General features: G+C 37.2%; 2 protein-coding genes and 1 long non-coding RNA gene across 4 annotated transcripts in view; 1 reads left to right on the plus strand and 2 right to left on the minus strand.

The window, feature by feature from the left end:
• Positions 1–27,440: 27,440 nt before the first annotated feature.
• On the minus strand, positions 27,441–37,706 carry LOC146736598 (uncharacterized). The gene is made up of 2 exons (XM_085505089.1): positions 37,595–37,706; positions 27,441–28,460 (listed from the first exon to the last, which is right to left on the minus strand). The coding sequence occupies exon 2, from the start codon at positions 28,439–28,441 to the stop codon at positions 27,605–27,607; it is 837 nt and encodes a 278-aa protein (XP_085361215.1). The 5' UTR covers positions 28,442–28,460; positions 37,595–37,706; the 3' UTR covers positions 27,441–27,604.
• Positions 37,707–62,509: 24,803 nt separating this feature from the next.
• LOC102804666 (monocarboxylate transporter 9-like) lies at positions 62,510–63,622 on the minus strand. Its single transcript, XM_006817115.1, has 2 exons — positions 63,268–63,622; positions 62,510–62,691 (listed from the first exon to the last, which is right to left on the minus strand). Exons 1-2 carry the CDS (start codon positions 63,620–63,622, stop codon positions 62,510–62,512), a joined length of 537 nt encoding a protein of 178 aa, XP_006817178.1.
• Positions 63,623–66,671: 3,049 nt separating this feature from the next.
• Positions 66,672–72,089, plus strand: part of LOC146736599 (uncharacterized) — a 6,626-nt gene continuing 1,208 nt past the window's right edge. The window contains exons 1-3 of one of the 2 annotated variants that reach the window (XR_014930860.1): positions 66,672–66,764; positions 67,377–67,649; positions 71,386–72,089. The exon at positions 71,386–72,089 is cut by the window's right edge and continues 67 nt beyond it. This is a non-coding gene — a long non-coding RNA (uncharacterized LOC146736599). Of the gene's footprint in view, positions 66,765–67,376; positions 67,650–69,900 lie in introns of those variants that run through there. The other variant, XR_014930859.1, reaches the window with a different exon arrangement.

The raw sequence follows: 72,089 nt of genomic DNA on the forward strand, positions 1-72,089 counted from the left end.
TCCCTATCCCCCCACTTATTAGTAGCAGGCGACCTCTATCCCCCTACTTATTAGTAGGCGTCCATCCCTATCCCCTTACTTATTAGTAGGCGTCGATCCCTATCCCCTTACTTATTAGTAGATGGCGATCCCTATCCCCTTACTTATTAGAGGGTGGCGATCCCTATACCCTTACTTATTAGTAGGTGGCGATCCCTATCCCCTTATTTATTAGAGGGTGGCGATCCCTATCCCCTTACTTATTAGTAGGTGGCGATCCCTATCCCCTTACTTATTAGTTGGCGGCGATCCCTATCCCCCCACTTATTAGTAGGCGGCGACCCCTATCCCCTTACTTATTAGTAGGCGGCGAAACCTATCCCTTTACTTATTAGTAGATGGCGATCCCTATCCCCTTACTTATTAGTAGGTGGCGATCCTTATCCCCTAACTTAATAGTAGGTGGCGATCCCTATCCCCTAACTTAATAGTAGGTGGCGATCCCTATCCCCTAACTTAATAGTAGGTGGCGATCCCTATCCCCTTACTTATTAGTAGGCGGCGACCCCTTATCCACTTACTTATTAGTAGGCGGCGATCCCTATCCACTTACTTATTAGTCGGTGGCGATCCCTATCCCCTTACTTATTAGTCGATGGCGATCCCTATCCCCTTACTTATTAGTAGGCGGCGATCCCTATTCCCTTACTTATTAGTAGGTGGCGATCCCTATCCCCTTACCTATTAGTAGGCGGCGATCCATATCCCCTTACTTATTAGTAGGCGGAGATCCCTATCCCCTTACTTATTAGTAGGCGGAGATCTTTATCCCCTTACTTATTAGTAGGAGGCGATCCCTATCCCCTTACTTATTAGTAGGTGTCGATCCCTATTCCCTTACTTATTAGTAGGTGGCGATCCCTATCCCCTTACTTATTAGTAGGTGGCGATTCATATCCCCTAACTTAATAGTAGATGGCGATCCCTATCCCCTTACTTATTAGTAGGCAGCGACCCCTTATCCACTTACTTATTAGTAGGCGGCGATCCCTATCCCCTTACTTATTAGTAGGCAGAGATCCCTATCCCCTTACTTATTAGTCGGTGGCGTTCCCTATTCCCTTAATTGTTAGTAGATGGCGATCCCTATCCCCTTACTTATTAGTAGGCGGAGATCCCCATCCCCTTACTAATTAGTCGGTGGCGATCCCTATCTCCTTACTTATTAGTAGGCGGCGACCCCTTATCCACTTACTTATTAGTAGGCAGCGATCCCTATCCACTTACTTATTAGTCGGTGGCGATCCCTATCTCCTTACTTATTAGTCGATGGCGATCCCTATCCCCTAACTTATTAGTAGGCGGCGATCCCTATTTCCTTACTTATTAGTAGGTGGCGATCCCTATCCCCTTACCTATTAGTAGGCGGCGATCCATATCCCCTTACTTATTAGTAGGTGGAGATCCCTATCCCCTTACTTATTAGTAGGTGGAGATCCCTATTCCCTTACTTATTAGTAGGCGGAGATATCTATCCCCTTACTTATTAGTAGGTGCCGATCCCTATTCCCTTACTTATTAGTAGGTGGCGATCCCTATCCCCTTACTTATTAGTAGGTGGCGATCCCTATCCCCTAACTTAATAGTATATGGCGATCCCTATCCCCTTACTTATTAGTAGGCGGCGACCCCTTATCCACTTACTTATTAGTAGGCGGCGATCCCTATCCCCTTACTTATTAGTAGGCGGAGATCCCTATCCCCTTACATATTAGTCAGTGGCGATCCCTATTCCCTTACTTGTTAGTAGATGGCGATCCCTATCCCCTTACTTATTAGTAGGCGGAGATCCCCATCCCCTTACTTATTAGTCGGTGGCGATCCCTATCCCCTTACTTATTAGTAGATGGCGATCCCTATCCCCTTACTTATTAGTGGGTGGCGATCCCTATTCCCTTACTTATTAGTAGGTGGCGATCCCTATCCCCATACTTATTAGTATGCGGTGATCCCTATCCCCTTCCTTATTAGTAGACGGCAATCCCTATCCCCTTACTTATTAGTAGGTGGAGATCCCTATCCCCTTACTTATTTGTAGGTGGCGATCCCTATCTCCTTACTTATTAGTAGGCGGCGATCCCTATCCCCTTACTTATTAGTAGGCGGAGATCCCTATCTCCTTACTTATTAGTCGATGGCGATCCCTATCCCCTAACTTATTAGTAGGCGGCGATCCCTATTTCCTTACTTATTAGTAGGTGGCGATCCCTATCCCCTTACCTATTAGTAGGCGGCGATCCATATCCCCTTACTTATTAGTAGGTGGAGATCCCTATCCCCTTACTTATTAGTAGGTGGAGATCCCTATTCCCTTACTTATTAGTAGGCGGAGATATCTATCCCCTTACTTATTAGTAGGTGCCGATCCCTATTCCCTTACTTATTAGTAGGTGGCGATCCCTATCCCCTTACTTATTAGTAGATGGCGATCCCTATCCCCTTACTTATTAGTAGGCAGCGACCCCTTATCCACTTACTTATTAGTAGGCGGCGATCCCTATCCCCTTACTTATTAGTAGGCAGAGATCCCTATCCCCTTACTTATTAGTCGGTGGCGTTCCCTATTCCCTTAATTGTTAGTAGATGGCGATCCCTATCCCCTTACTTATTAGTAGGCGGAGATCCCCATCCCCTTACTAATTAGTCGGTGGCGATCCCTATCTCCTTACTTATTAGTAGGCGGCGACCCCTTATCCACTTACTTATTAGTAGGCAGCGATCCCTATCCACTTACTTATTAGTCGGTGGCGATCCCTATCTCCTTACTTATTAGTCGATGGCGATCCCTATCCCCTAACTTATTAGTAGGCGGCGATCCCTATTTCCTTACTTATTAGTAGGTGGCGATCCCTATCCCCTTACCTATTAGTAGGCGGCGATCCATATCCCCTTACTTATTAGTAGGTGGAGATCCCTATCCCCTTACTTATTAGTAGGTGGAGATCCCTATTCCCTTACTTATTAGTAGGCGGAGATATCTATCCCCTTACTTATTAGTAGGTGCCGATCCCTATTCCCTTACTTATTAGTAGGTGGCGATCCCTATCCCCTTACTTATTAGTAGGTGGCGATCCCTATCCCCTAACTTAATAGTAGATGGCGATCCCTATCCCCTTACTTATTAGTAGGCGGCGACCCCTTATCCACTTACTTATTAGTAGGCGGCGATCCCTATCCCCTTACTTATTAGTAGGCGGAGATCCCTATCCCCTTACATATTAGTCAGTGGCGATCCCTATTCCCTTACTTGTTAGTAGATGGCGATCCCTATCCCCTTACTTATTAGTAGGCGGAGATCCCCATCCCCTTACTTATTAGTCGGTGGCGATCCCTATCCCCTTACTTATTAGTAGATGGCGATCCCTATCCCCTTACTTATTAGTGGGTGGCGATCCCTATTCCCTTACTTATTAGTAGGTGGCGATCCCTATCCCCTTACTTATTAGTATGCGGTGATCCCTATCCCCTTACTTATTAGTAGACGGCAATCCCTATCCCCTTACTTATTAGTAGGTGGAGATCCCTATCCCCTTACTTATTTGTAGGTGGCGATCCCTATCTCCTTACTTATTAGTAGGCGCCGATCCCTATCTCCTTACTTATTAGTAGGCGGAGATCCCTATCTCCTTACTTATTAGTCGATGGCGATCCCTATCCCCTAACTTATTAGTAGGCGGCGATCCCTATTTCCTTACTTATTAGTAGGTGGCGATCCCTATCCCCTTACCTATTAGTAGGCGGCGATCCATATCCCCTTACTTATTAGTAGGTGGAGATCCCTATCCCCTTACTTATTAGTAGGTGGAGATCCCTATTCCCTTACTTATTAGTAGGCGGAGATATCTATCCCCTTACTTATTAGTAGGTGCCGATCCCTATTCCCTTACTTATTAGTAGGTGGCGATCCCTATCCCCTTACTTATTAGTAGGTGGCGATCCCTATCCCCTAACTTAATAGTAGATGGCGATCCCTATCCCCTTACTTATTAGTAGGCGGCGACCCCTTATCCACTTACTTATTAGTAGGCGGCGATCCCTATCCCCTTACTTATTAGTAGGCGGAGATCCCTATCCCCTTACATATTAGTCAGTGGTGATCCCTATTCCCTTACTTGTTAGTAGATGGCGATCCCTATCCCCTTACTTATTAGTAGGCGGAGATCCCCATCCCCTTACTTATTAGTCTGTGGCGATCCCTATCCCCTTACTTATTAGTAGATGGCGATCCCTATCCCCTTACTTATTAGTAGGTGGCGATCCCTATTCCCTTACTTATTAGTAGGTGGCGATCCCTATCCCCTTACTTATTAGTATGCGGCGATCCCTATCCCCTTACTTATTAGTAGACGGCGATCCCTATCCCCTTACTTATTAGTAGGTGGAGATCCCTATCCCCTTACTTATTAGTAGGTGGCGATCCCTATCTCCTTACTTATTAGTAGGCGGCGATCCCTATCCCCTTACTTATTAGTAGGCGGAGATCCCTATCCCCTTACTTATTAGTAGATGGCGATCCCTATCCCCTTACTTATTAGTAGGTAGCGATCCCTATCCCCTTACTTATTAGTAGATGGCGATCCCTATCCCCTTACTTATTAGTAGGCGGAGATCCCTATTCCCTTACTTATTAGTAGGCGGCGATCCCTATCCCCTTACTTATTAGTAGATGGCGATCCTATCCCCTTACTTATTAGTAGGCGGCGATCCCTTATTCCCTTACTTATTAGTAGGCGGCGATCCCTATCCCCTTACTTATTAGTAGGCGGAGATCCCTATCCCCTTACTTATTAGTAAGCGGCAATCCCATATCCCCCCCACTTAATAGTAGGCGGCGATCCCTATCCCTTTACTTATTAGTAGGCGGCGATCTCTATCCCCTTACTTATTAGTAGGTGGCGATCCCTATCCCCTTACTTATTAGTAGGTGGCGATCCCTATCCCCTTACTTATTAGTAGGCGGCGATCCCTATCCCCTTACTTATTAGTAGGCGGCGATCCATATCGCCTTACTTATTAGTAGGTGGTGATCCCCATCCCATTACTTATTAGTCGGTGGCGATCCTTATCCCCTTATTTATTAGTAGATGGCGATCCCTATCCCCTTACGTATTAGTAGGCGGCGATCCCTATCCCGTAACTTATTAGTAGGTGGCGATCCCTATCCCCTTACTTATTAGTAGGCGGCGATCCCTATCCCCCCACTTATTAGTGGGCGGCGATCCCTATCCCCTTACTTATTAGTAGGCGGCAATCCCGTATCCCCCCACTTATTAGTAGGCGGCGATCCCTATCCCCTTACTTATTAGTAGGTGGCGATCCCTATCCCCTTACTTATTAGTAGGCGGCGATCCCTTATCCCCTTACTTATTAGTAGGTGGCGATCCCTATCCCCTTACTTATTAGTAGGCGGCGATCCCTATCCCCTTACTTATTAGTAGGCGGCGATCCCTATCCCCTTACTTATTAGTAGATGGCGATCCCTATCCCCTTACTTATTAGTAGGCGGCGATCCCTTATCCCCTTACTTATTAGTAGGCGGCGATCCCTATCCCCTTACTTATTAGTAGGCGGCGATCCCTATCCCTCCACTTATGGGCGGCGATCCCTATCCCCTTACTTATTAGTAGGCGGCAATCCCGTATCCCCCCACTTATTAGTAGGCGGCGATCCCTATCCCCTTACTTATTAGTAGGTGGCGATCCCTATCCCCTTACTTATTAGTAGGCGGCGATCCCTTATCCCCTTACTTATTAGTAGGTGGCGATCCCTATCCCCTTACTTATTAGTAGGCGGCGATCCCTATCCCCTTACTTATTAGTAGGCGGCGATCCCTATCCCCTTACTTATTAGTAGATGGCGATCCCTATCCCCTTACTTATTAGTAGGCGGCGATCCCTTATCCCCTTACTTATTAGTAGGCGGCGATCCCTATCCCCTTACTTATTAGTAGGCGGAGATCCCTATCCCCTTACTTATTAGTAGGCGGAGATCCCTATCCCCTTACTTATTAGTAGGCGGCAATCCCATATCCCCCCCACTTATTAGTAGGCGGCGATCCCTATCCCCTTACTTATTAGTAGGCGGCGATCGCTATCCCCTTACTTATTAGTAGGTGGCGATCCCTATCCCCTTACTCATTAGTAGGTGGCGATCCCTATCCCCTTACTTATTAGTAGGCGGCGATCCCTATCCCCTTACTTGTTAGTAGGCGGCGATCCCTATCCCCTTACTTATTAGTAGGTGGCGATCCCCATCCCATTACTTATTAGTCGGTGGCGATCCTTATCCCCTTATTTATTAGTAGATGGCGATCCATATCCCCTTACTTAATTTACTTACAAATTTAATTAATAACTTTAACATTAAACATTTTGACAATACACAACAATCAATTGATGAGGCAAATACTATGCTCTCAAGTATTTACATTGAAGCAGCTGGCAGATGTCTGAAAAAACATATCAGGAGAAAACCAAAAAAAACTAAATGTAAAGCAAAATGGTTCAACAAGGACCTATATAATCTAAAGAAAGAAATTTTGGGTAGCTGCAGTAAATTTAGTGCAAACCCATACAACATTAAACTGAGAGAAAAATGCTACAGTCTGAAGAGGGAATACAAGCGGCTAATAAAAAAGAAAAAGAGAGATTTTAAAAATGATATATTGAACAAGCTCGACAGTTTTAGTAAATCAAACCCCAGTGAGTACTGGAATTTATTAAGAGAGCTAAAAGACACCAACATAAATAATGACTCTGATAATGTTGACAGTCAAACCTGGTTTGAACATTTTAGGAAACTGAGTAAAGAAACAAGTAATACAATGAGCGAAAACTCATTGCAGCTACAACTAAAAAATCATGAATCACTCTCTCTACCTAAAGCCAACTTAGACAAGTACATCTCACAATTAGAAATCCAAAATGCTATAACTAAACTCAAAAATAAAAAAGCTCCAGGCGCAGATAAAATTACCAATGAAATGATCAAGGCCAGCAGGAACCCACTAATAAAACCACTACAAAAACTATTCAATTTAATCCTGCAGAGTGGATACATCCCTAATCGCTGGAATTTAGGTATGATCACTCCTATTTTCAAAAAAGGAGACAAAACAAATCCAAACAATTACAGAGGCATCACACTTCTTAATAGTGTCAGTAAACTTTTCACCTCCATTCTTAAGCAACGGCTTTTGAAACATCTAAAGGAAAACAACACAATTATCAGAGAACAAATAGGATTCATGCCAAACTGTAGCACCAAAGACCATTTATTTGTCCTCAAACAACTAACCACAAAATACCTGAGCAACAAAAAGACTTTGTTTGCTTGTTTCATTGACTTCCAGAAAGCCTTTGATTCCATCTGGCATCTAGGTCTCTTCTGGAAACTTATCCAAAGTGGTATTACAGGTAAATTCTACAACATCATAAAATCCATTTATCTGAACTCAACAGGATGTGTTAAACTTAAACAGTGTGTAACAGACAGCTTCACAATTAATAGAGGAATTAGACAAGGGGATGGACTCAGCCCACTCCTTTTCAATATCTATGTAAATGACATTAAAACATCATTAGACTTCGCTCGTAATGACCCACCAAGTCTCCTAAACACAAGTCTCCCATGTCTGCTATATGCAGACGACCTTGTAGTATTATCCCAATCACATACTGGCTTACAAAATGCCATAAATTCTCTTGAAACTTACTGTCAGAAATGGAAACTCAATATTAATATCTCTAAGTCAAAAATCATCATGTTTAGTAGGTCAAAAAAATCACAGGACAAACTAAAATTCTATGTTGATGGAAAGGAACTTGAAAATACAAAAACCTACACATACCTCGGCATTAAACTACACAAATCAGGTAAATTCATCGGAGCACAAGAAGACCTCAGAGCTAGAGCAATGAAGGCATGTTTCAAAATGAAACAAATGCTATTCTCAGAAAAACTAACTCCAATCAAAACATACTTAAAAATGTTCAATGCAATTGTAAAACCAATTATGCTTTACTGCAGTGAAATTTGGACGAGCGAGAACATCAATAAATCGCATCTAATGGCAAATCTGTCAACACCAATGGAAAAAAGTACAAATACATTTCTGCAAATACCTTCTAAAAGTAAATAGCAAAGCAAGTAATTTGGCAAGCCTACTAGAGTTGGGAAGATATCCTCTCCTAGCATCAAGCTTAAAATATATGATCAAATATTAAAAATTAATAATTCTAACCCAAATTCGCTAGTACATGAAGCTTACAATCTTGGGATACATCTTGATAAAAAAGGAAAAGACAAATGGGTAACAGACATAAAACAAATTTTAGAAAATTTAAATATGGGAAATATTTGGGAAAACCATAAATCTCTTGATGAAAAACAAATCACTGAAACAGTAACGTGCAAACTAGAACAATCCTTTGAAATACATAGTACAGAAACATTACACGATGACAATAAAGGTAAAAACCATAAAAACAAGTTACGAACCTATAGGAAAATTAAAACAGAATTTGCATATGAAAAATATCTCACCACAATCAAAAATCCAAATCATAGAGCAGCTATGACAAAACTCAGAATAAGTGCTCATACCCTTCAAATCGAAAGGGGCAGATATAATAACATTTTAGCGGAGGACCGAATTTGCCCAGTTTGTGACAAACAGGAAATTGAAAACGAAAAACATTTTCTTCTCAATTGTGATTTATACAAGAAGGAACGAGAAATCATGATCAAGAATATTAAATACAATATAAGCAACTTGGGGACGGATGACGAAAAACTTACAAATATACTAAAAATTAAAAATGACAAAACAATCATTGAACTAGGAAAATTCATCCACACTTGTTTCAAATTACGACAAGAAAAAATCTTAAAATGCCAGTTGCCTCAACCAACCGCCAAATAATTTAATTTAATTTTTTATTTTCTATTGTCTTTGAATGTCTTGTGTTTTTTTTTTGTTTGCTATCTTTTTTGTATCACTTTATTGTATTTTCAACTAAGATCCCACTCCGGGATACGGTTATTAGTAGGCGGCGATCCCTATCCTGTAACTTATTAGTAGGTGGCGATCCTTATCCCCTTACTTATTAGTAGGCGGCGATCCCTATCCCCCCACTTATTAGTGGGCGGCGATCCCTATCCCGTTACTTATTAGTAGGCGGCAATCCCGTATCCCCCCACTTATTAGTAGGCGGCGATCCTTATCCCCTTACTTACTAGTAGGTGGCGATCCCTATCCCCTTACTTATTAGTAGGCGGCAAACCCTATCCCCTTACTTATTAGTAAGTGGCGATCCCTATCCCCTTACTTATTAGTAGGCGGCGATCCCTTATCCCCTTACTTATTAGTAGGCGGCGATCCCTATCCCCTTACTTATTTGTAGGTGGCGATCCCTATCCCCTTACTTATTAGTAGATGGCGATCCCTATCCCCTTACTTATTAGTAGGTGGCGATCCCTATCCCCTTACTTATTAGTCGATGGCGATCCCTATCCCCTTACTTATTAGTAGATGGCGATCCTTATCCCCTTACTTATTAGTAGGCGGCGATCCCTTATCCCCTTACTTATTAGTAGGTGGCGATCGCTATCCCCTTACTTATTAGTAGGCGGCGATCCCTATCCCCTTACTTATTAGTAGGCGGCGATCCCTATCCCCTTACTTATTAGTAGATGGCGATCCCTATCCCCTTACTAATTAGTAGGCGGCGATCCCTTATCCCCTTACTTATTAGTAGGCGGCGATCCCTATCCCCTTACTTATTAGTAGGCGGAGATCCCTATCCCCTTACTTATTAGTAGGCGGAGATCCCTATCCCCTTACTTATTAGTAGGCGGCAATCCCATATCCCCCCACTTATTAGTAGGCGGCGATCCCTATCCCCTTACTTATTAGTAGGCGGCAATCCCATATCCCCCCACTTATTAGTAGATGGCGATCCCTATCCCCTTACTTATTAGTTGGTGGCGATCCCTATCCCCTTACTTATTAGTAGATGGCGATCCCTATCCCCTTACTTATTAGTAGATGGCGATCCCTATCCCCTTACTTATTAGTAGATGGCGATCCCTATCCCCTTACTTATTAGTAGGTGGCGATCCCTATCCCCTTACTTGTTAGTAGATGGCGATCGCTATCCCCTTACTTATTAGTAGATGGCGATTCCTATCCCCTTACTTATTAATAGATGGCGATCCCTATCCCCTTACTTATTAGTAGGTGGCGATCCCTATCCCCTTACTTGTTAGTAGATGGCGATCCCTATCCCCTTACTTATTAGTAGATGGCGATCCCTATCCCCTTACTTATTAGTAGATGGCGATCCCTATCCCCTTACTTATTAGTCGATGGCGATCCCAATCCCCTTACTTATTAGTATATGGCGATCCCTATCCCCTTACTTATTAGTAGATGGCGATCCCTAACCCCTTACTTATTAGTAGGCGGAGATCCCTATCCCCTTACTTATTAGTAGGCGGAGATCCCTATCCCCTTACTTATTAGTAGGTGGCGATCCCTATCCCCTTACTTATTAGTAGATGGCGATCCCTATCGCCTTACTTATTAGTAGATGGCGATCCCTATCCCCTTACTTATTAGTAGGTGTCGATCCCTATCCCCTTACTTATTAGTAGATTGGGATCCCTATCCCCTTACTTATTAGTAGATGGCGATCCCTATCCCCTTACTTATTAGTAGACGGCGATCCCTATCCCCTTACTTACTAGTAGGCGGCGATCCCTATCCCCTTACTTATTAGTAGGTGGCGATCCCTATCACCTTACTTATTAGTAAATGGCGATCCCTATCCCCTTACTTATTAGTCGGTGGCGATCCCTATCCCCTTACTTATTAGTCGGTGGCGATCCCTAGCCCCTTACTTATTAGTAGATGGCAATCCCTATCCCCTTACTTATTAGTAGGTGGCGATCCTTGTCCCCTTACTTATTAGTCGGTGGCGATCGCTATCCCTTTACTTATTAGTAGGCGACGATCCCTAACCCCTTACTTATTAGTTGGCGGCGAATCCTATCCCCTTACTTATTAGTAGGCGGAGATCTCTATCCCCTTACTTATTAGTAGGTGGCGATCCCTATCCCCTTACTTATTAGTAGGCGGCGATCCCCATCCCCTTACTTATTAGTAGGTGGCGATCCATATTCCCTTACTTATAAGTAGGTGGCAATCCCATATCCCCTTACTTATTAGTGACCCGGATGTCACTAAGATTCAATATTTGTAGGGGGTCTGTGGCCGGATTTATAATTATGACCCTAATATAGACTATTTTTACACACAAAAAAAAACATTGTAGACCGAGTACCGAAAACTACACTGCCAGACAATTGTATGGATATGCTACATGCAGTACAGACGATAGTCTGTCATGTCAGTCTGAATACCGGTCATATTATATCCAATTAAAGAAACATGATTTTGAGGTTATAATACTGGAAAATGCTGGTAGTGGGGTTATAAGATGACAACAATTTTCGTATAGAAAATATTGGCAACTAGAGTCAATATATCTATAGGCACACGATAAATACATTTATAATTCACTAGAAATTTCCCTCTTTGTCATTCATTGTCATTTCTTGGCCTTGAAACATAACACACATTAAATTGCTTCCTGGCATTGCAACAGTTAGGGCTTGTGTGAGAGCTTCTGAATATATTAGCATAAATTATAGCTTTATTAAAATTAAATACAATAGCTGTATTGTCAAAGTGCGATTAAGATGTTGTGACGTAATATTGTTGAAGATCCAATCATGCGGCAAAACATAGCATAAATGTATTTGCATACTATAGCAAAACTGAAAAATAATGTTGTAATAACATGCAAGTAATTTGTGTGTACACTTGTGTTTATTCAGTGTTGTAGAAATCAATGCCAATGCAACTAATTCAGTAAAACAATGTTTAATTTCTCACAAAAACGACCCATTATATTGTGACACAGATAGGTCCGCAGTTAGCAATGCACATTTCAATTAAGGAATTGAAGATATCATCAAAAAATTAACAAATCTGAGTGAGATCCACCTGTAGTGCATATGTGCATAATATCAAAGCAATCAGACATGTGGTTTTCAACAAATCAAAAATATCACTTTTTACCAAAAATTACAAAAATATTCATAGAAATTAGAGAATTGAAAAGATCATCACAAAATGAACAAATCTGAGAGAGGTCCACCTGTAGTGCATATGTGCATAATATCAAAGCAACCAGACTTGTGGTTTTCAACAAGCCCTTACAAAAGTTTCCTATAGGATTTTTAAAATCTTATATGATTTTAAAAAATCATATAGGACTTTTCATGAAATCCTATAGGACATGTATAGTCCTATAGGATTTTATGTAAATTCCTATAGGAATCAACAAGTCCTATAGGACTTTACACAGCCTGTCCTATAGGACTGGTGTGTGAGAACATAAGTCCTATACAATTCCTATAGGACTTTACACTGTCAGTCCTATAGGACTGGACATTTCTGCATGTAGAGAATATTACATACTATCATAAGATGTCAAAAAAATTTCAAATTGAACTTTAGTCAATCTCATTACAATCAGTTGTATTGTACGGTATGTTTTTTATTGTATTTATATTTGTTTTCATCAATCTTGCATCTTCGAAAAACTCCCAGTAAATGAATAATATATTAAGATAAAATTTTACTTTAAAAAAAATTATTAAAAAAAATCAGATATACGTTATTTCTATAGACTTTTAAAAGTCAGCACATTTTGAAAAAAATATAAACAAATACTGATGAAAAATCATTTGTAAAAAATTAAAAATATTCATGTTTAGTTTAATTTTTCTTTCAACTTTCTAAATGTCTATATTTTTATCACGCAAAAACAGAAAGTCTCTAGTTTTTACTGAATTGTTAAAACTTCATAAAAAGATTTGAGTAATTTTAGAACAAATAACCATGATTTTAATATTCTTGGGATCAGCTTTATTTTAATTCATAATTGGCAGATTAGAAGAAAAACATAAATAAAGCATTTTGAGAAATTTTATAACTATTAAATTATTGGGTGATAAGTTACTGAACACAAAGTCTGAACTTCCTGTGACCACAGATGGTGCACTTCCATCAGCCTCCTTCTGAGTGTTTTACCCATCATGCACTACAAGTCACACATTGTTTGTGCTAGGGACTGTGGACCATGCTGTCACAATGACCTTGTAATATGGAGAAACTGATGTCATATTACCTCATTTTTGGACCAAGAAGACCATAAACTTGTTGAGAACATGTGAGTAACATAATTATGGTATATCTCAGTGTTTTTAATGTGTTTTTTAGCTTCAGAAAACACAAACACAAAAAGGTACTGTGACTGTGTACTTAAGGATTAGTAACACTGAATTAATTAACTAGCTGACTGTTGACCTCAAAAGTATACCATTTATCCTTTAAATTTAAAGACAGTTGTGATATTGATGGGGATGTACATAACCATTTGCGATTACAAATATATCAAGGTTGCTGATAATTTTTCATAATTTAAATTTTGTTGTTTAAAAATAGTTATTTATGTGTGCATGTGGTGGTAGTAGTCGAGGTGATGGGGGGGGGGTATTTGCATATATAATTATGTAAATAGTCACCAAGTGCATGGCTTTTTCAGGGGGTAAATTCACTCATAACAGCAGTGAATTTCAATATTATATCCTAATATTTACCCTGTTGAACCAACAACTAACAACTTTTAATTTTGGGAAATTATAATTAAATGCTAATTTAATTCAAGTAATTTTACATTTAGAAAGTACCACTTTTTAGCTCCGCTGTCGACTTTGTTGAGCGGAGCTTATCATATGAGTGATTGTCCGTCGTCGTCCGTGTCAATGTTTTACTTTTTTGACTTCTTCTTGAAAACTACAAGCCTGAATGTTTTGATACTTGGTGTATATGTACCTTGGGTAGACCTCTCTTAGGTTTGTTCATTTCATGTTGATATCTTCAATTCTCTAATTTTGGTGAATATTTTTGTCATTTTTGGTAAAAAGTGATATTTTCGACTTCTTGTTAAAAACCGCAAGTGCAATTGCTTTGATATTACATTTATAGGTACTACATGTGGACCTCTCTCAGATTTGTTCATTTTGTAATGATATCTTTAATTCTCTAATTTTGGTGAATATTTTTATCATTTTTGGTAAAAAGTGATATTTTCGACTTCTTGTTAAAAACCGCAAGTCCAATTGCTTTGATACTACATATATAGGTACTACATGTGAACCTCGCTCGGATTTGTTCATTTCGTGATGATATCTTCAATTCTCTAATTTTGGTGAATATTTTTGTAATTTTTGGTAAAAAGTGATATTTTCGACTTCTTGTTAAAAACCACAAGTCCGATTGCTTTGATATTACATATATAGGTACTGCATGTGGACCTCTCTCAGATTTGTTCATTTTGTGATGATGTCTTCAATTCTCTAATTTTGGTGAATATTTTTGTAATTTTTGGTAAAAAGTGATATTTTCGACTTCTTGTTAAAAACCAATAGTTCAATTGCTTTGATATTACATATTTAGATACTACATGTAGACCTTTCTCAGATTTGTTCGTTTCGTGATGATATCTTCGATTCTATAATTTTGGTGAATATTTTTGTCATTTTTGGTAAAATGATATTTTCGACTTCTTGTAAAAAAAACAATAGTCTGATTGCTTTGATATTACATATATAGGTACTACATGTGGACCTCTCTCAGATTTGTTCATTTTGTGATGATATCTTCAATTCTCTAATTTTGGTGAATATTTTTGTCATTTTTGGAAAAAAGTGATATTTTCGACTTCTTGTTAAAAACTGTAAGTCCGATTGCTTTGATACTATACATATTGTTCATTTTCTAATGATGTCTTCAGTTCTTTAATTGAAATGCGCATTGCTAACAGCGGAGCTATCTCAGCCGATAGGCTGCTTGTTTGTTATTTCCAAGCCAAAAATTGTAGTTTTGTGCAACAAGAATGCCATTTTCAAAAATGGTTTTGCAAAAAACCCAGTTGGTACTTTTGTTTTTATTTTTTCCCGAAAGCTGATCTATATATAGTGCTTTTTTATATCCAAAATGTTAACCCATTATTAGGGAGTGCCCCTTGTCTTGATTTACTTATTACAGTGTGAGATGAACAGTAGTCATAACAAACACTGCACTAGTACCTAAGTATATGCATACATGCATAGCACTGTGTCCGACTCCTTGCATATGGTAATCTGCAACACGCTCAATCTTTATTGACATGTGACTATTGAGATGTTTTCATAAGATAAGAGAATCGCTCCTACCCGGTACTACATGTATGCTAGTACAATTTCTTGAATGTCAAGATTACCATCTAGAATGTCAATAAACACTAATGTGGCACTATTTTATTTATTTTTGAAAATGACCTTATATTCACTGTCTAAATTGATAACAAACTACATATATTGAAACAGTTTTGATAATATGTATTTATAGCACTATTAAACAAATGTTAAAGGTGGTTGTCATTAATTATGTTTGTTTGATATGGGTCCCATATTACACATAGCAATTTATAAACATGCCAAGCTAATGTGTTTATTTATTACACATGATTTGACTGCACATGGTCATGACTACCTTAGCAGATTTTGTAATATTCATTCCATGGCTTACTTATACAGGCATTTACTTATGAATATTCATTCCATGCCTTCCTTATATAGATATTCACTCATGAATATTCAAATCATGGCTTCTTAATGTAGGCATTTACTCATGAATATTCATTCCATGGCTTCCTTATATAGATATTCACTCATGAATATTCAAATCATGGCTTCTTAATGTAGGCATTTACTCATGAATATTCATGAATCATTAATATCATGAATTATTTATTTTTCATAAATTTTATTTCATTATTTTTTTGTTGGTAATTTTTTGGTTATCGTGAAATGTGTACTATAACCAAAATAGAATAAAATAGAGTCAATTAAAATGAAATAAAATAAAATAAATTCATATTTGAAAATAATGAAAAAAAAAAATAAATAACAAAACCCAAACTAGAATCTTATTTAAATAATCGGATTGGGCTTTGAAATAAATTTGGAGTGCATTGGATAAAACAATACATTTTCAGGCAAGAATGATGTCATAACTATTTTTAGTATCAAGATTATTGTACAAAGTAGGCTCCAGTTTAATAAAATAAAATGTCATATTATGCATGCTCGTCTAGTTTGAAGGGCAATGTTATAAAGAACTTACAACTTTATGAGGATTTTAAAATGATGGTGATGATAGTTATAGGGCGGTGGTCGCCGAGCTCGGTTCTGTTCGTTGTGGGACTCATAGCGACATACGCAACATGTATAAAATACATTGTTTGTTTACACAAAATTTGAATAGCGCTGTGCAGTGACCATCGGCCTTTAATAATTACATTGCTCATGCATCAGGTGTTATCGTTTACATACATTATATTAATAATAATTCAATTATGGACTTGATATGGATATGCAATGCCGTATTTAATTTATTAATTGATCGGCTGTTCACATGTTCATTTTCAGCTTCTTCTGAGACAAATGAACATATATTGTTTCAGTTTCCTCCTAACCAAGCCATGATATTGCAATTTAGGAGTCAATGCAGACCTGCTCACAAGATTGTGCCTGATTGGCTATCCAACTCTAACACCAATCAGGCCAATCAGAGAGCAGCTTGTTTGTTGAAAGTTGTTTCAACATATCAAATTCTGCCTTGTAAATACTGTAAAAAGATTAATTATTCATTGGGTTTTAATTTTGCTTATTTCGCTGACTGGAAAATGCGCTCAATTAAAACCCAGTGAATATGTAAAATTTAGCATAGAACACATTATCTAAATGATAAAACCGTGAATTTAAAACCCACTTAAATATGTCTGAAATGGTAAATCAGTGAAATTTAAACCCAGTGAAAACTAGTCATTTTACAGTATGCTTCAGTTCAATTGCAATTGATGGATGGTTCTGAAATTCTGACTAAATATTCTTCTTGAAAAAAGATTCAGGCTGCTCATGAATATTGCATTTTCCTACAACAGAAGACAAGAAAAAAACCTCATTTTTCTCCAAGGCCACAGATGCTCATCTGCTGATTGTGCTTATCAGATTCTGTATCATTAATAATAATAATAATAATAATAATCTATTGTAATAATAATCTTTATTCATTTGAGTATGACTGTATGAGGAGATATAGAAGCTTAGTGGAGCTTATCAAGAACTTCTCATTGCAGTGTTTTTTGTAAGACTTGGGAATGTAAGAATGTAGTCGGAGCACCACCACCCCAAAAATTATTGTATATGGATCTTGTAAATATAAGTTGTTAATTTTACCATAGACACACCTATAACATTTACGTAAGCAAATATTCTACTAATAGACCAAGTATGGTACCGGTATTAAGGTATAGATGCAGGTTCGTTGTCGCTTGGGAGTGAATTTTCTTTTTTTTTTTTTTTTGCTTTTTATTATCCAAACAGTCTTGGCTGTTAAAATTTCACAGCATTATGAATAGTGGAACATACTCAAAAGACGATTTTAAAATATGGAAAACAGGCACAAACATACTCTCTTTTGAATGCTTAGCAAGATTTAGCAAGGCTGTACATAAATAATCAAAAAGAAACATGGTGAAAAAAAGTAATGACGGATCTCCATATTATGCACTATATTTCACTATTTACAAAACGATAATAGGTTTAAATTTGGAACTGTTTCAGCTATTTTAATTATGAGCATTAGCAAACTTCTTACTGAGTGAATGGTGATGCAAATTAGCAATTATCTTCACTTGTGTTTTTCAGTTTACCATGGAAGTTCAAATCTAAATAGCTCGCACAATTCTTGTTTATTTTGAGTGACACTTTCACACAACGTTTATCAGTTGTTTATTAACAAGAGGGCGTCCAGGTGTATATATAGTACGTTTTGTTTTCATGTTACAAAGTTGTCAAGTAGGATGTGTGCCGTATATTCAATCCCGGTCAGTATTTCACACTTCGAATGTCATTGTCCAAGAATGCAAAGCTTTAAAAATAAGCCCAGACGTCCTTTGGTTCGTAGAGATGTTGTCAAAATAGTGCGAAAACTGACAAAAACTGTGGCACCTAATTAATTTTCAATCTCTCTGACCAACCAGAAAACACTAACGGAGATAATGCCCGTTTTATGAAAGTGACGTTAATCGTCCACAAAAATGGCTATTGTATCACGACGACATGTCAAAATCCATCATACACGGACGCTTGCTGATGTTCAATCATTGGATAAAAAAATAAAATAAAAATATTTACAATATGACAGAAACGGACGTAAAATCGTCCGCGGAGTCAAAACCTTGCGTGAAAATTGTCATGGCGTTGTGTTATCATTTCCACTTAGGAAGGGGCACAACGGATTACACTAGGCCGATGAGATATTCATACAGTTATATAAACATAGCGATCGCCATTGGGTGGGTTGAGTCTAAATTTACCTTTCCTCAACCTTTTAAAAAATACTCTGTATGACGCAGTTTTTGACGATCTCCGGTGAAACGAACCGTGCGAAGTTAGACGGCCAGGTTGAAATGGGCTGTAATATTTTGCTACACAAGGCTATTCGCAGTTTTAGTACTCAGTCATTCAAACGCCGGTGAGAAAAAGTCAAAATGGAAGACAACTATTGTAAATCGAAACAGGTCTCATTCAACTACGAGCAGACGAGACGGTCGATACAAATTAAAAAGAACCCTGACCTCTGGAAATACCTCATTTATAGAGTGCCTTAGTACCAGAGATCGCTGAGCACGGCCGTAAAATGTACTTTGCGTCATCGCTACAGATGCATGCTAGCTAACAAGGGGGTTTCCGATTAAGGTAACCAAGATGGCATCGCAGAGTGCGTGATTTTTCCCGCGGTGATTTTTCCCGAGCATTTTACGTTTGTGTATTTTGCCACTGAAAAGTTAGTTATCGATGACAGCACAGCAATGGTGTTTATTCATTGCATCGCAATGCTATCAGCACGGTGATTGTTACAGCGAAACGAAAAATGTATAATTAGTCAGTTTTATAATGCCTTCGGAGAAAAAATGCGTGAAAAAAATATTTAACAGTACTCCACTGGAAGCTGCCATGCTAGAAGTTTTCGACATGTTGCGAGATAAGGGTTAAAAAGTTAACTTATCATTTACAACTGTATGTTTTTTGTCGAGCGGAGCTTATCATATGAGTGATTGTCCGTCGTCGTCCGTCGTCCGTGTCAATGTTTTACTTTTTCGACTTCTTCTTGAAAACTACAAGCCTGAATGCTTTGATACTTGGTGTATATGTACCTTGGGTAGACCTCTCTTAGGTTTGTTCATTTCATGTTGATATCTTCAATTTTCTAATTTTGGTGAATATTTTTGTCATTTTTGGTAAAAAGTGATATTTTCGACTTCTTGTTAAAAATATGATGATGTCTTCAATTCTCTAATTTTGGTGAATATTTTTGTAATTTTTGGTAAAAAGTGATATTTTCGACTTCTTGTTAAAAACCAATAGTTCAATTGCTTTGATATTACATATTTAGATACTACATGTAGACCTTTCTCAGATTTGTTCGTTTCGTGATGATATCTTCGATTCTATAATTTTGGTGAATATTTTTGTAATTTTTGGTAAAAAGTGATATTTTCGACTTCTTGTAAAAAACCAATAGTCTGATTGCTTTGATATTACATATATAGGTACTACATGTGGATCTCTCTCAGATTTGTTCATTTTGTGTTGGTATCTTCAATTCTCTAATTTTGGTGAATATTTTTGTAATTTTTGGTAAAAAGTGATATTTTCGACTTCTTGTTAAAACCCAAACGTTCAATTGCTTTGATATTACATATTTAGATACTACATGTAGACCTTTCTCAGATTTGTTCGTTTCGTGATGATATCTTCGATTCTATAATTTTGGTGAATATTTTTGTCATTTTTGGTAAAAAGTGATATTTTTTACTTCTTGTTAAAAACCAATAGTCTGATTGCTTTGATATTACATATATAGGTACTACATGTTGACCTCTCTCAGATTTGTTCATTTTGTGATGATATCTTCAATTCTCTAATTTTGGTGAATATTTTTGTCATTTTTGGAAAAAAGTGATATTTTCGACTTCTTGTTAAAAACTGTAAGTCCGATTGCTTTGATACTATACATATTGTTCATTTTCTAATGATGTCTTCAGTTCTTTAATTGAAATGTGCATTGCTAACAGCGGAGCTATCTCAGCCGATAGGCTGCTTGTTTGTTATTTCCAAGCCAAAAATTGTAGTTTTGTGCAACAAGAATGCCATTTTCAAAAATGGTTTTGCAAAAAACCCAGTTGGTACTTTTGTTTTTATTTTTTCCCGAAAGCTGATCTATATATAGTGCTTTTTTATATCCGAAATGTTAACCCATTATTAGGGAGTGCCCCTTGTCTTGATTTACTTATTACAGTGTGAGATGAACAGTAGTCATAACAAACACTGCACTAGTACCTAAGTATATGCATACATGCATAGCACTGTGTCCGACTCCTTGCATATGGTAATCTGCAACACGCTCAATCTTTATTGACATGTGACTATTGAGATGTTTTCATAAGATAAGAGAATCGCTCCTACCCGGTACTACATGTATGCTAGTACAATTTCTTGAATGTCAAGATTACCATCTAGAATGTCAATAAACACTAATGTGGCACTATTTTATTTATTTTTGAAAATGACCTTATATTCACTGTCTAAATTGATAACAAACTACATATATTGAAACAGTTTTGATAATATGTATTTATAGCACTATTAAACAAATGTTAAAGGTGGTTGTCATTAATTATGTTTGTTTGATATGGGTCCCATGTCACACATAGCAATTTATACACATGCCAAGCTAATGTGTTTATTTATTACACATGATTTGACTGCACATGGTCATGACTACCTTAGCAGATTTTGTAATATTCATTCCATGGCTTACTTATACAAGCATTTACTTATGAATATTCATTCCATGGCTTCCTTATATAGATATTCACTCATGAATATTCAAATCATGGCTTCTTAATGTAGGCATTTACTCATGAATATTCATGAATCATTAATATCATGAATTATTTATTTTTCATAAATTTTATTTCATTATTTATTTGTTGGTAATTTTTTGGTTATCGTGAAATGTGTACTATAACCAAAATAGAATAAAATAGAGTCAATTAAAATGAAATAAAATAAAATAAATTCATATTTGAAAATAATTAAAAAAAAAAATAAATAACAAAACCCAAACTAGAATCTTATTTAAATAATCGGATTGGGCTTTGAAATAAATTTGGAGTGCATTGGATAAAACAATACATTTTCAGGCAAGAATGATGTCATAACTATTTTTAGTATCAAGATTATTGTACAAAGTAGGCTCCAGTTTAATAAAATAAAATGTCATATTATGCATGCTCGTCTAGTTTGAAGGGCAATGTTATAAAGAACTTACAACTTTATGAGGATTTTAAAATGATGGTGATGATAGTTATAGGGCGGTGGTCGCCGAGCTCGGTTCTGTTCGTTGTGGGACTCATAGCGACATACGCAACATGTATAAAATACATTGTTTGTTTACACAAAATTTGAATAGCGCTGTGCAGTGACCATCGGCCTTTAATAATTACATTGCTCATGCATCAGGTGTTATCGTTTACATACATTATATTAATAATAATTCAATTATGGACTTGATATGGATATGCAATGCCGTATTTAATTTATTAATTGATCGGCTGTTCACATGTTCATTTTCAGCTTCTTCTGAGACAAATGAACATATATTGTTTCAGTTTCCTCCTAACCAAGCCATGATATTGCAATTTAGGAGTCAATGCAGACCTGCTCACAAGATTGTGCCTGATTGGCTATCCAACTCTAACACCAATCAGGCCAATCAGAGAGCAGCTTGTTTGTTGAAAGTTTTTTCAACATATCAAATTCTGCCTTGTAAATACTGTAAAAAGATTAATTATTCATTGGGTTTTAATTTTGCTTATTTCGCTGACTGGAAAATGCGCTCAATTAAAACCCAGTGAATATGTAAAATTTAGCATAGAACACATTATCTAAATGATAAAACCGTGAATTTAAAACCCACTTAAATATGTCTGAAATGGTAAATCAGTGAAATTTAAACCCAGTGAAAACTAGTCATTTTACAGTATGCTTCAGTTCAATTGCAATTGATGGATGGTTCTGAAATTCTGACTAAATATTCTTCTTGAAAAAAGATTCAGGCTGCTCATGAATATTGCATTTTCCTACAACAGAAGACAAGAAAAAAACCTCATTTTTCTCCAAGGCCACAGATGCTCATCTGCTGATTGTGCTTATCAGATTCTGTATCATTAATAATAATAATAATAATAATCTATTGTAATAATAATCTTTATTCATTTGAGTATGACTGTATGAGGAGATATAGAAGCTTAGTGAAGCTTATCAAGAACTTCTCATTGCAGTGTTTTTTGTAAGACTTGGGAATGTAAGAATGTAGTCGGAGCACCACCACCCCAAAAATTATTGTATATGGATCTTGTAAATATAAGTTGTTAATTTTACCATAGACACACCTATAACATTTACATAAGCAAATATTCTACTAATAGACCAAGTATGGTACCGGTATTAAGGTATAGATGCAGGTTCGTTGTCGCTTGGGAGTGAATTTTCTTCTTTTTTTTTTTGCTTTTTATTATCCAAACAGTCTTGGCTGTTAAAATTTCACAGCATTATGAATAGTGGAACATACTCAAAAGACGATTTTAAAATATGGAAAACAGGCACAAACATACTCTCTTTTGAATGCTTAGCAAGATTTAGCAAGGCTGTACATAAATAATCAAAAAGAAACATGGTGAAAAAAAGTAATGACGGATCTCCATATTATGCACTATATTTCACTATTTACAAAACGATAATAGGTTTAAATTTGGAACTGTTTCAGCTATTTTAATTATGAGCATTAGCAAACTTCTTACTGAGTGAATGGTGATGCAAATTAGCAATTATCTTCACTTGTGTTTTTCAGTTTACCATGGAAGTTCAAATCTAAATAGCTCGCACAATTCTTGTTTATTTTGAGTGACACTTTCACACAACGTTTATCAGTTGTTTATTAACAAGAGGGCGTCCAGGTGTATATATAGTACGTTTTGTTTTCATGTTACAAAGTTGTCAAGTAGGATGTGTGCCGTATATTCAATCCCGGTCAGTATTTCACACTTCGAATGTCATTGTCCAAGAATGCAAAGCTTTAAAAATAAGCCCAGACGTCCTTTGGTTCGTAGAGATGTTGTCAAAATAGTGCGAAAACTGACAAAAACTGTGGCAGCTAATTAATTTTCAATCTCTCTGACCAACCAGAAAACACTAACGGAGATAATGCCCGTTTTATGAAAGTGACGTTAATCGTCCACAAAAATGGCTATTGTATCACGACGACATGTCAAAATCCATCATACACGGACGCTTGCTGATGTTCAATCATTGGATAAAAAAATAAAATAAAAATATTTACAATATGACAGAAACGGACGTAAAATCGTCCGCGGAGTCAAAACCTTGCGTGAAAATTGTCATGGCGTTGTGTTATCATTTCCACTTAGGAAGGGGCACAATGGATTACACTAAGCCGATGAGATATTCATACAGTTATATAAACATAGCGATCGTCATTGGGTGGGTTGAGTCTAAATTTACCTTTCCTCAACCTTTTAAAAAATACTCTGTATGACGCAGTTTTTTACGATCTCCGGTGAAACGAACCGTGCGAAGTTAGACGGCCAGGTTGAAATGGGCTGTAATATTTTGCTACACAAGGCTATTCGCAGTTTTAGTACTCAGTCGTTCAAACGCCGGTGAGAAAAAGTCAAAATGGAAGACAACTATTGTAAATCGAAACAGGTCTCATTCAACTACGAGCAGACGAGACGGTCGATACAAATTAAAAAGAACCCTGACCTCTGGAAATACCTCATTTATAGAGTGCCTTAGTACCAGAGATCGCTGAGCACGGCCGTAAAATGTACTTTGCGTCATCGCTACAGATGCATGCTAGCTAACAAGGGGGTTTCCGATTAAGGTAACCAAGATGGCATCGCAGAGTGCGTGATTTTTCCCGCGGTGATTTTTCCCGAGCATTTTACGTTTGTGTATTTTGCCACTGAAATGTTAGTTATCGATGACAGCACAGCAATGGTGTTTATTCATTGCATCGCAATGCTATCAGCACGGTGATTGTTACAGCGAAACGAAAAATGTATAATTAGTCAGTTTTATAATGCCTTCGGAGAAAAAATGCGTGAAAAAAATATTTAACAGTACTCCACTGGAAGCTGCCATGCTAGAAGTTTTCGACATGTTGTGAGATAAGGGTTAAAAAGTTAACTTATCATTTACAACTGTATGTTTTTTGTCGAGCGGAGCTTATCATATGAGTGATTGTCCGTCGTCGTCCGTCGTCCGTGTCAATGTTTTACTTTTTCGACTTCTTCTTGAAAACTACAAGCCTGAATGCTTTGATACTTGGTGTATATGTACCTTGGGTAGACCTCTCTTAGGTTTGTTCATTTCATGATGATATCTTCAATTTTCTAATTTTGGTGAATATTTTTGTCATTTTTGGTAAAAAGTGATATTTTCGACTTCTTGTTAAAAACCGCAAGTGCAATTGCTTTGATATTACATATATAGGTACTACATGTGGACCTCTCTCAGATTTGTTCATTTTGTAATGATATCTTTAATTCTCTAATTTTGGTGAATATTTTTGTCATTTTTGGTAAAAAGTGATATTTTCGACTTATTGTTAAAAAACGCAAGTTCGATTGCTTTGATAATACATATATAGGTACTACATGTGGACCTCTCTCAGATTTGTTCATTTTGTGATGATATCTTCAATTCTCTAATTTTGGTGAATATTTTTGTAATTTTTGGTAAAAAGTGATATTTTCGACTTCTTGTTAAAAACCGCAAGTTTGATTGCTTTGATATTACATATATAGATACTACATGTAGACCTTTCTCAGATTTGTTCATTTTGTGATGATATCTTCAGTTCTCTAATTTTGGTGAATATTTTTGTCATTTTTGGTAAAAAGTGATATTTTCGACTTCTTGTTGAAAACTGTAAGTCCGATTGCTTTGATATTACATATATAGGTACTACATGTGGACCTCTCTCAGATTTGTTCATTTTGTGATGATATCTTCAATTCTCTAATTAATTTATTTTGGTGAATATTTTTGTAATTTTTGGTAAAAAGTGATATTTTCAACTTCTTGTTAAAAACTGTAAGTCCGATTGCTTTGATCCTATTCATATTGTTCATTTTCTAATGATGTCTTCAGTTCTTTAATTGAAATGTGCATTGCTAACAGCGGAGCTATCTCAGCCGATAGGCTGCTTGTTTCATATTACTAGTATTTGTTTATTTAATTTGTGAAAGCCAAATTTAGAGGAATGCATTTAATAAAATCAATGAAATTCATGTAGTATTTAAAAACATTACACACATATGTACCTTCAAATTTCTTATAAAAAATACAGAATTTGTTTCTATGACCAAAAAAAAGTAAATTTTAATACACAGCCAATGCAATGTTGGGTTTATATGCACTTCTATTTTGAATACGCATCTAATAGTGCATATACAGTAAATAGTAGTTTTTTTATCTACTGTAAAATACTTTATTTTAGCTGAAATTAATTTTCGCTGAAAGGGCTTTTTGGGTATTTCGTGAGGAAATTATTTTCACTGATTTTTGATGAGTGAGTTTGAAATACAGGAAAAAAGTTATATTCGCTAGACTATTTTTTCACTGAATTATTCCTTCAGCGAAAATAGCAAAAATTAATTGCAAGTGAAAATAAAGTATTTTACAGTATTTGGAATATTATAATTAATATTTTAATGAAACATTTGAAACAAATTCTTTTTTGTATTACAGATCCAATACTCAAATCCTATGAATGACATATCTCACAGAAGACTGCATTGACAATATTTATTTTGTATTTCTTTATCACAAATTGAACCATCTGACCCAAAATGGAGACTCTCTCTCATACTAGTATTAGAAATCAATGAATTTGAATTCTGTGCTTTTTTTAGAAACACAATATGCATACCAGTATTTTTGTAATTGTACTTTTTATACATTTATTTTTTAAATTGTCTGGATACTGTGTATCACTCAGTGTACATCATTTTATTCCAAGGCAGTAAACTTTTATTTTATTTCAGTGTACATTTCTTGATTGACTGCAAAGTTTGTAATTGCTGTTTGAGATTGTTTACTGTTTTGTTTATTGGAATTACTCGGTAATATAAAATAATTTTGATGAAAAAAATCTAGTACTTAGAAACAATGACAAAGCGGAGGGAATTACATTTATTATTCAAATTGTCATCAACTTTATATTTCCATTGCATTTCAAGAAATGTTGTGCAATATATTTATGGTAATAGTTTTATCTTTTTTTATATTTTTCTTACAATTGTATTAAATTTATGTCTGGTACATGTTAAGCAATAAAATACCCTTGTTTAACTAATTTTAGTTTATGATGTTATTTATGTAAGTGATTGATGAGCTCTTTCCCCAAAAAAATATCCAGGATTCCTATAGGACAAATTCTAATAGGATTCCTATAATATTTTGACACAAAATCCTATAGGATTCCTATAGGACAAAATCCTATAGGATTCCTATACTATTTTGACACAAAATCCTATAGGATTCATATAGAACAAAATCCTATAGGATTCCTATGGGACAAAATCCAATAGGATTCCTATAATATTTTGACACAAAATCCTATAGGATTCCTATAGGAAAACATGTGTCAAAATATTATAGGAATCCTACAGGAATTTGTTCTACAGGATTTGTTCCTATAGGAAACTTTTGTAAGGGAGAAGTCAAAAATATCACTTTGTACCAAATAATACAAAAATATTCATCGAAATTGGAGAATTGAAGATATCATCAGGAACAAATCAAACAAATAAACAAATCTGAGAGAAGTCTAACTCTGAGATACCTATATGTATAATATCAAATCAATCGGACTTGTGGTTTTCAACAAGTCGAAAATATCACTTTTTACCAAAAATAACAATACTCATTAGAGCCCATTCCTTAGAAACATGACTTTTAGAGATGTGCATATACCTCGGGTAAGGGGTATTAATGGTATATATATATATATATATATATATAAGATAGCAGGATTTATGATATACTGAGTTAAACATACTACGTAATACTGAAACCTGCAACTGGTTTTTATTTAGAAGTACCCAACAAGTCAAAATTGTAGTAAATACTACTTATCACTTTGGCATTTGTAGATTTTGGTATTTAAACTAAAAGTTCACACAATTTAGCTTATAACTGTCGTAAACCAAATCTACGATAAAATCTATAATTATAATAAATAAGTAACAATTAAAAATAAAATAGTTATACATACAACTGAAATCAAAATGTCTATCCTGATGCTGCGCACATATCGAAGCCATGTTAAATTTCTCTGTTGTTCATTTACGATTAATAATGGTACAGTAAGGTGCAATGCATCACCAAACATAAGCCCGCAATTCCGCAGAATCTGATTCCAATCGCCCTCAAAAAATAACACCTGAATAACAAACTGATCTACACCGCTGCAGAGAATATGTAAAACTGCAATACTGATGATAAATAACAACTGTCTAGAGTCAAGATTGCGATCACGATCAAGTAAACGTACTACAGTAATAGTAGATGCTATTTCTGTCATAGTGAAGAAAGCTTGGTGATACCATTGTTTGTAAAAGTCGTCATTCCAGTAACCCCAAAACACCCACCAAGAATAGTAGTGTGAGTGTACAACAGATACTAAAAGCAAAAACATAGAATACCGCATCCTGTTCCTACTAAAGAGATGCATGATGTAGCTAAATAAATCATAGACCAACAAGACGGCAACCAGCGAAATGAAGAACATCTTAAATGTCTGTGGAGTTGCATTGAAGTACACATGGTGGTATCTCACATTATTGAATGATTCATAAGTTCCCTTAAAAATGGTATCCCAGCATGAACATCTACACTCCTCTCTATCCACTGGTGGCTTTGGTGCCCAAACACTACAATAAATACCAAAGTAAATATAGTGTGAGATGCTGAGAAAACAGACACAGGCAATAAATCCATATATTCTTATTTTCATATTCTTCATTCCATGCCTGTGAAGTGATGATTCTTGTATTGTATGCATCATGCACTCTGGAGGTAGAAGCCTATTCAAATAGAGAAAAAAAATCAAAATTTAATCATATTGAAATAGTTTCTATAGGGCAATATTGTGACAGTGAGGCCACACTACTTTTTTTTTTTTTATAGATATACCAGTTTATCTGTTTGAGAGCGCACTTCAACCTGGCTATTTTATGTTTCTCTTGTGTAGTGTTGTTCTCCAGACATTTTTTTTCAAATTTACTAGTTCCCAGTGCTATCTGATGTTGATTTTTTACAACATTTCAGTTTGATTATTATTATTTCTTCTACATATTGTGATTTATTTCTAGAGTCTATACCCTGTCAGGGCGAGTATTTATAAAATGGCAATATATATGTATACACTTGTTAAGAATACTGTTATTATACTTGTATAGACATCTAGTTTATTATCTAGTTTACTCTTTCAGTATATCTTGTCTCTCTGACATCATTTGTATATTTTTATATTTCCATTGATGTACATTTATTGTATTTTTTTCACTGTATTTACATACATTTTTCTGATTTCTTTACACAGGTTTTTGTTTTGTTTACATGTAGAACAAAGAATGCAACACATGTGATGTGAATATTATGATATAAAACAAACAAACTAGGCTTGTTTTTGACAATATGGAGCTGTCTTAAATCCAATGTACAGTGCGTGTATGAGCAAAATATCCCATAAGGTATATAAACCTAAGCATCAAGTAAGAAAGAATGTTTTTTTTCTTTTTCTATCTTCAGGCATTTTCCCGGACAAAAACATCATTTTGAGTCTCATTTTCGATAAAACAATTATCATATGGTACCTAAAAATGAGGATTGCCATTTTAGTACACTATATATTGTATAAAACTATTAAAATCACACTAATGGATAGTTCTTGTACGCAATAGATAAGCGATAGTTACGCAATAGATACCCGATAGAAAACCCAGCTAAATGTGGGTCTCGTATACGCAGAGTATACTCAAGCAATTAGGTCTATATGCGACAGGTACTCAAGAACCAAAGTAAATAAGATCAATACGCGGCTTATACAACTTTTTAAAAAGACAGCATCTAGCTAAATGTGTGCATCACCCCGCCCCTCAATATACAAAAACATTTAATAATTATTAGTACCCATAAACCACACTAGATGGTTACACAAGTCAACATTATATTATTTACTGCAAAGTCAAATAAATAATGTGCTATAAAATAATAAAAGTAATTGGTTCTTGAAAAAAATTGACATTGTAACTCATAAACACAAGTGTGAAAACAATCAAATCATTAAGTAAAAAGTTAAAAGTTAAAATTTTCAGAAATTTATTAATTATTCATAAATTTACCATTTGTTTCCAGTCAATGCACAGATCACAAATATAAAATGAATGAAAGAAAACGCAGTTGGATATTTGTTGTGAAAGTTCAGTGTTCTAGCTCCAATTTAGGTGCAAGGATTTTTCCAAGAGGCCTCTTACTTTAATAGAGGTACACTTCATGAATGGATCTTTCATGATACATAAATTCTGGTGCCACAAGTTTTATGTTTCTTTCAGAATTGCAAATGACTTCATGGTATCGCAACAATTTTACTTCTCTTCAGAATGTGAAAACAAGAACACACTTGAAAATTATGAAAGCCCTTTAATGAATGTATATTTTGTGTTCTTTTTTAGCTCCGCTGACGATTTCGTTTCATTTCATTTCATGATAATAACTTTAATTCCCTAATTTTAGTGAATAATTTGTTCATTTTTGGTAAAAAGTGATATTTTTCACTTCTTGTTGAAAACCGAAAGTCCAATTGTTTTTATATTACATATATATGTACTACATGTGGACCTCTCTCAGATTTGTTCATTCTGTGATGATATCTTTAATTCTTTAATTTTGGTGAATATTTTTGGCATTTTTGCTAAAAAGTTATATTTTCGACTTCTTGATGAAAACCGCAAGTCCAATTGCTTTGATATTAAAATGTATAAGTATTACATGTGGACCTCTCTCAGATTTGTTCATTTTGTGATGATATCTTTATTTCTCTAATTTTTATGAATATTTGTGTCATTTTTGGTGAAAAGTGATATTTCTTAATTCTTGTTGAAAACAGCAAGTCCGATTTGATACTATTCATATTGTTAATTTTCTAATGATATATTCTGTTCTTTAATTGCAATGTGCATTGCTAACACCGGAGCTATCTCAGGCGACAGGCTGCTTGTTTAGGACTCCTGTGCCTATTTTTTTTACAGCGGGGTAAATTTACCTTGCATAAATTTAAACTTCATTTTATTTTGTGTTTTCAACCAATGGGTTCGTAATTGAAGATGCTTGAAACTACCCTTCAAACTACCATAGACAAGAATGATGAGGACCTGAGAAGAAACGTGTTAAACTGGAGGCATTTGAGGACAAATATCAAACACAAATCGAGGCCCAGGCAAAATAAATGTAATTGTATTGCCTATTTTTAACAGATTTTAATAGCAAAAGTTATACTGACCACATGCATTACTATGTTCAAGAGATTTAATTTTCACTTTTTACTATTTTATAGACTTATATTCTAATAATGTACTGATTTGTTCATCATGCAAATACAAATTATTAAAACAATGTTTTTGTTTGTCTACCTGCGTGGGCTCTTGGGTACCTATCATGTATACGATTTCAGTTACACCCAATGGATCCTGGGACCTATATGTGGGAGGTACCAGATAGGTTTAAGCTGTACACGAGAGGTACCCAACAGATCCTGGAACCTACACGCGGGAGGTATCCAATAGATTTGAGTTTATACGTGAGAGGTACCCAGCAGATCTTTTCACCTATATGCCGAAGATACCTAAGATGTAGGGATATGCAAATTAATACTCGAAAGATACGCAAAAATGTACGCAGCAAAACTTATTTGCATGTCAAATATGTATACTCTATAAGTACGCAAATTATAATACCCAAGAAGTACTCGAGAGATACGCAGCGTATACGCGGGAACTAGTATACCCGACAGAAGGACATTTTTTATAAGGGATTGGAATAATTATCAAATATTTGTCGACACGTTTATTCTTTCAATTTAACAAACTGTGATGGTTGCAATTAATTAAACTAGTTGTTTACACTAAAATAAGTATAAAATATTTGTCCACACATTTATTCTCTCAATTTAACAACTTGTAATGGTGGAAACTAATTAAACTCAGAGATTGCAAGTTTAAAAGACGTACTGGACACTCCTACTCATGAATAATTTATTTTCTAGAGTTACGATTGAAATTGGTTATAATAATTGCAGTACTACATTAATATACCAAAAACATTAACGAATCCTTATATTTTAGACTATTCGCAGGCAGAGTTTTTGGGGTACAAAATGCCATGGTCAATTTTTATTCACAGATGGCACTATCGGTAGTTTCATTTTTTCGAGAACAACGAAACCTCGAGTATCACACAGCACTCACCCAGAAGTCGGGGATGCTTCTAGGTCGATCTTTCGGCTTAATGAACTCTCTTTTTTTCAATTTAGTGGATACATATGGAAAACTAACGTCGCTAGCAATATAAGCGATGACGCCATAGTGGTTGGACGCGTATCAAAGTAAAGTCAATGGTAATTGTGTTAAATTTGTTTCAGTATAAATTTGGTTGATTGATGCACACATATATATATATTTGCCGGTTCAGTATTCTCTGTTGTAGTCACCAGTATTAGCGCCTCCAGTGGCAGTATTTTTGTTTCCCCGGCTGCTTTATAGGTTTTCTGTTCTAGAAGTCCATTTACGGCGACAGCAGCCCGTCCTATGCACAGTTGTTCCACCTGCTCAGTTCCAATGAGCTCACACAGTGGTCCAACGGGAAGATTTTGCTGACTCAACAGGGAAAGTTTATTTATCTTCGATTTTGAAAAGACTGCTCGCTCTGAGGAACGACCACAAAACAACATGGCGGTGTCAGAATCTCGTGATTCGACTCCACGAATGTCGGCCCTCAAAAGCGACTAACAGGCCTCCCGGACCACCAGCCAAGAACAGAAAATAATGCTTGATTCTATACGACATGAAAATGATAATCTAGAACTGGAAATTGAATTATTCAAGAACAGCAATTTGAAATCAACGTTAACAGCAACCGCTGCTCCCGACAAATCCATCCAAGCTAAAACCACCCGTTCTAAATATGAGGACTCCATCTCCAAAACGATCAAGAAAACCAAAAAGCATCTCAAATTAGAACATAACTCATCATCAGACAACAGCAGTGACTCTTCCAGCACAACGAATACATCCAGCCAAGATGAGACTTCCACCAAACAAACCCAAGGTGAGCTGTTAGATGAAATTCCTTATGCTCAACTCAGCCTGGCAGCCTTAAAAAGAGGCGAATTGTATATAATCAGCTACATCGAAAATAAGAAACATAAACAATCACGTACAGAGCACTTGATGGAACTTTTACAGCTTTTTGAAACCTTTGCCTAGGATTAAATTCGCTAATTCCATGCTGAAGTTTTGCGTGTCATTGAGCGAGGTTGAATGTCATGGGATAATATATTTGAAAAAGAAAGGGCAAGATATTTACATAGCAAGCTCACAAGAAACCCAAATCTGCTACAGTCCAATACTGTGCTGCCTATCAGGAAGGCAAGTGTTCAACGGTCAAAGACCACAAGAGTTACGCTGGTGAGCTGAAAAAGCACATCTGCCGTCCATGTTTAATGACTAAAGACTGCCTACACCATCCAACGCATGACTATGCTGCCCACTTTATTTCACCATCCAATGACATTAACATTACTACAGTTAAAGAACTTATTCTGCCACTGTAGTTGCCCACTTATGTTTACCACCGCACAATAACATAGCCACTGTTGCTATACAACCATTACATAATGCTACTCCCATGCACTCATCGGATAATGTAGCCACCGCTGTTGCCAACCTATGTTTACCTGCTAATAGCTTAGCCACCTATGCTGAACCACTTTTCTGTCTCGCCATTGATGCTACCCCTATGCATTCATCTGATAATGTAGCCACCGCTGCTGCCAACCTATGTTTACCTCCTCCTAATAACTTAGCCACCGATGCTGAACCTCTGTTCTGTCTCGCCACTGATGCTACTCTCATGCACTCATCCGATAATGTAGTCATTGCTGTTGCCAACCTATGTTTACATCCTCCCAATAACTTAGCCACCGATGCTGAACCACTGTTCCGTCTTGCCACTGATGCTGCTCCCATGCACTCATCCGATAATGTAGCCACCACTGCTGCCAACCTATGTTTACCTCCTCCCAATAACTTGGCCACTGATGCAAAACCACTGTTATATCTGGCCACCGATGCTGCTCCCATGCACTCATCCGATAATGTAGCCAACGCTGCTGCCAACCTGTGTTTACCTCCTCCAAATAATCTAGCCACCGATGCTGAACCACTGTTCCGTATTGCCACGAGGCTGCTCTCATGCACTCATCTGATAGAGTAGCCACCGATGCTGCCTACCAGCCTCCATCTGATAGCATGGCCTCCAGTGATAAACAACTAAAAACAGACCACCTTGCCACCGATGCTAATCACTTGTCTCCAACCAACAACATAGCTGCCGATGCAGCACAATCTGTCAGAATGTCACAGTCTGTTGCTCACTTACTGCCGTCCATTATCACTGTCACCACAAACTATACCAACACCACTAAAGCTCAATCAACAGAAACAACCAATCATGCCAATAAATTGTTTTATTATCCACACTACAGCGCTGATTCTCGTCAACCCAATGCTACAACGTCTGCAGTTACATTTACCGACAATTTGCAAGATCCATTATCAGACTGGCCACCTATTTTACAAAACAAGCAGCCGAACTTATTAACACACACGATATTGTTTATGCCTTGCACCAACCAAATTACTGTTGCTGTCATATACAAGTGCCATCCACATTTGACATTACACAGTGGCAACAAGCATTAAACGGCTACCATGACAGTATCGTAGCAGACTTATTAGAATATGGTTGGCCTATTATTTATGTGGCAGATTTGCTGCCAGTTACAATGCCACGTAATCACAATTCATCAGTAGCATTCGCATCTCATGTTGAAAACTATGTTTTGACAGAAGTCAGTCATGATGCATTCCTGGGATCCTACAAGACAAACCCATTTAAGGTAGAGATGCAGTTTACCTGACAGGTATTTTAATTAGTTAATTAGGAAATCAAGATGACCTTCCTTGTCCACAAAACTATATATTTTCGGTAAGCTTATTGTATGAATTTTAAAATTTTGTAGTAAAAAACTGTAGTTTAAAATATGCACAAAAATGTGATTTTTTGGTCAAAAGTGATTTAAAAAAAATAGCTTCTAAACCATGCTTCTGTTTCCTGTCAAAATTGGTTTACGGGTACATCTGTTTACTATGAAGGAAGTGCTGTCTTGAAAACTGTCTACCAGTTGTCAATTTTGCAGGGCAGCAGCTCAAATTTCACTACTTCACGTTCATGCATAAATTAACACCCGGGCTAGTTGTCTGTACGATTGCTGTAACACTGTTCAACCGAAAACAATGCATAGACGGCGTTTTGAAGATAAACACATTATCAATCATTTGTGAAAATTTCAAAACAAAAGGTCAAAGCGTCTAGGAGCTATTTTTTTAAAGTTTTGGGATGTGCACTAAAAAGAAGTTTGCTAATGCTCATAGTTAAAATGGCTGTAAACAGTTTCAAATTTAAAATACTGTTTGGATAATAAAAAGCAAAAAAAAAAAATTTCACTCCCAAGTGCCCACAAAACTGCATCTCTACCTTAACATTCAACTACCCCACTCTCCTGTATCGACAGTCCCAAAAAAACTTGCAAGAACGCAGAGTAATCATGGACTTTCCCACCAACACCTCAGTTATTGATGGCATAACAAAAGATCTTTACTTGGGAATTTATAAATAAATAAACGCTGCTCGGACTGATAAATATGATATATAGAAGATAATATTTGGTAATCGTAGTCCTAAATAACTATTAAAAAATATTACTTGGGAGAACCATTCAAGCTTCGGTACCCATCCGTTGATAACCTTGTTAATTTAATCAACTCCAGTGAACATGAATGCCTGTTATTCAAATGTGATCCTAGGTATCACCTGGAGAGGTAATAATTTATTGACACCAAGCTCCCATTTGGAATCCCCTCATCGGCAATGGCTTGTCAACGCTGCACTAATGCTCTGATGTACATTTACCACCAAGCAGGCTATAATGCTGTAAATTACATCGATGACTTCACAGGGGCCACTACAGTGCGTAATAAACACCATCGCATTAACCTAAATAAAGAATTCCATAAGGACATTAGACGGTGGATAGTTTTACATGCGTGAACAAAAGAAACTAAGACTTTGCTTGAAGTAAGCACAGCTCTCAAAGGGCAGCATTTAGGCCAGGCACTTTCAAAAATCTCAGGTTCCAATTAAATTCTTTCACATTTCTTGCGACTATAGTGGGCATACTCCCTTCCCTGTCTCCCCCATCACACTCAGTATGTTGGCCTGCTTTCTTTCTGGGACATTTCGTTGTATCCAGTCCATTTGCAACTATATTTCTGGCATCAAAACTTGGCACAAATCTTAAAATTTTGATCCTTGCAGCTTTTTTTTTTCAGACATAGTGCTAAGCTTACGTTAATAGGCTTAGATAAAACCATGACTAATCTCCCTCATCCCAGACTTCCCATTCTACCTCACCATCTTTTGGATATTCAACATAAATTAGATCCCACCTCCCCCCTTTGACGCCACCATTTGGGCTTGCATTATTTTCAATTTCTTTGCTTTTCTTCACAAATCTAATTTGGTCCCCTTTCACCATTGTCTGTCTATCCCAGGGCACAGTTGTGTAGATCTGCCTCGGGCATACTTATTCATGTGCAGTGGTCTAAATCTAGGTAGTGCCATGACCACGTTAATGTTATTCCAGTTTCAGCATTACCATAGTCAGAATTGTGCCCCCTTTGGTCTTATTGTAATATGCTTGCCTTACAGCCAGCCAGTGCATCGTCACCAGCCTTTTCTGTGACTCGGTTTGGTAGCCTTGTCCCGTTCACTGGCTATAAAAATGTGTCTAAATCTTTCAGACTACTCCTTTCACAGTTTACGTGGTGACGGTGCAACTGTGGCTGCTATGGCTGGCGTACCAGCTTCTTGTGATTGGTAATCAATGGTTTACAAGGAGCACCGGTACATAAGCGTTCTAGTGACAGGGCGTTTTCACATCACTTTTGCCATGGGTAGTTTTATAACTAGTTAATTCAGTGATTAGTCCAGCTTTTCATTTTGCCTTTATTTCATTTTCTTCTTGTCATTGTTTACATTGTATTTCCACAATTTTCACTTTGTTTGGCAGCTCCGCCTTGGTCTGGGGTACTTTGAGGCCTATGTTCAGGCCTAGTTTTGTTCAGTATTCTCTGTTGTAGCCACCAATATTAGCGCCACTAGAGGCAGCAGATTCTCAGTCTGCTTCAGTATTTTTGTTTTCCCGGCTGCTTTATATTTTTTCTACCCCCCACCACTTCCCCATTTCCTTTCTTTTTATTTCCGCCACCCCGTTTCTGAATTGTAAAACTTTTAACAGCATTGTAAATTTATTCAGTTTCAGTATTTACTTAAACTTTCCTGTTGTGGTCTGGGGTACTTTGAGGCCTATGTTCAGGCCTGGTTTTGTATTAAAGTACCTCCCTTCTGCCAAACAATTTGTGTGTGTGTGTGATTCAGTTTTTCTAGCATATTGTAGCAATTAGCATATCTAACAATAGAGTTCCTTAACCGTTCTTCTCGTAACCTAGTTTACTAGTAGTCTGACACACCTTCTGTCACCTACTAATATCCCAAACTCATCTACCCTTTCCCCACAAAGACAATCAAGGTAACAACTAACAAATGCGCATGGCTTAGACCAAGGTGTATTGATTTTTCACCCGAGATTTCACTTTCTCAAAACTTGCTATGTCGTTTATTCAAGTACGGTAACTTAGACCATGGACGTACTAGAGACCAACTATCTTTTACCTCCATGTACCAACACGTTTTAGGCGATATACCATGGCTTAATAGAATATTCGAATAACTAGGGTCAAAGTTACGAAGCCAAACTTACCGCGTCAATAAAAAGACTTCACGAAAAAATGGCTGTATTTCTTGCAGTTAGAATATCGAAAGTATCCCTGTCCGTTGAAGCTACAGGTCGGCGTCCGCTCTACAGCGGTATGTGACTGGTCCCCGCCTTAAGTGTCATGGTCAATCAATTTCTCATTCATCGTTCTATTTCCCTTGGTTACCTGACGTCAGCGCTTGTGCTCCTGGTTATTCTATATATATAACCTTTGGGACGATGTTAGTAACAACACTTTCTACGTTGCTAAGACCGAACACCAAAACATATATCGTAGAAATAGAACTCTGCCTGTAGGAGATTGCTCTGCACCGAACTCCGATTAGCTGGATACGCGTTACTTACCAGCACTGCACAAAGCAGCTTAGCATAACATTTTATTTTTACTTTTGTGTGTGTGTGTGGGGGGGGGGGGGTACGTGCGTGTGTGTGTGGGGGGGGTGCGTGTGTGTGTGTTTGTGTGTGTGGGGGGGTGCGTGCGTGTGTGTGTGTGTTTATAAGCATGCCTTTTAGTCAGAAAACAGACGCCTATCTGAAGAAAGAAAAACACATTTTGTTTTTACAAATTGTGTCAGCGTGTTAGTGATTTCATAGTATGTAGTGCACAAGCAAATTCCAGTTCTACAGGTCCCGTAATCGCGTGAAACTGCCACTGTGAATAAGCTTGCCACCATGTATTGATAACACCAGTAAGTCATCGTCTCGCCAATGCATGCTTCCACACCCTGTGCTGCATGGTCTTTAATAATGGCCGACATTTACGACCCATGGGTTAGGCGGAGCTTAGTATTCTAATTTGACTGATTATTCAACGAAAGCAAGTGTCAATCACAGATAGTCCTAATCTTTTTTTGGCGTGTATAGTTACTGATCTGAGCTGTGTAAAGTGAAATAAATTAATTTCTGGTGATGGGGCAGCTTGTTGGAATCAGAATTCAAGTCGGGTATACTAGTCTGCACAGTTAATTCTAAAGTGGCACGGTTTATGTTGCAATGTTCAATAAATATATTCACAGACATAAATTAGCTGTCAAATTCACTACTATTTTCATTTATGGTTTCTCTGAACTTTCATGGCACCACTCACTTGAAAAATATGAAATATAATGCAATGAATCACTGTTTCGCGTGTTTTTGTGGAGCTTTTAATCACCGTTGTTGATATGGGTGAGGGCGACTTCATTTGAATAATAGACTTCGCCCGCACCTTTGTATAAGTGTAATCAATGAAGAATGTCTCTTTCATGTTCTAAGTAACACAAGTAACCTGTAGAATGCTGTGAGGGTAATATTTTTATATTGATTTTTGTTGCATTTTCAGCAAATAGTTACCAAACAATGAGAATCTATAGGATTGGATATACCTCTCAGCTGGCTTCACATGCATAGTTCAAGACTGCCTAACCGGTGCTTATACCAGGATTTAGTTGCAGCACTGTGGTCTGTGGTTACAGCTTCATTTTCCGAGTAATCACAAGAAATTGACATTACAATAGAAAATAAAAGACTGGCACTCCCATACAATTAATAGCAAGTGAAATTCCTGGAAATGAAACATAGATTTTGAAGTCACTGGTGTAGGCATTGAATAACTTCAAGTTGGCATAAAGACGAGGTAGTTTATTTAATCAGTGCTGAACTAGAGGTTGAAATTATAATTAAGTTCGTTGTCATATAATTTGTTTATTTAAATTTCTCCTGAATTCAAATAGAATACACTGGTGAAAGGATGTTTTTGAGGTGTGGTTACATTGTGTATGGAGTGGTAGGGTTGGGTGTCATATAATTTTTTCATTTTCAACTCTCATGAAATCACACAGAATTTCACTTAATTTATTTTCGATGAAAAATTTTCAAGCATACGGTGTGAATCAAATTTTCACTGTGCTGTGTCAAGTCTCAATAGAGTATGAGGGAAATGGCATTTTCACTGGAATTTATTTTAGCGGAAAAATGTTCACAGTGAAAGGAATTATTCCACATTATTACATATATACTGCAGTTTATTTTGATTCGTCCCTGAAATCAAAATCGGTACTTCCACACCCCATATGCAAATGAGGTCTGAGAGCGAATAAAGTAGTCCGTTCAAGAGTAGCGTTTTTCGAAACATAGCAGAAATAAACAATATTTAGAAGTACGATACTTTACGTTTGGGTACATGAATATATTTGCCGAGTGAAATGAAATTTGAACAACAGTAATGGTACTTCTAAGCAGTAACTTATTTTGACTAAAACTAATTTGCATATCACCCATGCAATGATGTTTTTGGTATTTTCACGGTCAATATGCAAATGAACATGGTATTGGCGATTCGCTCCACTTGGATTGCCCTTAAAATCACTTTAATTTTGTGTATCTGTGTGTGTGTGATTTGTAGTGTTTTCACGTATAATTGAGTGTGGGCACAAAGTTACTATTGGTAAAATCTGAAAACAAATTCTGACCACCGTTTCCATGGAAACAGCCAACAACTGAATTTTTTAATACCTTCACGCCAAATGTATCACACCCTACATTTCTATGATTAAAAAGAATGGACGTAGCTCATTCTAATCCGCTTGAGTGTGGGCAACAATTTACTGAGATTTTTTTTGGCTTGGCTAATTTTGTTTATAATTGACAGGCAGGTCGTACCGTCACTAATTGGCAAAAGAATCCTGGTCCACAGCTACCATGGCAACAGCCAAAAACTGTTTTTTGAATACCTTCTACCCCAAATTTATTACCTCCCACTAGTCTTGTATTCATGCCTTTTATTTTGGCTACGTTGCACACCGGTAAGAGATCACCGACGCCGACATTGTTACACTGTATCAACGTAATTCCGACGCAACTTTGAACTTTGAATGAACTGTAAATGCTGCCTGCAATCTAGAAAATACTATCGGTTGGAAATAATAAATTTAAGGGATTGTTCAGTTACTCTGGCCTGGGGGGGGGGGTCGGCAGATTCCATTTTGTCAGCTGTAAATCTCAGTTGACCCACCCCTATCAACAACAAAAAGTGGGCGACCCCCTAACATTACATTTTAAAACATGCTGACCCCCCCGAAAAACAAAGAAACATTAAGCTTTGGCTCTGACATGATTACAAAATGTATGATGTGCATTGAAAATATCGTGGTTTGCCGTAATGTTTAGTGTTTGCATTTAATAGACCAGTCACCTTAGGAGGGGAGGGGAAGCATAAAGCCAAAAAACGACTACAGAAAAGGCTGCAGGAAGTAGGGAAATCTATGCTGCTAAAGATAGTAAATAAAAACAAAGCTGTGGAGTACTCACTTGATAAACGCCCTTATAAGATAGGAAAAGAGGATTTGAATCTAAGCGGTTTGAAAACTAATTTGGATTTAATATATCTTTCATATCTTATAGACCAGGAAAGCTTTACACCTGAAGCACAGTCTGTGCTTATGAAAACAAAGGACACTTTGATTTTTGTATAAATTTGTGTTGGATTTTGGTATTTTACAGAGCAAAATATGCATATTTAAAAGTTAAAAAAAACAAAAAAACTATTTATTTATATACATGAATCCATTTAACTTTTTTGATTTGCTGAACAAAAACTGTCACTGCTCTTTGTACTAATTGCTGTGTTTTTCCGTCTCCAGCCTGAGCTACAATTAGATAAATCCAGTAAATATCTTATACAATGGTGACTTCAGACTTTAAATAAAATAATCTGATATCACATGGACTTGGGATGTGTTCAAAACTTAACTGTATAATTGCATGGGGCTCTGTCGCATTGCATAATCTGTTAGTTATTTGTCAACTTCAACCCCAAAATATTTAGCCTATAACATTTTTTGCATCAACAAATTTATAGGCAATATGGGTAATAGCATAGACCCTCCAGTAGACTGTAAACTAATCTGGGAGCAAATAAACGTTACAGGATTCAAAACCACCTAACATCAAAGAAAATACCGCAGTTTCGTATCCCTCTCCTGGAGGGTCTATGGTAATAGTTATTATTAAAAACACATTTGTACGATAAACTTTTTAATCTATTGTTCTGAAATAAAATAAAAAAAAATATATGCATAAGCGCGTGTGCGAATTGTGGAAAACAGGGTGACCCCCCCCCCCATTCGCAACATCAAAAACAGGGTAACCCCCCTACTGATCCACCCCCAGGCCGAAGTAACTGACCAATCCCTAACAACAGCATACGTCCTAGCAATAAAATAAAATGACTTCTAAGGACTGAATATTTTTTTTGCGAACTTTGTATACGGTGCCCGGTTTTAGTTATAAACCGACGTTAGCTTCACGTTCATGTCCTACCATGGCAACAGCCGAAAACATATTGCTAGTTTTTTTTTAGTGGAGTGGATCGCCAACCGGCTTGTTTTCATTGGCAAAATCGTTCAGCAACATGTTTGGCATATTAGGTGTACATCACATGGACTACTACGATTGAGAGAACTTTATGTATGTTGAATGAGTTTTATAAACCCCGAAGGGCTCTTGGAAGATCCACCCGCAGTAAAATTAGCGATTGCCATGGAGGCGCAACCATCAAAATCCCAGGAGGTTTCTGCTGGCGACGTTACCCTGTTCCAAATAAAGATCACCAACGCCAAATAAGCAACATTTTAACCGGTAATCAAGATTAATTCAATCCACGGCTAACAAGCAACATAACAAGTGAAGTTGTAGCGTGAAGCTCAGCGACTACTGCTGACAACGTAAGTCATGCTTGCGTGCCTTCACCATTGTATTCAAACGAATCACGTGGTGTGCCGTTTTCTTTCAAACCCGGGATTCGATCAATAGGGGAGTTTCAGTAAAAAAACACATTGCAAATCATGCAAATTCAACATTTTCAAACCAGTATACTAAAACAGAAATGCTCAGCGATGCAAAAGAAGGATAGATGTTACTTTTCATTATACACATCTCTGTTGATACAATCCCTCACATATTCTATTCCCAGTTATACCTGCGTAAATGGATTAGCCTCTTTTGATGTTGACATTCAGACTAAAATCACGTGACAGGCTGTTAAAATTGGCTGTTGCATACACTTTCGCCGGTCTGGAAAATGTGTTTAGTTAGCTCTCATTCAAGTAACAATGCAGATTTCCCAGTGGGAGTGAAGCTATTCGACTCTGCCATTAAAAAATAGGGGTGTTTTGAGCAAAAAAAAAACGAATAACGCTGGAGTGCACACAACACACTGAATTTCGGAACAAATCTTGCATTATTTACAGCAGCAGAATACCACAGAAATATCAGACGAAACATGGAAACACTATATATATGTATTTCGGCCTGAACCCTCTCTATTGCAATTCCAGGAATTACCCACCATATGTGCAACCATTGTCCACCTTGGTACCACCCAAGCCTGAAAACAAAATCTTAATACCACGCTGAAGCGTTTGATAATAATATCCATATGCATGCATTGACAAGTATAAGTTCTATAAATAGCTTTGAGAAATAAACAGTACACTAACAGTGCTTCTACTGAAACCAACACAGTTTCCATAAAACATAAAACTATGTAAAGTAAATGAATACATATACAGTACTGAAGTCGTGGTTGTTCTGGCTATAATGGAGTTGTTTACCCTTAAAATCAATGTAATGGCACAGTAAACATGGAACGCTATATTTACACCACAGTGGCACTGAAATTAAACCGTAAACAGAATACTAAACAGTCATCGTGTTTGTAGACCTTCCTAGACAATCTATTCTCAGTGAGCAATAGCAAGAAATCTGGTTTTAATATCAGATAAGAAATGGCCTTGACACTATAAATAACTTTCACCAATAACTCTGGGTGGCGCTATTCACCACAAGTGTGCAGTGAATATTATATAGCATAGCATGCAGTAAATACAAACAAATATAAAACACTTAAATACACAAAATGTTAATCTTAGTTTATTATTTTGTAAATATTTGTTAGCATTTTATTTTATCTTAGTTTATTACTTTTAATACTTTATTATGTGTATTTGTTAGTGACCATTTTCTTTCCCCCAGGGAAGAAAGTTATTATTATTGAATGGGGCTCATTTGTATATTCAAATATGTTCGAATTAATAGTCCATGTCGGTTGACAAAGTTATGTTCAAGTCATCTGGTTACTTTAATTAGTTTAATAAAACGTATTACTCCCTAAATATGAAAGAAATGCTCAGATAATTAAATTAAATCATGCATGATTAACGCGAGGAGACTGTAGTCATTTCAAAGTTAACAAGATATAAATAAATAATATAAATGACTAATTTTATAAACTTACTACAACCTTTGTGTTCTATTGCTGTTTAGACGCGGAAAATCTAATCCGTTCAAGTCAGAAATAGTATTGAAATATTCACCGAAATACAAGATGAACGGAAATGTTAGGAAAACCCTATTCAGTGAAATTAGTCTTTAAAGGGGAGCAGTCGTCGGGCTGCGTATGTGCAACATTCGTGTTCATAAACATTGATTTTCCCACAATCCAACGTACTCTTCTAAAGGAAATCACAAGTATGATGTTTGACCGAGGTGCGACTTGCACAAATTACCGCCAGTGATTCTTTTGATACCTTCCAATCACCTAAAAATACCTAATTCAAGTTTTGTAACGTCTCAGTGTGTACTTGTTGATCTGCACAACAGTCAAAGTCACAATATTTGTTTAAATGAGACCCATATATCTCGCGCATGCGTAGCGCAACGAATACCGCCCTTTAATATTTCTTTCTCAACTATATGTACATAAATAGGACGCTGTTTACATTGCGCCATTTCACTACAACAACATTAGCTTGTGTCGCGGAAAGCTGGTTGGCACATCCCTTGAAGGTGACCTACTCAAGTGAACTAGCTACCGTAGTTTAATATCCCTGGTAACTAGGTCATGATGTTTTTCTGTGCCTGGTGCTGAAGTGTGAAATTAAACCTTAATGGTTGTAACTTCCTGTCCTGTCTTCCTGTAATTGCCTGATGTTATTTGACTACACTTCCTATTTTGGTGGAACATGTGACCCCATTACCAATCAAATTGTTTTATGTATACGCGACCCAATGGAATCCCCGAATATTTTTGATTGATTTAGCTTCAGTCACACCCATACAAACTGCTATAAATCAGCACACAAACCAGCACTATCCGGTCAGTTCTTGCAACTCACCCACAAGACCTCAGGATCAAGCCGACCCTTGAAAAACTAAAGGCCTTGCAAAAACAGAGCTTGGACAAAAAATATAGAGATAACTTTGGCTCTATACCAAGAGAATAGTGCATTGATTTAAATTCTCAGTAAAGATATTGCGAGACATTCTCTGTAAAGGTTTCAGAGGGTAGCTTCAATGTGCTGTTTTGGCAAGTCTATATGTGACTGTGATCTGTGTGACCCCACGTGACTTCCATGTACTTCATGTCATTATTGTATTATTGAATAAAGAGGGTAACAGCGTATACTGTGTTAAAGTGATTTAATTATCAAAGGACACTAATGAGGCAGATAATGCAGAAAAGAGAGAAGCAACGGTTAGAACTGAAGCAAAAAGAGAGAAAGAAAAAGACTTCTCAATAAGAGTAGAACCGGAGATTAGGACTCAATGGGACCTCCCAATACTGATTGAACAAGAAGAGGCAAAGACCCCACAAGTATGGTCATCAGGTGATGGCCCTAAAAGAATTAGACCACTGAGAGAATGGGGGACTGGAACCCCACCAGCACGATCTACATCAAGACAATATGACAGAAGAATATCAATTTGGCGGGGAAGCCTTGTCTTTTCCCCAAAAGAACCAGCAGTCTGGCCAAAGTTAAAAAAAGAGGATGCATTGAGAGGAGAGGAAGGATTTAAACAAAGAGGGTTATAGTGGGCAAGAAACCCAGTATAATCGCAGAAAAATATACAGGCAGATCACCATGGAGAGAATATAAAGCCCATTTTGAACAGTGTGCTATGGTGAATGACTGGGATGAAGAGAGGAAGGCAAGATATTTGGCTGTTAGTCTTACAGGGCTGTCACAAAAGGTACTAACCACCATCCATACAGATGGGCAATTCACGTATAAAGAGTTGATACAAAGATTAGAGAAGAGATTTGGACCGGGAGGCCAGGCTGATAATTAAGCAGCCGAGGTAAGAAACAGACAAAGAAAAAAGATGAGAGCATACAGGAACTGGCTGAGGCATCAGAGAATTAACTGAGTTGGCCTACCCTGGCATGGACTACATAGAACAAGATAGATTGGCTAGGCAATTCTTCAAGGATGCCATAACAGGACATACGAGACAGTATTTTCCGGGCTAACCCACTGACTATGGATTTAGTCATTTATGAGGACTGAAGCACAGGGAACAGCTAAACGGATGTCCAAGTTTGGACGGATGGTGGACACAAACTGGCAAAGAGAGATGCAAGCTCTGTGGGACAAATTTGAAGAAATTGAAGAAAGGGGAGCAAGTGGAACTGGAATGGAAACCAGCACGCAAGCCTTGAAGAAAACTTACAAGGAAAAGCAGGGAACCTCAAGCGGTGTAATTTGCTATCGATGTGGGGGGAATGGACACTTCAAATGAGACTGCCCTAGTCCAGCAAGACAGTGGTCGGGAAACAACAACAGACCAACCCAAGGGGCTGGGGACAAGTCAACCACCAAGACAGGCCCCACAGCCATACAAGAAAAAGAATAGGAACAGAACAGCAAGAGAGGGACAGCAGTGGAGAAGAACCAATCCTCCAGGAAAAACTAAAGGAATCAAAACGGGACATTCAGTTCCCACCTCCCTTGAAAAAGACAAAGATATTGCCCACCCTTGCTGACTTCCATGTACTTCATGTCATTATTGTATTATTGTGTAATATGGCTCAAAGGGGAATTTCGGGGATTACTCGCTTCTGCAGTGTAGGGATACCATAAGACCTTATAACGGAAGACTGAAGTCATTCACACACTCATGTAGTCAGACACAGTCAGTTTCTGGAGTTGAGCTTCGATGTTCTTTAATATTAAGACACATGAGACACCTCTTGCTAGGTTATCGTAACAATCCGTCAAGACCTGTACCTGGTATGACGTCCCAACGTCCCCCCATTCCCTTTCCCCCCTCCCCATATAAGCGTTGGCGAGAAGTCAGTTCACACCTGCTGGCACATGAATTCACACTACGTGGACAAATTGTAATGCAGGAACAAAGAAATTTGAGTCGGCGTGGATTCCCACGCCTGCTTCCGTTTTCGCAGTGTGGTGTTAAAATGCCAGCATGATGCAAACATGACAATTGAATAAAGAGGGTAACAGCGTATACTGTGTTAAAGTGATTTAATTATCAAAGTACACTAATGAGGCAGATAATGCAGAAAAGAGAGAAGCAACGGTTAGAACTGAAGCAAAAAGAGAGAAAGAAAATGACTTCTCAATAAGAATAGAACCGGAGATTAGGACTCAATGGGACCTCCCAATACTGATTGAACAAGAAGAGGCAAAGACCCCACAAGTATGGTCATCAGGTGATGGCCCTAAAAGAATTAGACCACTGGGAGAATGAGGGACTGGACCCCCCACCAGCACGATCTACATCAAGACAATAGGATGTAAGAACCAATCCCCCAGGAAAAACTAAAGGAATCAAAACGAGGCATTCAGTCACCACCTCCCTTGGAAAAGACAAAGATATTGCCCACCCTTGCTGAGTTTAGTGGAGCCCGAAGTGGTTTGTTTGTTATGGGAAAGGTACGCTGATATCAAAGACTCAATATGACCAAATGGCAGATGACCGGAAGCCACAATTACAGCCCACCCGACTCACGTTGAGTTGGCGGGTGGAAGCCATATGAATCAGCATGGAATGGCACCCATGCAAGTCAAGATTGGAAGGAACACAGTAACAGTGGACGTGATGGTAGTGGAAATGGACACGGCAAGTTTTGTGGGAATGGACGTACTAATAAAAATGGGATGTACATTGGACCTAACCAAGTTAGAGTTAAAATTTGAAGATGAACTGATACCCTGCAGTGACTGGCAAGCCAAGCCATTTTGTTCAAGGATAAAGATTGAAAAGACAATGAGATTACCCTCTAGAGGAGAGGTAATAGTCCCAGGTAAACTAGCAAGTGAAGTTCCTACAGAATGTGATGCCATTGTAATTCCAACTGACTCCAAAAAGATAATGGTAGCAAGGGCGTTGGTGCGATGTACACAGGGGACTCTCCCAATCCGACTTTTCAATGTCAGATCAAATATTGTTCAGATACGAGAAGGCACCACCATAGGAAAGATAGAAGAAATAGAGGGAAACGAACTCATTGAAGAAACACCCATACAAGATACAAAATACAGAAAAGATATCGGACAGTTCATACCTGACAACTTGAAAGTTCGTGGCAACAAAGCTGCACCGAACTGAACACATAAGATTCAAAGAAAGTGGCGGAATTACTGGTGGCATATGCAGACACGTTTTCACAAGAAGACCATGACATTGGAGGGACGGATATAGTGAAGCATGAAATACATACAGGTGACACAGTCCCCATTAGACAACCCCAAAGAAAGTTGCCAATATGGCAGAGGGAAGAAGCTGACTGACAAATACAGAGCATGCTAAAGAACAAAACCATAGAACCATCAATGAGTCCTTGGTTATCACTAAGTACAGTTGACTGAGGATGCCGAGCAAAAATGTACATTTACAACACGTAGTGGTCTATATAGATGGAATGTTATGCCCTTTTGGTTGTGTTGTGCACCTTCCACGTTTGAAATGCTAATGGAAAAAGTCAATTTCAATGGGAAATTTTGTTTTTGTATCTTGATGACATCATAGTCTATGGAAAAGATATGGATGAAATAATGCAAAGATAACAAGTTGTGTTTAGTCGCCTAAAAAAAGGAATATCGCCTAAACTTAAAACTAAGTGGATTGGTCTCTTTATTATTGTAAAGAAGTTAACATATGTAGTTTATGAGATACAGAAAAGCCACCGTTCTCAGGTGAAAACTGTGCATTTTGATCGTTTGAAACCTTGCCAAGGAACACCCATCATCAGTTGGTTAGAGAAAGAAACTGTAAAAACCAGGTAAGGAAAATAGTGCGGACGTGGAGGAAATGACTACCGAACAGACAGACATAACTACAGAGGTCACGAAAGGTCAGGAAAAAAACAAGTACAAGGTCTGCAGAAACAAAGGGCCCCCAGGGAGACGATTGGATGTAGATAACAGAATAATTTTCATAACTACCCAAAACAAGTTCAATTGGATACACCCTTGGTCAAGGAAAGCACGTTTTCTACTGACTCTCTCCATTAGTTTATAGCAAAACTTTCGTAACAGCTAGCGTAAAAGTAACAAAGAGTGGTTGCAACATTACAGTGCTTGTTGCCGTAACCAAGGATACAGTACACACCATTGCCATGACACGCAAAAGAAAGTGAAGACAGAGAAGGGCCCGTACAAAATTCCTAAAAAGACTATACCTGATGTCAAATGGGTACACTTAGAAGAAATGTCTTTGGTCAGGTATGTAAATGTGTCGAAATGGGCGTAGTGCGAGTGGCTAGTGCTAGTAGCACTAATCCGAAAAAGTACTAGATCTAGTGCTAAGATGGCACTAGATCTAGCGCTAAAATGGCACTAGATCTAGTGCTAAAATGTGCACAGTGCGAGTGGCATTGTTATCGCATTGTCAACGACGTCGAATAATAGGAGGGGCATCAACAACCACTTTCATTTTTTTAACGCGACCATACACTGGGTTTATTTAGCTGTGAAGGGTTAAAATACGTATTTCAGAACCGGAAATTCAACAGACGAACTTGTTACTTCACATGTTTTAATTATTAGCAACTGTAACAAGAACAGTGTTTCGAGAGTCTACAACACAAAATCCTAAGGGCTCCTAAAAATTGTTATTGCAGAGAAAGTGTCTAGACATATATAATATGGTCACGTTAAAAAATCGAAAAATCGGCGAGGTTACATCATATTCTGTTAGTTCCTCCATGATACAATGTAACAACAGGATTGCGTGAATATGTATATGCCCATTCACAGGTCGCAGTACACACAACATCCACCGAGGGACCCGACTCTTACACTAGGAGTATACCAATTTTTTATTTAGTTCACATATGGCATCATAATTTCATTTTCGAAGATCTATTTTCATTAAGTGTGTGCGCCGACCAGAAATAAAATGGCACATCAGCGATTTAAAAAAAATCAACGCTGAATTCCACCATTTACATAAAGTTTCAATCGCCAAAGTTGAAAACACAAACTTCCTCACAATACCATTTCCATACAGTATATCTATTCACAATTTGTTCGACCTGGAGTTTCACTGTTTCAGCTAGTTTCCCGGCCGATCGCGTTGTTCCAAAGGTCTATTACGACAAACGTGGACAATGACATTCTCAATTTTCCCACTGTAGCACATTTCCAATGAATGAAAGATACAACAATTTTACGTAAACATTAATTTATTTTCAGAGAATTACGGGATGTCTTGACGTCGTTGACAACGCGATATCAATGCCACTCGCACTATGTACATTTTAGCACTAGATCTAGTGCCGTTTTAGCACTAGATCTAGTAGTTTTTCCGATTAGTGCTATGAGCACTAACCACTCGCACTATGTCCATTTCGACACATTTACATACCTCCTTTGGTGGATAATTCTCCAGGAATGCTGGAAACAGAAAACCCAAAGAAAACACAGGGAAAGAAATAGTATACTGAGGAAGTAGCGAATTCTTTGCTACATTCCAGCCTATGATGGATCACCGACACAAGACGCATGAAGATGATGCAATCAAGTACAGTTGTCATGTGTGTAAAGAAAGACATCCTGATCGCACAAAAATGTGTCGCCGCATGTACTGGAAAACAATTAGAGTTTTGTACTGGATCACTCAGGGAAAAGGCACATGGAAAAGAGGCCTTCCTCCCCTGTAAAAGTGGAATCGCCCAAAGAAAGTTGTGCAGTTGACAGTGGGTCGTCGACGTCTACAGATGAAAGATCGCCACTGGATGATAAAGACAATGACAGGTTAATCACTTTCGGACCTATGCCTGTTATAAAGTTGAGATCAACCAGCATCGGAAAAGACCTCAAGACCATGGAAGAACAGAATAAAAAAGAAATGGTTGCCGAGGGGTCAAATGACACTACGACCGAATCGGATATGTCCTCGGTCAACGATAGTCATCCGGTGACGACCGAGCAGCCCACCAAAGCGAAGGAGAAGGCCTGGTTGTCTGTTCCATCGAGGGACGATCCCACGCTAATGATAATACCACAGCACCCCTACTCTGTATTTTGTGTGAGCACGTACGTTGTAAGAGCACCAAGACCATGATTTGTGAGCACTTACGATTGATATTTGTTTACATTTACAACTGTTTTACTGCCATATCTTGTTGTTATGTTTATTTATTTTGTACGTATGAGAGAAAAGAAATATAAGTTCAAAGCTTACTACGTTCAACATCTGTTTTGGTCGTTATCGATTCAACAGATTACCATTTGGGATCTCAAGTGCCTCAGAAGTATTCCAGAAAATTTTAGCACAAAATTTAGAAGGTCTAGCAGGTTGATGCAAGTCAGTAGATGATATCTTAGTATATGCAAAAACAAAGGATGAACACAATGAGAGACTCCGCAAAGTTCTTGATCGAAAACGGAATCAAAGAAGCATTACTTCATGAAAATCAACTGATTGCATTTGCTTTAAGGGCATTGACCCCATGTGAACATAACTACGCGCAAATAGAAAAGGAGGCTTTGGCATCCACTTTTGCATGAGAAAAATTTCATTTGTACGTGTATGGAAAAGATTTCAGATTAGAATCGGACCACAAACCATTAGAAACAATCGTTAAGAAACCACTTTTCAAAGTACCACCACGCATACAACGCTTTCTACTCCATCTACAGAAGTACAGATATACACGAGAGCACGTGTCAGCGAAACCAGTGGCGGATCTAAGGGGTGGGTTCTTTGGGTCCGGACCCCCCGTTGAAAAAATTATTCAATTTGTTTTTGTATAATATAAAACATCATTAACTTAGTCTGGCGATTTTCAAGTTTGGACCCCCCCCCCCTATAACATAATCCTGTATCCTGGAAACAGCTCATTGTTGCCGATGCTAAAAACTCAAAGATGTAATCAGAAACGGATTTCCATCACACAGACGAAATCTTGATAGTTTTCTAGGACCATACTGGCAAGATCAGGACGAATACCATGAGTCAGAGGGACTGATATTCAAAGGAAATCGCATCGTCGTACCACGATCTCGCAGATCTTAAATGATAGATATTGTTCATCAGGTACACCTAGGTATCGAAATGTGCAAACGTCGAGCGAAAAGTTTGTTATTTTGGCCAGGCATGCTGTCTGATCTTACCGACAAGATAGCAAAATGTGGTGTTTGTCAGAAATACTCACGAAAGCAACAGAAAGCGCCATTGAAACCCCAAGAAACACCGACTAGACCCTGGCAACATAGAGTCAGTGATTTGTTCTATTTCCATTGTAAAGACTATTTAGTGGATGCATACTCAGACTTTTTAGAAGTCGACATGTTAGAAGACACAAGCTCAAAAACCGTCATTTGCACGTCACGGTATCCCAGAAACACCCCTAACAGACAACGGTCCACAATTTACAATTTGTAAATTCAAGGACTTTACTACAAAATGGACATTTACCCATAAAACGCCAAGTCCCGAGATCAAATGGTCTTGCTGAAAGAGCCATCCAAACAGTTAAGAACTTGTTAAAAAAGCTAAGGAAGCTGGTCAGATCCCCTATCTTGCTTTATTAACATACCGCGACACACCTCGTGAGAGTGATTTAGAGTCCTACTCCTATGTCGCCGATTAAGGTCACAACTCCCTGAGAAACTACAACCAAAACACCCAAATAGCGAAATAGTACACAAGAAACTACTAGATAGCAAAAATGTGAAGAAAATGCACGACCATCATTCCAGGCAGTTGCCATATACCAACCATTGAAACCAGGTGACAAAGTTCGTGTCCAAAATAACAAAATCTGGACACCGGGAGAGGTAGTAGCAGCAACAGAACAACCCAGGTCATACCAAATAGAAAAGTCACATTAAGAAAATTCCAGACAGCAGTGAGAAAACCAGCAGTGAACAATTACCAGAAAATATTGAACCCAATCGAAACACTATAAATGTGCAGGAGCCCAGTCCTAGAGAAATTGCAAAACTGACAACTGGTAGAGTTGTGAAACCAAACAGAAAATATTACGATTTTGTTAAATAAAAATTTACTTAGTCATAACAGGGCAGAATAATCCCATGTCCAGAATAGTCCCATCCCAAAATAGTCACATGGAGTTATAAGGCAGTCTACCCTTATCTCCAAGATATGTTTAAACGTATTTTGAGTATTACTACATAGTAGACCAGTTTATTATTAAGTTGATACAAGTTATGTTTCTAAAATTAGAAATTTCGAGTTTAGTTTAAATATAAAGAATTCCAAAACTATATGAAAACATTATATGACACATCAAACGACAACTCTTAACTGTCAGTCACATTTTATTTACCTTCAAACAAATGAGGATGTCATGGTGTTATAGCGCCAGCTACAGTTTATACTTTTGTGTAATCGTTCTGCACATGCTCAATAAAGGCACTCTCCAACCGGACACCATCTTGTCTGAGTTATTTATAGTTTACAGTATTGACTATACTTATTCATTTACTTAACATAGTTTTGTTTTATGGAAACATTTCAGTAGAACCATTGTTAGTATACTGTATATTTCTCAGAGCTATTTATAGAACTTACACTTGTCCATGCATGCATATGGATATTATGTTCATTCTACTCAGACTACACTTATACAGTGTCTTTGTTGAAAACCATGCAGCATTAAATGTGTTATAGAGTTTATACCACTTTTGGTCACGTGCATCATTGTTCTCGCCAACGATTTATTCTTGCAAACAGGGTGAATTTATATGCAAATTGTAAAAAGCAACGCATTCGCAAATATGCAAAGTGTAAACGGTCACACTTATTCATATGCAAAGTGTAAATGCTACACTTTGTATCAAAAGTGTAGCGTTTACAATTAACATATCAATAATAAATTGTCAATAATCAATATCAATAAATTGTAACCATTTACAATTTGCATATCAATCAAAGCGTTACCGTTTACAATTTGCATTACAAATTAAATAAAGTATATGCATTTAATCACACAAATCACAATGAGGGTGCAAATCGCACTAATTTAATTATACTTTCTATGGGAAAAAAGTACTACAACACTACAATTCAATATTGACACATTGGTTTCCGTCCTGGATCTTAATTTTAATTTGTTTAGAACAACAACCATTTGAACGACACATTTCTCTGAATTCTGCATGTGATGTTGCAGTCACTGGTTCAGGCGGTGGCTGTTCATATCTTTCCAACTTAGGCTTGTGTACGGAAGTACTTGCTTTCGGTAGTGGAGGTTGGAGAGCATCAGATACGATTTTCTGAAGAGAGTTACTTGTTCGTTTATATGTTCTCAATCCATCATCCGATCTGTGACCAGTGCGTTCTTTGATTAGTTGCTCATCAAAGCCTTTTTCATACAACGAAGTCACCGCAGTAACCTAAAAGTATGAAAAGAATGATTTGAGAAGTAAATATACCGATATTTATTTGCATCGGGTTCACAAGGTACAATATTTGTTTTCAATCAGCGAAATTCAAACACATTTGAACCCATCCCAAGATCCCACCCACCCCAGAATCACTTGAGACAAACTTACCTTACTCGAGTGTCCAGTATGATACCCATCTATTCCAGCCAGATCACACATTTTTTTTGGATATTGTCGTAAAGTATTTACTCCAATCTTCTGTTTAGAAAATTTGAGCCCTCCGCTGGACGTCAGTGGACGTCGGTAGGAAGGGACCTTTCGGTGGAATACATTGCAAATAACGTTTCAATACCTGAACAACACAACGCGTGTTGGAAGGATCGCCGTATTGGCGCACATTTTTATACGGGATTTTCCGCGAGTAATACTGTCCTCCTTGATTATTTTTACACGGTCTACCATTAAATTCAATAGTCAGCTTGATTGTCTGATCCTTGTACGAACTGTTCGGCTGTAAGGTTACTATGTTCGTCGACTGCTCGGAGAGCAACACTTTACACACATAAAAGTAGACCGCATAACTCAAATTTGTAGCAGACTCTATGGAAAAAACCTTATCCCACAATTTGTTTTCATCATCATCTGTGTATGGTTCAGCTTGACGTTTAATAACACCTATTCCCCGTCTGTCTATACTCTTCATTACACCGTCCAGGGTGTGATGGAATTCCATAAATTCCCGAGCATGTGTATCCATAAAGCACAAGTCAACTCTTTTGCATTCGTCACGTAAATATCTCTGAATTGCGCTACAAAGCACACGCAGGCTATTAGATGGATATTCTGTTCCGTCTTGTCGACGAGCCTCGACAACAAAATGAAAGTTCACGTACACCAAGTTCGCTGCATAATCTGGGAACAAATGTGAACACGTCACTACTGCTTACCCCGTGCTTCTAGACTCGTTCATTTCTGGCTCGGCCTCATTCAGTCCACACAGACACTCCCCAGTTAGTACATCTACGCGTGTTTTTTGGCACTCGCGAATTCTGAATGGCAGCTATCTGTTCATTGTCTACAGGTAAACCGAAACGTTGACGTTCTTGTTGTTTTGTTAACTTATCTTCTTTTTCGTCGTATTAAGAGCAAAATCTCTCAATGTTATCGTTGTACTCCGCATCGGAGATGTCACTTTATTCGACCATCACTGAGCGCTGTCTGCATTCGAAATGACACGACCATGCTTTGACATGTGGAAAATTCAAATGTATTCAAAATATTGACCAATGAGTAGAGTTTATTTGAAAAGACCATTCAGCAAATAAGGCTTATTGGTCATATTGGTCATATCACTTAACATCCAATCGTATTCGATGAACGCAGATGAGCTTTACTAATTTGAATATCAAAGAGCATTCTCATGCAAATTTGAAGTGGCACAATCTCATGCACAACCGAAACTGTCACTAAAAATCTCTTGCAATTTAATCGTTTTATGCATGGGGATGCGTGGTATAAGCCGTTAATCGCAACTCGTTGTCGTGCGTTTACAACTATAAAAGCCACAGTTTTTGTTACAAGATGCTGACAAAAAATGTGGCCTTTATAGTTATAAACGCACTCCAACTCGTGCGATTAACTATACTTAATGTGTAATTTAGATACTTTACATTGTGTGTAATACTACATCACTAGAAATGTGTTTACTTTATTTTATCATAGTATAAGTATTGATTATTTTGTTTGTGTTCCATTTCAGTTAATCGTCATTCTGCATTCTTTATATGAAATAAAACGTCGTAATCAGAACACAAACATTTGTTCAATTGGTGTGGAAAGACGCATTGGCGAGAGGATAACTTCCTGGTGCCATCAATACATGGTGACAAGCTTATTCATGGTGTTAGCTTTACGCGAAATACGGGACCTGTAGAACTTGGAATTTGCTTGTGCACTACATACGATGAAATCTGACACAATTTGCAAAAACAAAATTGTTCTAGAGAAAAGCTCTGGTGAAAAAAATGTCATTCTAGCAAAAAAAGGGCGTCACAAATTGCAACAGAAATAAGCTTTTCAGAAAAGTATCTAGATTGACATACTAAAAGACTAGGAAATCTAGACTTCCGAAATATACCTGATTTGCATATATTAAAAATGGCCGTTTTGCACATTTTTACAACATGGAAATATAACTATTTGAACATATCTTTAATTCTAGATGAGGTATTTTATAAATTCATGATGCTATGGTACTGTTTTGAGTCGGAGAAGGTATGAGAGTTCCAAATGTGTTGATTGGGTAGATAAAAATTAGCATAAATCCAATATGGCCATAATAATATAATATTTTAATGTAACTTCTCTTCCGGCTTCTCTTCTATGTGGCATAAGTAATAGGTTTAAGATGCTAGAATACAATATTAAACAGAGTCGTACAGTACAGAAACGATGTAAATAAATGGTTACCTGGGTAAACGGATGCTTCATCTGCATAAATCCAACATGGCGTCACATCTAAAAGAAAAACTAGAGGAATGAAACACCTTGGTTGGATCTACAAATCTGCTATCCTATATACATAATAGACCATTTAAACATAAATTTTCAACTCTATAAACTATATTTTGATTAAACAAACTGTATTAAATAGTTTTAATTCTGTCCAAAAGTTTATTGTTTGATTAATGAAATTGCTAATCGTCATCACTATCTTCATCAAATATCTGTACTACATCTGTGCATCCAGATCCTTGACATTGACCACAAACTGCAGAACATTCAAGGTTGTGCTTTCTGCAGGTACATCTGAGACTGTGAGAGTCTGTGGAGCAGTTGTATCTCACTGACCTCAAGAAAAAATTCAGGTGCTGCCTCCTTGTCAGTTATTACAGGAATAACGATTGGTTGTGGATCGCGTCCTGGGATTTGCTTCCTGCTGAGAAACCCGATTTGTGTTTTTATAATGACTCGATTGTCCATAAAGGCGACACAATCGGCCGACAAGAACAGGGCCCCTAGTTCAAACTGATGCCTACCTGAGGCGAGGGTGAGTAGGCAGACTGTTTTCCACGTCAAAACTTTGAGTGGTGCTGATCGGAGAAGTTGAAAGGGCAGTCTGCTTAGAGCGGCCAACACAACCGGTAAGTTCAATTGTTGGTTCCCTTGTTCGGGGTCTAGGCCTCTGATTAAACAGTAAACAGTCTCCTAATGGTAGGTCAACCGGCTAGCTTCGTCCCCAGAGAATCCCAATGGTGGGTGACAAGGCTGACCTATAGCCAACAATCGCTGAAATGACAAGTTCATTTCGTTCAAACAATGGACGAAAAGTCAGCTGTCTGGGCAACAAAGGGATGGCATGGACTACACCACTACACCAATCACTGTATGCATATTCGAGGCATAGGCTGTACTGGTGGGATCCCTGTTCGCCCTGGCCAGGACGTTGGCAGCCCACTCAGAAAAAATCTGAGTGAGTCAACTGAGAGCCATGATGCGTGTAAGTGCTACACCGCTGAGCTCAAAGGCAGTGCGCTGTCCAGATGGTGTTTCGACTAACATTTCAAACAGTGGGAACCAGACCTTGCTTGGCCTGAAGTCAGCAGGAGTGTCGTGTACGTCGGGAGCTTGGCGTTCCAGGTGTAGTGAATAGGTCATAGTCATGGCGAGTGGGTCCAAGGGGACCCCCTGCCTGAGTTTGGCAATTGCCGAACACCAGTGCAACGCATCTCTCGCTTGGTCCGAGAGTGTTACTCGCCTCTCCAGTTCCTGTAAGAGAGCCTGGTGTTGCAACAAAAGTGTGCTATAATGCTGACATCATTCCGATGATCCACATTAGTTCTTAGAAACGCTGACTAGGCATTTGGCTAGATTGTTTAGGCAACGGGCCTGCAGTGACCATACCAAGCCCACCTCTGTGTCCAACTCCCTGGCCAAGAACACCAACTGTTGTGTTGGCTGAGGGTGAGACTTTCTCGATTTACTAGGCAGCACAACTGGTCTAGACAATCTGATGTTAGCCTTACTGTTTGACTAACCACTTCTTATTGGGTTGTTTAACAACCAGCCATCTAGGTACACGTTGATGTGTACCGGTGCAGCAGTAGCACCACCTGTTTCCACACTCTGGTGAATATGTATAATTCAAAACCTGAAGGGGAGCACCTCGCGCTTGACTACTTGCGCAACTGGGCGAATTGAGGGAGTGGCTGACTCACTGGGTCTATTGGTATGTGCAGGTAAGTATCGCTCAAATCTAGCAAGGATAACCAGTAGAAACAGAGCACGGAGAATATTATGGTGCTCGGCGTTTCTAGGAAGCTCATACAGATTTAGTCTGCTTAAGTCTAGAATGGGGCACAGCCAGCACAGCAGTGGTCCCCTGGTAGTGCCGCGAACAGGGGCTGGTTCCAGGGGGATGGAGATTGCAGCGGGAACTTGTAACCATGTATCACCACCTGGAGAGTCCTGGTATCGGTTACCCGCTGCCTCCGAACTGGAATACACTGGCACAATCAGTGCGACAGAGATGTGTGGGTTCGGCGGTTCCACATCTGGGTGATCTCTCCTCCACCAAGGTGAGACCCTGCAAGGCCTGTAGAAGTCAATAGGTTAAGACTCTGCCTTCTGCCGAACATATGCCCGACCCCTTGCCGAACATATGCCTGAACATATGCCCGACCCCTTGTCGCAAGCGGAAGCATCAAACCTTCTTCCCCTGAGAGCTGGGTAGGTGACCCCTGAGGAAGAGGGGGGTACCATCTAGTCTCTTCTTCCTGGGGTCCTTACCGCTTGCGCTTGGCAGAAGCCAAATTGGCTCGCGGGTCTCAACTGTACAAACTGGTCAGCGGGATCCCGAAGCACCGACACTGCTCCTTCCATCCCCAAAAAAGAAAAGGGTGGGTTGGTCCAGCCTGCGTAATTGAAGCGGTGGTGCACCCAGTTAAAACAGCCAAAATCGCATTCCGCTGTACAGAGGCAGCCCCTGCCACGAGAGAGAGCCAAATGACACTACAGGATATCCCTCTTAGCCGTGTGGTCTAGGAGGCTGGTGCATTCTGCCATTGAGACTTCAGAGTGCTGGCGGCGCAAAACAATTCGTTCCAGTGGGCTTGCCACAACTCAAAGTCACCACTCTACTCTTAGTGCATGGATTGTTTCCGACTAACTGGTCGGAATATTCCATGAACGTCCCACCGAACCAAATATTTTTTTGGAACTGGGGTCGGGGAAGAAACTGAAGGATCCGATCGGGTCCGAGATTTGACTCCAAACTCTGCTCGATCGGATAGCGCTTGATCCAGCAGAAAAGGTTGAGCATAAAATTGACCTATCCTTAGGCCTCTATCCTTCGGGGAACCAAAGTCCGCCCATCAACACCGTCTGTGCGTTCCCCCCTACGTATAGCAATACCGAATGCAGGACTCTGGATCCTGGAAGTGACAGTCCTAGCGAGAGTGACTGTTTCAGGATCGAGGGTGGGGGGGGGGGGTTAACATCGGGTCACTAGGATCGATTATTAAATCACAGACAACTAGATAAGGATTTAAAATGTCGATATTGAGTTGCAATCACTCGGTTTTGATTACATATCCAACAAATCGTTAATATTAATCAATATATCCCATGTGTATGCGTCTATTAAAATCGAATATAATTAACACTTAACACATACCATACTATGAATTCAAGTGGTTAACCCCTTACGGACTTCCAGTGCACATGTGTATGTCATTTGACACGTGTGAGCTTCATTGTAAGTTTATTACTTTCTGGAATACTGTTATGTAACACCAGTGAAGTCTTCACCTTATTTTAGGCGGTGCTTCTAAATTGCATTTCAGAATTCAGATACGATTTTTACTCTGAGATCATTATGCACATTTGAAGGAACATTCCCATTACAACTAGAATCATATAAAGTGTCACATATAGTTGGAGTGTATGATCTGTCATATAAGAATACTCTTATTGATAGGAACATGCTACATTCAATTTCCATGTGTCCACGTCTTTCATTGTTTAATTTTGAACTGAATGGGTACTTTGTCTTTGACAATGCGGACCATGTCATTGATTTTAATACATGAAATCCAAAACTCAGATAAATCATAATAGCTAAATAAAGCAAAATACATTTCATCAGCACGAGTCAACAGTAGAGTAACACTCTATTCAGTGTGAGCTCTATTGTTAAACTTTAACTCCGGGTAAATGCATACATTGTTATGCAAGCTATGATGTGTCTACAAACAACTGTTTTTAGAAACAAAATGTTCGAAACCTCTAGATTGTAAATCTGACTGATTCTCTGTTTGAATGTGAACTTTTCATTTGTATATTTCAATTGTATTTGCAAGCATGAAATAAGACATGCAGATGACCATATTTTGCAGTAAAGGGCAGACAAACAATACAATGAAAAAAAACGCATTTACGTGCATCGTAAATGCACTGTAAATCCATATGTTTTAAAATTTGACACATTTTTGTCCCTATTATGAAATCATTGGAGCACTTTCATGTTTTTCATGAAAACACACTGTTTTAATTATCGAATCACACTGTTTAACGTGAATTATATTATATAACATCTGTATTTAATATCAAAACATTTGTGTTTTGGTACTTTTGGAAAAGTGATTGTCTGAATAATTAAAACACTTTGATGAAAAATATAGCAGATTATAAACACATAAAAACACACTGTGTTTTTCGGGACATAAGTGTGTAATTAAAGCGTTTACTGCTAGAATATTTATGGAATAATGCAATCAGTGAAATCCAAGCAGAACTGAACAAAATGTGGAGGAAAAAAATATAATCTGGTACTCGAACTGGGAGCTCGTAAGTACGGTCACGACATTACATTATTCAGTGAATAGTCTCAAGTTCATGTATTATGATGGTGCTACTATATTAAATTCAAATACTTCATCAGTTATCAAGTTTTTTTTTCTTAAAATTGAAAATAACTTGTATTACAACACTACAGTTTTACTGTTTTGGGGTAATGTTTAAAGTGTATAAAGCCTATCCTATTTTTAAAAAATTCAAAGTTTGCATAATTAAGTGTATATGATGGAAACACTTGTGGTCAGGGTTTTGATTGTACAGTGTTTATTATCACAACACTAATTCTTAAATACACATTATTTTTATGACCATGGAATAGCATCTCAACCGAGGACATGTTTTACAAAGTGTTTACCATCATGACACTTTGTAAGTAATTTCACTGAACACAGGTTTTGAAATGAGTTTTTCACCAGAATTCACTATACATTTGAAAGTGTTTATCATCGCATCACTTTGAAAAGCGATTTCAAGCAAACTGCAATCTAAATTGAAAATTGCTTTTTGAAATATGTTTCCACTGATAATATTGTAACACAATTATTGTTAATACACATTATCTGCACTCGAAATATATTTTGGAAAGTGTGAATAAAAAAAATATATCAAATGATGTGTTCCGCACTTCGCAGTATTCCACTGTAGTGATAATATACAACAAACACATCACATAATCAAGTGAATATTCATTACTAAATATGAACATTAATAAGGTAAGTTTCTGTATTTTGTTTAAAAAACATATATATATATATAGGTTTTGTAAAGAATAATAACAATCCCATGAAGAAGTGTTATTTAAAAATGATTAATCCTCGACTTATATGCATTTGAATATGAGTGCTTACTGTAATTCAAACTTTCCGTAAAAATATAATACCTAATAATTGTGAACAAGGGCACTCCTAAACAGATGAGTAATAAACTCAAACTGATAATGACATCCATAAACTCTTACTTCATTGATATAAATGAACATGGCCGGTGGTATTGTTGTCACAATTATAGTCTCTCCAAGCATGTCAAATTCTTGGGAAATATTGTAACAAGATCATTAATTTCAGAGAAACATGTTGACTAGAAATAAATGTAACTGTAAATATATTTTCACCAATTTTAAAGTCATCTCCCAAAACTTGGCAGTGTGGTTTTTTATAATTAAACATAGATCTGGCACAGATGACAATGATACTGAACCAACAATATTTTATATTAAAAGATCAATATTAATTTTCCATATTGACAAAATCATATCGTCCGCTCTAACCAAACTTACTTATTTTTTCTTCATTCTCAACTTGTTTGCACATGACAGATCATTGCACGTAGTGAAGTGAGCAGAAATTTAATGCACAATGCCCGTGCGTGACGTCACAATAGAGCATCTCTAATTGATATAAATTGTATTTCAATCTTGTGTTTGAATCACGTCCACGGTAGTACAGATCTTATATGTATTATTTGTGTGTCTTCCTGCTTTGATTCTTCTATGGAGTAGTTTAGCACCCAAGATACTCCCTGATGACAATAGACATCCACCAGCAACCAGAAATGATACATCATAATTGTAGGTAACGTCGATCATCAAACCTGAAAAATGAGGAAACAGAATTTCAAAAAAATATTATAATGACAATTGTCAAGTGGCGAGAATTATACAGAAGTCTAACATAAATATAAAATCTAGCCTAACAAATGCACATTCTCCTGGTATATAAATTATACCAAAGTGTTTCCGATTTGTGGCTAGATTTGTTGCCAGTCATTTTAATACATTGTTGTACGTATTCTGTATTTTAAATGTACCACTACCCTGCGTTGGTTAATATTAATAAAGTTAACGTGGTTATTGTTTTTTATAAATGTGATGTGCACAATGGTATATAACGTGGTCTCCGGTATGAATCATATCAGTTCATGTTTTTACTTGCTAGCAGCATTTTCTTTTATTGGTCAATAACCAACGCCCTTTTTATAATTAATATTGTCGAATTATCAAAAGTTTGTAAAATTTATTTTCCTATATCTTAAGTGAAGGTACAACTACACTTGTATGTTAAAAATATACTATATGTATTATTGTGGTAACACATGTCTATCAGTAAATTTTATATAAATATGTTGAAAAACACACAACCTGTAAGAATTAATTTATTTTACACATACCTCCAAGATAAGGATCTAAACTTATTCCAGTACCAAGACATAACAGAAACCACCCAAAGGCTTTTGGAAAACTATCGACACCCACGGATTGTTTCACACATACGGCAGCAAGGGGAAAGTAAGTTACATTGCACAATCTAAACAATAAGCTGATAATTGCCATATAATTATAGTTTCCTTTCGTGAGTGGAAGAAGCATCAACACAGTTCCTTCCACTGTTGTGTTGAACACATACACTAACTTAGGAGGGACATATCTTAAATTCGCCAACAATCTATGTGTACATCTTCCAACAAAAGAACTAAGGCCGATCATTGACATCAGTATTGATGCATTCATTTTCGGAATACCCATAGTAACGGCATTGTTGACATAATGGACAAGAGTTAATAGATGTGCAATCCCCATGAAAAGCACTGATATGCACAGAACGCAAAAAGACGAGTTTTGGTAGGAGAGGTTCGTGTCGAGCACATTGTAAATTCGTGATTGTTTTATGAATATCCTGATTGTCCTAGTTTTCGATTCTGGGAAATGATTGGTAAATGTTTTTGCTGTGAATACATGTTGTCAGTCTCGAAATGTACGTCTTCATTGTTAGGACCCATGTTATCAACTTTTGGTGGTGATCTCATCAACATTCCACAGACAAGATTATTCATGTTTATAGCGAAAACAATCATGAGTGCTCCTCTCCAGCCATATTCTGCAATCAAATGTTGATATATAGGGGAAAAACAATCATCCCGAGAGCAGCTCCAGCGTAACTTATTCCGTTAGCAAGTGCATGTCGTTTTTGAATATGCTGACCAACAATCACAATACTTGGGTCTTAAATTAGGCCACTCCCAAGACCTGAAAACAGATAAATATCAGCAGATGAAAAATGGAAATGAATTACGTGCCGCTATATATTTTTAGATGTTTTTAGATAATTTCTATTGTTAAGCTTTATCTTGTGAAAATGCACATTTAAATTCACTGTGCCACAGCTCTGGGCGTGTGTTTGTTTTAGAATTATGATTTGATGCAATTCGATGTACTATGTAAGTTAGGCTCTACCTCCCCTTTTAAATGTACAATTATATTTTAGTATTTTGTCACAAAGAATATAATTTACATACAAGCTTATTGTAATTTGTTTTTTATTTGTCCTGAGTAACATATAATCGTTGACGAAACTTCCAAATCAATTTTGAGAGTAAATCGTTTAATTTTACGTACGCAATAACAATACACTGAATTAACTAAATTATTTTCCCAGGATTGATGTTCGACATTACATGCAGCTACAATGTGCAAAGCAAGAAGACACAGAAATAATGTTTTTAAGACACGTACAACCGTGGCAGAGATTCATACACAAGATTGAACTACATATTTATCACGATTAAAAATGTTCTATTGTGACGTCACGCACGCGTGTATTCATTTTCTGTTCATTGCATTATACACGTGAGGATACATGTCCAAGATAATTTGTTTTACATATTTTTTTGTTGAAAATGTTGTATCCTGGACATGCTTTGTCGTTTTTTTGTTGAAATTTGATACATATAGTATTGCGATCAACTATATTGGTGACATATTTTTCTTTAAATTACTCATAGGATTGGATACATGTACATAACAGTTTCACAATCGGGTCAAAGATGGTTCACTGGCAGCTTTTTTTCTATTTTTGCCCTACTACTTAATATCTTTCACCTATGTTCCGTTTTCATTGATATTAAGCACATGTGTCATAGATGAATACATGACTGTTTGTTTTGTGATTTGATTGCTGGTCATCTGGCATGTAATGAATTATTTTATGATTTGATCAAAGACGAGATTGTATTAAATGTTCTTAATCAAAAACATAAAATTAATTAAAAAAAAAACAGTTAATGAAAAGAAACGTGCATAGGACATATATTATAACATGAGTGAGTCTGGTCGTAAAGAAATTCATTCATTTCCTCATAACATCTCGTACAAAATATTAGGACTATGAGTGTGAGTAAACATTAACTGACACTGATAAATACTATGTATGTTAGTCACACGTTGATGTCCGTTCCATTTAAATTGTACCATGAAAACATTGTTAGAAAGAGTGTCTTTTGGTAACACCATAGCAATTACGTTGACACACGCCTATGATACTGCACTTTCGTTTGGATACAAATATTACGTAAATATGTGAAATATGAGTCTATTATTCACTCTCAATTACTGACCACACACAGGAAATTTCATAACATTCAGAAACAAGTTGCCTGGAAGACACAGACATACATATAAGAGATGTATTACCGGGGAAGTGATTTAAACACAAGATTGAAATATACTTTTATCACAATTAAAGATGTTCTATTGTGACGTCACTCACGTGCAATATACATTCAATTTATGTTAATTTTTCTACATTTTATGAACTGTTTTGTAAACACAAGTTGAGAATGCTTTGAAGAATGACAGCATATTAGGGTCAATGTATGAACGGTTTTTTCACAGTGACATGCCGATGATGTATATTGTTTCACAGATGTGATGTTTAATGGAAAGGTCAATTTGGTCCTTATATTATACATGTGAGGATACAAGTCCAAGACATTTTTTTACAATCGAATCAAAGATGGTTTACTTCTGCCAATCTTCTTATTTGTATACAACAATTATACCTGTGATACAATGTACAGTCTCATTAGCACATTCGTCATAATACACGTCTGTGTTTATTTTGCAGAAATATCATGCAAAGATTGTATTAAATGTTCATAATCAAAATAATAAAAACTATAAAAATAAAAAAATATACATAGATCATTTAATGAGTAACCTGGTCGAAAATAAAATTCACGGAAATTTCCTCACAACAGCTCGTACAACCAATAAGTAAGTAAACTTTAAAAAAAATGAAAGTTGAATAATTTCAAAAATACACTTGTTACACGTCCTTGTTTGACCTACGTTCGTTCTCATTAAAATTATGTCTTATTCTTCTGTCATGAAACATTGTCATTTTTAAATAACAAAACAATTAAGGTGACACACGCCTTTGATACTGACTTCACACAACAAATTCATTCAGAAACAATTTGACCAGTAATTTGAATATCCAATTTGACATATTATGTATCTAGTAATACATGTCTATAACAGTTCAATTTGTGATTGGATAAAGAACAACAGACTTGCAGCATATTACTTTGTCTTCGACTTCAATAATATTTCCAATAATATCAACGTTAAACATGCCTTGTTTAATTAAATTAACAAATCGTCTGCTGAAAGCCTCCACGGGATGACGAAATTATGGGAAAAGGCATCAATAGTTCTAATTTGAGACTATGAACATCCGGGACTTTGGTTGTTGTTTAGCATTTTGTATACTCCCGTATTTTTACTGGTACCTAAAAACAACAATATTGGGAGTATATAGTGGCAGCACACACCATTCCACCATATCAAAGCCTACCAGACCAATACTCAACTACATCCAAATTCACCTGTAAGTTACCTTTCCCATGCATACTTCTCGTTGTTTAGAGAGTAGTTTTATTCAAAGAGCTGAAGAAGCCTAGAAAATTAGTTTTGTATAACATGTCATTGAATGCCTGACACCACAGTCTGTTCGTTAGATTTTTCTGTGGTATTTTTAGACACCATATAATGTGCTTTCGTGGTACTGTGAAAAAACAGATCACACGCCGATGGTTACAATAGCGAATTTATAGTACAAATTAACAAAAAACGCTGAGAAAATATCACTGAACTGTTTGAGTAACTGTATCCAATTTGTCGTTTAGCATATGTTTTATGGCATTATGTAATAATAATGTTCATGAATACTATATAGTGATCGTGATTTTAAAAATGTTGTGCCATTATGTGGAACCGTTTTTTACTATGGGGTTAATACGTGTCAAGCTGTGCTATTTTAAAGCGCAGGTAAATAAACATTGTATTTTACACGCGTTGTATACGTCGCTATGAGTCCCATATCGAACAGAACGCGGCACGACTGCCGCCCTTTAATAATACGTCAGTCAGCTCGTTACTAAACACGTATGGCATGAAAGTAATGACTTATGCTTATTTGGTTTTTCTTGTCGTTAATCAGTTAGAAAATCGTGTCCCAGTCGCCTCTAACTACATCTAATCATGGAAGGTAGTACCTTCCATGATCACCTTCCATGATCTGATTCAATGCCTATACAAATCTCGTACAACGAGATCAGTTTTCGACGAGTTGTTTCGACCAATCATAGTGCGGCTTACAAAAATAGCTGTCTGACTTTGCGCATGCGCCAGACTCATCGTTCCTGGTAATTTCAAGATGGCTGCAAGTAATGTTAGAACCGATGTGCAATCAATAGAGGATTCCGAATTTGAGGTGAGTTTTAGTCACTTTTACAAAAACTTAATCATCTTTTGTGAGCAATCACGATTGATGTATGTAATTCATTTGAGATAATTTGGATTTCAACTTTGATGACCTTGTATTACCACACGTGAGGCGGCGTTAGGGTTTGACCATTTGATTTTTGAGGGGGTGGTCAGAATTAAAAAACAAAAAATTTGCTAAGTGAAGGGTTCTTCATAAAAAAGTATTGTTGCTTCACCAGTGTCTAGGTCATATATAAATGGATGTCAATGATTCTGGTTTGGGAAAATTAATATCTGCATTCACTCTGGTTGCATTTAGAATTAAAAAACAAAAATTTGCTAAGTGAAGGGTTCTTCATAAAAAAGGATTGTTGCTTCACCAGGTCTAGGTCATATATAAATGGATGTCAATGATTCTGGTTTGGGAAAATTAATATCTGCATTCACTCTGGTTGCATTTAGATTGTATGTACTATATATGCTCTATTAGAAGAGCATCTCCAATAGAAGCACATGTACGGCAACAATTGCATTGATTGTATACTGATTTATTAAAATATGACGTATTTTGACCATAGAAACACCTCTGTTATTTACATACGCTACCAATAGAGCAAATGCGGTATTGCATGCAACATCTCTGACAATTTAGCTGTTTTAGTTTAAATACATTTTACAGACTAAAACAGAAACATTCTCAGAAAAGTTGCTTGCAATAATGCCGATTACTGTAAAATACTTTATTTTTTCTGGAATTTATTTTTGCTGAAATCAACTTTCTGGCAGTGTGGATCTAATTTTCACTATGTTGTATTAAGACGCAATGCAACGTATAGAGTAAGCTGTATTTTTATTTTGCAGAAAATTGACTTCAGGTAAAACAGAGAAAATAAAATGCCAGTGCAAATAAAGCATTCCACGGTATGTTATTTGACCACAATAATAGACAAGATACATTCATGATTGTATGGAACCATGTTTTATTAAACAAGTAATAAATAAAATAAATATCAAAGAAAGCTTAGAAAGAACTCCCATGTGCTGAGAGAGTATTGGAGACACATTCAAATTAATTCAAAAGTTAAGATTTGTTTTTCAAACAAGAAACTTGGCAACTAATTTTTGTCTGCTATGCAAAACATGAAAACAATATAATTCACATTATCAAAATTTATAATACATACAGAAAATACATTTGATGTTTCATTCATGGTTTTTAGTCTAATTTATTCCAGAGCACCTCTGCAATGAATTCAATTTAAATCTGATTTTTTTAGATATCAGAAATGGGCTAATAATAGATAATCAACATGCATTTTTATCAACATTAAACTAATCATGTCTGTGGATTACCTCAATGAACCAAATGAATTATTATACAAATTAAGCAATTATTATGCATATATTTAGGTCTGTATATTGTTTCAGGGTACAAAGTTTCAATATAATGTGATGATTAATCCTAACTAAATTAGTGGAAAGCTGAAAAATAAATTATTATGCAAATTAGGTAATTATTATAGATGAATATAAACCTAAAACTAATTTGATCATCGCATTGTTAGAGTATATATGTACCAAGATTCATTAAATTACGATAAGTACTGTCACAGACCATCTATGTACGAAGTTTCATTGAAATGTGATTATAACCAAAAATTATGATTTATTATGCAAATTAAGTAATTATTATTATCTGATTTTAACCCAAAACTAATCAGGTCTAGGTATTGTCACAGACTATCTATGTACGAAGTTTAATTGAAATGTGGATTATAACCAAACATTAACTAATTATGAAAAATAGTTGATTAATATGCACACATTTTTACTTAAAATTAATCAGGTCTTTAGATTGTTCTAGAGCATCTACGTACCAAGTTTCATTAAAAAGTAATGAAGTAATAGTACTTGAAATATCAAAAGCTGAAAATTGATTAATTATGCAAATTAGGTAATCAATATTTCACACATCTGTCCGTCTGCACCGTCCTATGTATCTATGCAAGTTTCATTGAAATGTGATGATCAGTACCTGAGATAACAGTGGAAAAGCCGAAAATTTACTAATCATTATGCAAATTAGGTTAATTATATGTATGGATGTTTACCTATTAACTAATCACGTCTGTGTATTAGTCCAGAGCATCTATGTACCAAGTTTCATCAAAATTTAAGAATGGCTCTTTAGATATCAGCGGAACAGTCAAGGAACAGCTAGAAATTAGCTAATTATCATGCAAATCAGGTAATTAATATGTATGGTTTCAACCAAAACCTAATCAAATCTGTGCATCAGCCGAGAGCATCTATACAGCAAGTTTCATTAAAAACCAACATACGGTTCTTGAGATATCAGTGGAACGCACAGACACACACATACACACATACATACATACTGTTTACACACACACGCACACAGACAGGGTAACTGCAAAGACTCCCATTGTGTGCTTTGCACACGGGAGTCAAAAATAAATAAAATGTAATAAAATAAATATTAAAATAAATGAGAAACAATTTTTGTCAGCAAATGCTTTACATCACACTCTTACAGAGCAATCTCGTTCTGACTTACAATTCGACTCACACCACCCACCTCCCTCACACCTATCTCATTCTCACCACCCACCTCACTCACACCTACCACCTCATTCTCACCACCCACCCCACATTCACCAACCATTCCACTATCACCACCCACTTCACTCACACCTACCATCTCATTCTCACCACCCACTTCACTCACACCTACCATCTCATTCTCACCACCCACCTCACTCACACCTACCACCTCATTCTCACCACCCACCCCACATTCACCAACCATTCCACTATCACCACCCACTTCACTCACACCTACCATCTCATTCTCACCACCCACCTCACATTCACCAACCATTCCACTATCACCACCCACTTCTCTCACACCTACCATCTCATTCTCACCACCCACCCCACATTCACCAACCATTCCACTATCACTACCCTCTTCACTCACACCTACCATCTCATTCTCACCACCCACCCCACATTCACCAACCATTCTACTCACACCACCCACCTCACTCACACCTACCATCTCATTCTCACCACCCATTTGACTTCACCAACCATTCCACTCACACCACCCACCTCACTCACACCAACCATTCCACTGTCATCAGCCACTTTAGTACATGTAGCAGTCACCTGCCCTTTAGCCCTTTTTGTTACAATGTCAGTCATCTTTTGTTGCTTTGTAACAGGATGTGGGGCTGATGCACACTTTCTCTTCCTTTCTTTTTTTTTGTTTTCGGTCTGCCGACGAACCTTTTTAGCCCCCGTTCCGTCCGTCCTTGTGTCCATCTGGAGCCATTTCTCAGACACCCTTTGATCAATCTCGTTCAAACTTGGTATACAGACAATGTATGATGACCTACATAGGCACCCCAATTTTCGTTATGATTCGATTAAATATGACTGACTGGCAGCCATTTTGTCCCTCAAATTTGCTAAACTCTGATATTTAAACATGTCCAGAACTGTGTTTTTTTCTTCTCTCTTTTGAACTGTTCAGTTCAAAGTTTCCATTTAGGTACTTTACTGACAGTAACACAATCTATATTCTGTGTTATTGTTAAAAAACATTGATCTTTCATTTCTACATGTCTTTGTACTGAACATTTAAATCGACTACAGCTAATACTTAACGGGGACTATGCATTATCAATGCTTGTTCAAAATGGGTCATTACATTTCAGCATTCAGATATGGAAGGAGTGGATGGATGTTTTATGATGGTCTTATCAGAGTACCAATTCATACCACCTGGCAGTAAAATATCAAGTCTTTGCTGCCTCCGTTGAAGATGATGAAAAACAAATGTTGGATATGGTAGACTACTACAAAACAAAATTGCAAGCAAACCTACTGATAAAAAAAATTTCCAAACACATAAAAAAATAAATAAAAAAAATGTGTCTTTCACTGAGCTGACCTCCCCCCCCCCTCAAAAATCAAATGGTCCAACCCTTACTCGATCGTAACGAGTCGCATTTGACGCAATGTAAGCCATGCATGCATGTTGTTTCGACTTAATACTGATACAGTCATCATGATGTAACTATTGCATTATGAGTATTACGACCAGGCAATGTTTTGCGAGTCTGTGATAAACCTATGGCTTTCGGTAATTTTTGTATTTGTATTTAGCCTTTCGACGACATCCCTTTACTCCTGTCTTAACCGTTAAACAGTCCGAGCGCCCGTGAGTAACAGTAACAGTTTTGTCGTCATGCCGTGACTGTGACCTATATGCATCAACAAGTAACGTGAATCATTTATTTGCCGAGTCATTTCCCATTTCTTTAAGGTGTGCAAGAAGGAGGCATTAACACATCTGTTATCAAAAAACAATGTCCAAGCCATCCTGCCAACTGGATTTGGTTAAATCACTAATCTACCC

This window comes from Saccoglossus kowalevskii, chromosome 11, assembly GCF_978046115.1.
Source record: "Saccoglossus kowalevskii chromosome 11, keSacKowa6.1, whole genome shotgun sequence".
Classification (NCBI taxonomy): Eukaryota; Metazoa; Hemichordata; class Enteropneusta; family Harrimaniidae; genus Saccoglossus; species Saccoglossus kowalevskii.

What these genes read in the sequence shown, in the direction of transcription:
- LOC146736598 (XM_085505089.1), bottom strand. Translation starts at nt 28,441, where the DNA reads ATGATGCATACAATACAAGAATCATCACTTCACAGGCATGGAATGAAG.
- LOC102804666 (XM_006817115.1), bottom strand. Translation starts at nt 63,622, where the DNA reads ATGGGTATTCCGAAAATGAATGCATCAATACTGATGTCAATGATCGGC. An exon ending in TTTAGATCCTTATCTTGGAG is followed by an intron (nt 62,692 to 63,267) that starts GTATGTGTAAAA and finishes CTCATTTTTCAG; the next exon opens with GTTTGATGATCGACGTTACC.